At 37.4% G+C, this 60,948-nt stretch overlaps 2 protein-coding genes across 5 annotated transcripts; one reads left to right on the top strand and one right to left on the bottom strand.

Annotated features, from left to right (window-relative positions):
* The first annotated feature begins 1,724 nt into the window (after positions 1-1,724).
* On the top strand, positions 1,725-34,110 carry METAP2 (methionyl aminopeptidase 2). 2 transcript variants are annotated; one of them, XM_030856352.3, is made up of 11 exons: positions 1,725-1,953; positions 3,722-3,826; positions 7,668-7,733; positions 11,503-11,605; positions 21,202-21,363; positions 22,121-22,302; positions 23,370-23,464; positions 23,705-23,801; positions 25,090-25,193; positions 25,698-25,813; positions 29,214-34,110. In XM_030856352.3, the coding sequence occupies exons 1-11, from the start codon at positions 1,803-1,805 to the stop codon at positions 29,464-29,466; spliced, it is 1,434 nt and encodes a 477-aa protein (XP_030712212.1). In that variant the 5' UTR covers positions 1,725-1,802; the 3' UTR covers positions 29,467-34,110. The 2 variants fall into 2 exon arrangements, with proteins under 2 accessions (XP_030712212.1, XP_030712211.1); XM_030856351.3 differs by having other exon boundaries at positions 3,719-3,826; positions 29,214-34,103.
* Positions 31,722-57,306, bottom strand: USP44 (ubiquitin specific peptidase 44). 3 transcript variants are annotated; one of them, XM_030856350.3, is made up of 6 exons: positions 57,202-57,306; positions 44,649-46,140; positions 41,252-41,447; positions 38,701-38,809; positions 34,395-34,600; positions 31,722-33,550 (listed from the first exon to the last, which is right to left on the bottom strand). In XM_030856350.3, exons 2-6 carry the CDS (start codon positions 46,068-46,070, stop codon positions 33,351-33,353), a joined length of 2,133 nt encoding a protein of 710 aa, XP_030712210.1. In that variant the 5' UTR covers positions 46,071-46,140; positions 57,202-57,306; the 3' UTR covers positions 31,722-33,350. The 3 variants fall into 3 exon arrangements, with proteins under 3 accessions (XP_030712210.1, XP_060161587.1, XP_060161588.1); XM_060305605.1 differs by lacking the exon at positions 31,722-33,550 and adding an exon at positions 38,508-38,556 and having other exon boundaries at positions 34,531-34,600; XM_060305604.1 differs by lacking the exon at positions 34,395-34,600 and having other exon boundaries at positions 33,393-33,550.
* Positions 57,307-60,948: the final 3,642 nt, after the last annotated feature.

Genomic DNA, 60,948 nt, shown 5'->3' with positions numbered 1-60,948 from the left:
GTGCACTTTAGCATTACTTTTTTCATTGAACAAATTCTGACATTGATAATTCTGTAGATCAACTTATACCTCAAACACCCTTTGTCAAAATTTATCTACTGACCCTCTAGGATCCTGTGTCTACTGGACTGGGTCTGAGGTAGTAGCCATGGCCCAAGTGTTCCCAGAACTTATAGTGGAACTGGGAAGATTCACAACAAAGCATGAAGGCATTTTTCATACAGCAGATCTTAGTTATAAGGATGCTTTTGGCAGTAGCTTTGCACCACAACCAGGGTGAGCTTTGATTCCTCCTGAGGTTGACAGCCACATCCTTGCCCCCAATCTTAAGACCTTTTAGACCCTTTTAAAAATCTTCATCTTTATGACAGACTAACTTGGAATAGAAAATAATAAATGTTGTAAGGAAAGTATTAGCATTTTATTTTATTCTTATTTATTTATATGTCTCATTGAATGCCAAACTTTCTTGAGGATACTTTTTTTTCACTTTTGTATCTTCCACCAAGAAAAATTACTTCTAGTCTACAATCAATACATATTTATTGAACAGATTAGGAATTTCAACTGGGAAGGCACAATACAGAATTACTAAATTTCTGGCACCTGATTACTTGGGTTTGGATTCTAACTCTGCTATTTACTTCCTGTATGACCTGGTGCAAGTGACCAAAACTCTCTAGCTCTAATTTCCCCAACTCAAAAGTGGATTAAATGAGATAATGAATGTAAAGTACTTGGCACTTCTTAAGTGCTATTTATACAATGAGTATTTACTGGGCTCCTACAATGCTTTAGGTTAGAGGTAGGTGCTGGGAATAAGAGTACAAAACAGGCGAGGTTCCTATCTTCATGGAGCTCAAGGTAGTTGGAGAGACACACATAAAACAAATAATCACACAAATAAATTACAAATTGCCATGAAAAAAAGTTAAGAATTCAATGCGTGGTTGTATGAGCAGGGCCTGATATAGATTGTTGAGGAAGGATTCTCTGAGGGAGTGGCATTTAAGCTGAAACTTGAAAGATGAAGCGATTCTCTATTTCCTCTCGTTCCTCAACTCTCTAATCTGGCTTCCATCTCTCTACCTAAATAGCTTTTTCTAAGGTCACCAGTGGTTTCCATGTCACTATAATATATACATCCGGCATTTTTCATCCTCTTACTTGACCTCTTAGCACTCAACGCAGTTGATCACTCCCTCCTCCTTGAGACGCTGTCTTTCCTTGGCTTCTCTAATAATAGACGCCTCCTGATCTCTTAACCTCTGACTGCCTCTTCAGTCAGGCCCCTTTGTAGGTACATCTCCTTAAGTGTTTGGATAGCCTCACCGTGAGCTGTAATTGTGAATAAAAACGCAGTCCTTTTGAGTCATAAAAAAGAAGTGTGTACACGTGAAGGCATTTTTTCGCCCCTCTCCTCGCTTCCGGTGCGCTGTATAAAACCACGAATATAAAACTTTCCGATTCCAGTCGAGAGGCCCCTCTCCCGCGCGCGGGCAGCGCCTGTCCATAGGGCAGGCACGGGAATTCAACTTGACCCTAGCAGGCAGGTTTACCCGAGGCGCGGGACGAGGGTGTGGTCAGATTTCGCGCGGTTTTCCCGACCTCCTCGGCCACGCCCGCCTGAGACGAGCCCGGCCCAGCTCCACGTGAAATCCTCACAGTCGAGTCCTCCACCGTCCCAGCATTCCCCGCGCCCCTACCATCGAGAGCAGCTTCCGGCGTCGCTGGTGTAGGTGGGTGAAGAAGGAGCGGGCCCTCGCCGCCCTGTCTTAGTTCCTCGCGCTCTCTTGGGCAACATGGCGGGTGTGGAGGAGGCAGCGTCCTGCGGGAGCCACCTGAATGGCGACTTGGATCCAGACGACAGGGAGGAGGGAGCTGCCTTTACGGCTGAGGAGGCGGCCAAGAAAAAAAGACGGAAGAAGAAGAAGAGTAAAGGAGCTGCCACAGGTAAAGGGAGTTTTTATGTCTTCCCAGTCCCCGCCGGGATGGCCGAACGGCTCGACTCAGGCCCGGCGGGGCTGACAGAGACTAGGGACTTAGAATCCTGGACTGATTCCCAGGACTGAACGTGTGTCCGGGCCGAGCTGCAGATTTCCAGCCCCGGGGAGAGGCGGCTCCTCGCGTGGTATTAGGGACCTGGTGGGGGAGGGGTGGAGAAGAGGGTGCCTCAGTTTCTGTGGGGTCGTTGGGCTGGAGCCCCTGCATTGCCGGCGCTTAGCTCCCACGCAGACGGTGCGACGGACCTGAAGCCGTGCCCAGGGCCCAGCCTTCTCACCTTCCTCGCGGATTGGCCTCCTCCTCAAAAATCTGGTTCTGACCCATACTGCCGCCTCCTTGCTGGAGCAACGTGGGACATATTTTCGTCGAGGGTTGGGGGTGGAGTAACCGAGTCTTAGCGCCTCAGCAGCACCTCCCCCCACCATCCCAGTTTACGGAGAGATTTGTGTGGCGCGCAGCCCTTTTGGGGTGTGTGTGTATGTGTGTGAATGCCCACGCGCTCTTGTTACTGAGTAGTAATAACAGGATGTGTGGTGGTGCGACTCTTCACCTGCCTAATCCCACAGTATCGTCAAGCTTTTGGGCTTTTAGGCCTGGATTATGATGCCACTTGTAGGCAGTCTGGGTAGGATATTCTGTGGGTCCGAATGGAGCTTTTCTAAATCTACTGGTAAGGCAAGGAAAACAGCTGAAAGTTTTCAGTTGGATTATATTATGAGTTAGAAACTTAATTGTTTGATTGTGAGAAGTCAGTGTTTTTGTTGCATCAAGGCCTTGGTTTTAGGAAGAGTTATTTGTACTGTTAAAATCAGCCACAGAAAGAGTGAGAGGACAGTGGAGAAGCCAGAAGTGATAAAGTGGAGTTGAGAGAGGTTAGAGAGGGTTAACCTGTATCCTTTTGAAGTTTGATTAGATGAGAGTTGAAGAGGGAGAGCTGTAGGGGCTAGGATGCTTCCAGAGCAAAATTGAATCCCAGGATATAGTCTGGTGGCAGTTCCTGGCTTTCAGATGAAATCCAGACTCTTCAGTTTGTCCTTTTAAGGTGTTTAGCAGACTGACCCTAATATATCTTTAACAGTTCTATCTCTCAGGATGAATTCTCTGCATAGCCAGCATGTCACTTCATTATGTGCTACATGGTAATACTACCTCTTTTTACGCATACATATTACTCATATAGCTACATTCTTATCACTTCTACAGCAGGGCCTGCTCTTGTGCTTAGCTGTTGGAGAAGTTTGTTTTTTTAGTAATGGAATGTCTTTTCCTACTTATTTTTATTTTACCCAGCCCGGCTTGACAGTTTCTTTCTTCCTGAACCCCTGAAGCCCCCAGGACCCCACAGAAATCCTCTTACTAAGGCCTTCAGCATTTATGGCCCATCTTAAGTCCTTGCTTGGTTAATAAATTATTTGTTGTAGTCTAATTGTTAAATACTTTAAAAAAGTTAAAACTACTTAAGGGTAGAGAACAACTTACAGTTTAACTCCTAGCACAGAGAATGTGTAATGAGTATTTTGTTGAATGGGCAGTACCACTTAGATATGGAATATTTTTCTTTCGTTAAATAAATTTTATTCTGCTTCAAGTAATGTTCTGCTTTTGTTTTATGAACATTTATCAGGAAGACTTAACATGTTTTTTAGAATCCTTAGAACATATTTTAGTGGGAAGATCTTTATTACATTTGATTTATGTTATTGTATTTGATCAGCAGAGCAACAGGAACCTGATAAAGAATTAGGAGCCTCGGTTGATGAGGTAGCAAGACAGTTGGAAAGACAAGCATTGGAAGAGAAAGAAAGAGTTGATGACGATGAAGGTAAATGGTTAATTTGATTTTTGTGGTTAGGAAAGCAAGAAAATATGACATTCTTTAACCAAAGTTGCTTATTTGTCCATATAGTCCAATATTCTCTGATGTTTTACTTAACTGATGTTAAAGCCTCAATGTCACAGATGAAAAGGAAAATGTATTTAGTTATTAGCAACTCTTTTAAAAGTTGGATATGTTGAATGCTCAAATAACACAGATCTCAACTTTAAAAATGTACTTAACAAAAGGCCGAGTAGTGGGTATTAATAAGATAAAATTGAATGCCTGTTTATTTAACTAACTTTTATTGAACAGCTAATATGTACTAGGCACTATCTTAGGATACTTTCATCCATTCTCATTTTACCCTCACAAAAACCAAGCAAACAGGAAATGATAGTTATATGATTTGCCCAATGTGACACAGCTAGTTTGTGTAGAATAACAGAGCCAGAGTTTCAAACCTAGCACCTGATTCCAAGTCTATTCCTTTTACTCTATCAAAGGTACTTCCCTTTTTGTCAAAGGAGCATGTTGGAGTGCTTCTCAAATCTATTATGAATTTCCTGACCCCAGATCCTTGTGGTATTTTGGAGCTTTTGCCAAAGATTTCTTTAAAGACAACAACTCTTGGAATTGTAGGAATTGATGCTATCAGTAAGACAGTGGAGGGAGTGATTAGTTAGAACTATTTTTATTCTACAGCCTCTTTTGGCAGAAGAGGAGATAGGGCTTCCCCATTCTTAATTATCTATTGCTATGATCTACTGTTCTGCCTCAAGAACTGCCAGCTTGGGCTTATGCCTTCCAGTCCTTAGCAACAAATACGTGCTGTACTTTATCATGTTAGGATAATGCAGAGCAGTTGTTTTTCCTTTAGAAGGATAAATTCTCTGCCTTCAAGGAGCTTACAGTCAAATTTAGTGGAAAAAACTGCCAAGAATTGTTACCAAACCCGGACACCAGGTTGCGGCAAAGGAAAGTACAGCGTTTATTGCAAAATGCCAATCAAGGAGAATAGGCAGCTCATGCCCAAGAGACCTGAAGGCTTTTAGAGAAGGGTTTTTAAAGGCAACATTAGAGGTGAGGGTTGCCAGGTGCCTGATCAGCTTGTGGACATTCTTCTGATTGGTTGGCTGTGCAGTAACAGGGTGACTTTTTGGGAATCTCAGTTATAGTTTTCTGGTTTCAACTGATCTGGAGTCTGTGTGCTGGTGGTCAGCATACAGCTAACTTTTTCCACCTGGTTTGGGGGGGTTAGTATCTGCAAACCAACTCAAGGATATGGTTCAAGATATTATCTGTAGCCCTTGAGGAAAAACCAAAGGTCCTTTGTTTTTAATGGCCAAACTATTATTATTTAGTTTTGTTTGATTGTTTTCCTTTGTTTTTGCATTTTTCTCATGTCTCTGATTAAATTTGCTCTTTGGAACTCAGGGAAAGCCTAAGAGTCTAAAGCTTTTTTACAGAAGAGGTGGGAGACTTGGGGTCTGTCCCTGAGAAGGCCCTACAGGGTCCTGCTTTGGTTTCAGATTCAAGGGAATAGTTAGCTTTTCCTTTTCCTTAAGCAAATCTCTTGTCCATTCTGCCTTGGTTTATGCTTCAGATTATAAACATATTTTGAACTCTTAACAAGAAAGGTATTTGTAAATTCAAGGTAATATAATAGGTTGCTGTTGACCCACTGTGTGTAGAATATCAATCACAGTGCTAATTTGAAGACAGTGCCTGCCTTGTTTCATTACACCTCTGCAAAGTTATATGAATCTCTTGACATTGAAGGAGGAAATTTTGCTTGTCAGAATGGGAATCTTCAGTGTACTAAAGAAGATTTTAGGAATATCAAATATTTAGGAATTTAGTTTTCTCCAGTTTGGGTTCATTGTTTTCCTAATTCATTTTGATAATCAGGATCAACCAGTACTATTAAACTGTTGTGGGCTTCCCTGGTGGTGCAGTGGTTGAGAGTCCACCTGCCGATGCAGGGGACACGGGTTTGTGCCCCAATCCGGGAAGATCCCACATGCCGCAGAGCGGCTGGGCCAGTGAGCCATGGCCGCTGAGCCTGTGCATCTGGAGCCTGTGCTCCGTAACGGGAGAGGCCACAACAGTGAGAGGCCTGCGTACCGCAAAAAAAATAAAATAAACTGTTGTGAGAAGTCTTTGAGAGGATGGAAAGCTAATATTTCAATATCTTTTTTCTAAAGGAAAACTGATTATTGTGGAGAGACAAAATATAGAGTTGGAAAGATATACTGGTATCTGCAATAAAATTTATTGAAATTTGGAGGTGGAATTGTGGGCTGAATGCTGATGGAAAGCTCATTGGAAGGAATGGGACTTAAAACCAAACAAAAGAGACCATTTTGGGGCAGGACAAAGTGTAGTGAACAGTGCAAACTGGCCTCATTATAAGACAATTCATTGAGGGAGCTTTTGAGCAGTTTTTTTCCCGTCTTTCGTTTGTTTATTCATTCGTTTCCTTCCGGTTTTATTGAGATATAACTGGTATACAGTTCTGTGTGAGTTTAATGTATACAGCATAATGATTTGACTTAGATACATCATAAAATGATTACCAAAATAAGCTTAGTGAATATCCTAGTTATTTGCTCTTAGTTATTTTAGTTATTTGTGGGTAGATTAGCATACTTCAGAAATGATTGTTGAAATTTATTGAGCAACATTTTTAGAAATTCAGACACTTATGTCTATTTTTGATACCTTTATTTAAAATATTTTAACTCACTGTTTAATCTTGGTCATAATCGTATTCTTTATTTTTTCTCAAAGTTTAAGTGTATGGTCATTGAGCTTCAAGCAGAGTTGTTATGAAAACGGACAGGCAGATCATGGCTATTTTGTATATTCTTTTGCCAGCTGTTTTTTTAAAATAGTTCTTATTTTTGGTCATCAGGTTCTTTTGAAAATCTGAAAACTATGAACCTAGGAGAAGTAGAAATTTTTTTGTATACAATTTGATCCAGAAAGAAGGAGAACTCTTTTTCTCTAATAACAACTTTGCAGGAAAAGATATTTTATTTATTTATTTATATTGGCTGCGACTGGTCTTAGTTGCGGCACACGGGATCTTCTTTCTTTGAGGCATGCAGGATCTTTCATTGTGGCGCATGGGCCCTTCGTTGCAGCGTGTGGGCGTGTGGGCTTCTCTCTAGTTGTGGCGCACGGGTTTAGTTGCCCCGCGGCACGTGGGATCTTAGTTCCCCAACCAGGGATCGAACCTGCGTCCCCTGCACTGGAAGGCGGATTCTTTACCACTGGACCACCAGGGAAGTCCCAGGAAAAGATATTTTAAAATATGAGACCCCATTTACCTCTCACTGGGTTAGGAATCAGGTGATATTCTTGGTTCAATTTTGCTATTTATCTGTTAGGATTATCTTGGGCATGTCCTTAAACATTCCTTGGTACCTCATAGGGTTGCTTTAGGATCACATGAGGTCATGAAATACAGGTGTTTAACTGCAAAGCATATATAAACTATTATTATTTCAGATGAAGTCATATAGTCATTATTACAGGTATTTCAGTAACACTAGTTATTTTTCTTTCCTTAAAAAAAAGATGTTATTTAATACATGTTTTATTCTTAAAAATATCTCAATTCTTTTAGTAGAGTAAGTCAAAGTAAAGTTTACTAGTGCTTTTGATTGCACAAGTCAAATTCTGATACTTAAAGCTAACAGTATACAAAATTCGAAGAGTATTGGGTCAGCTTTGTCTTATGCTATTTAAGATGCACTGTGTGTTTGTGTACTTGTCTGCTTGTGCTTGTTTCGTCCCTCTGCTTATAAGGCTTAAGTGAACTTGACATGTCTTTTCTTAGATGGAGATGGTGATGGAGATGCAGCAACTGGAAAGAAGAAGAAAAAGAAGAAGAAGAAGAGAGGACGTTAGTGTCTTTAGTTAATCCTACTTGCCAAATTAGAAGTGGTTTATTAACCAGCAGGTTTGAAGAGTAGATTTGAAGTTGCTTAAGATCCTGGTATATGTTAGGGAAATAAATATAGGCTTAATGGAGGTAGAATTTAGTGAAACTCACAGCTATTTGGCAAGTACTTTGGTTTAACAGTCTTGTTATTTTCTTTAGCTGTATTCAGCCAGGGGATGTTAATAATAAATTTGTTGTATTTTACTGCATGTTAGGGATGAGTTCCTAAAAACTTTATAATTTAAAATTTGAATAATTCAAATAGTTTTGTCAGTGATGACTAAAGTAATGCCACCAAGTGGTAATAGGATAAACATAGTTTGCAGTTCACCTGCCAGTTTTGATATTACGAGATTCTTGGTGAATATTTAATGAGGAGTCCCATTATTTAAAATTTGTGTGTATGGTGAATTTTTATTAATAACATGTATTGTAGTATTTCAGATTCACTTAATATATGATCCTACTTGTATTTTATTTCTATAAACGATATAACCAAACATCTTCATAGACCTGAAGCTCTTAGGGAGACTAAGGGGAGACTGTATAGCATAGACTAAGGAGACTGTATATAGACTAAGGGGAATAAAGTTTGGGTTGAGAATCAGAACAAGTTCTAATCTTGGATGCCCTTTGGTTATTGGGGTCCATTGAGTGTCTGGCTAAACCTTCCTTTAAAATCTTTAGGCTGAAATTTTATGAATGAGAATATTGAGGGTTTGACTTTCATTTTTATCTCTGGGTTGAAATACTTAAATTATTTTTTAAGAAAGCTATTGGCTCTGCCAGCCATTCCCCTGATATGTCTCTAGGTGGAGATGGAATAGCCTTCTTTCTAGTCAGGCATCTATCCTGGTTAGATCCTTCTACTCAGGATGTCAGTTCTGCCCCTAGCATAATCTGTATTTAATGAGCACAGATTACTTGCATTCCAGGAATCTCCAGGTATTATGATGTCATGTTCCTTCCATTCAAAAATTGTTCATAGTATGCTTGTGAGACGTATTACCTGAGATTGGCTTGAGAAAGATCTATTTCTCCAAATACTCTAAAATTGCTTCCTAATGAAGGTAAATAAGCAGGGAGGAGCATTAAGAGGCTGCTTTGTATTTGCCCTTGGTAGAATTCTTCCACTGACAGATGTTTTATTATGATGCCATCAGCCTTTGTTGTGCCTCCTCTGAGGATGTTGTTGAACTTAGTGTTCATTATATTTCTTTATGAGCAGTCTTGAGAGACCTTTTTTTTTCTGGTCTTAGTATCAAGAATAATTGTGCTTTTCCTGAGTAGTTAATGTGTTTTATTGCAGAAGCACCATGAACTATGCAAATAACCTAGCCTTTTTTTTTTTTTTTTTTTTTTGATATTGGCTACTAGAGGATTTAGAGCCAAATCTGGTTTTGTATTGGCCTTATTTCAGGTTCTATTTTAGGTTCTTTCTGTGTTTTGATTTTTGCTCTCTGATTTGCTTTGAATGTCTCTTATTTGTGTAGGCTGTCATAAATCACTTATGAAATAAACCAAATACTGTAATCAGGGGCAGTTTACTGCCCTCATTTTCCTCATCTATAAAGTGAGAGAATTGTAAGTGATAGTTAACAATAACTGCAATACAGATATTTATAATTATTCATAGTTTTAGATAATAACTTGGACATAGTACGTTATAAGTTTCAAACGTTATCCAGGATTTCATCTAGTTCCTCATTTTGTAGATGAGGAAACTGAGGCTTGGCACATTTAGACATTTGTCCAAGTCACAGCTAATAAGTGGTAAAGGCTAGGCTTCAACTTATTTCAATGACAAATTCTTTATTTTTTCTCTAATGAACTTCTTGAGTCCTTTAACTATTTTGTCTTAATAATTTGTAGACAATATAAAAGGCATCTTTATTAGATTTGTAGATGAAATATAAAGCTGAGGATGATAATACTTTGGTTGACAGAAATCAAGGTTTCAAAAGAAAACTGAGACAATAGGCTAATATTAACAAGCTGAAATTTAAATAAGCATATATAAAGTTAGTATAAGGTGATAGAATCCTAAGGATTTTGAGTGCTTATACAGTGAGAACCAAAAAGCTAGGAATCTTAACCTTTCAGTAGCAGTAGGATTTTTAGAATCAACAGTGTATTATACTAATTGTACCTTATTTGAACTATTAATAGAAGTCAATTCTAGTACCAACTTAAAAGGATCACTGACAAGGTTGATGAATATGAGTGAAAGTGTTAAGAACCGCATCCCTTAAAGTGGTTTCTCATCACAGAGAGGAAGGAAGCAGTAGAAATGAAAAGTAAATTTTTTTTAACTGCAAAGAGTTAAGTAGAACTAACAGATGAAAGTAACAGGGAATTAGTGTTGGAAGAGCTTTCTAACAGTTACAGTTCTCCCCAAGTGAATGTATTTTAGCTTGGGAATAGTGATTGCCTCCGCTGTAAGGCACTTAGTGCCATCCGTCAGGGGTGTTAGAGGATTCCTGGATTTGAGTGTGAAACTAAATTAGATGACCTCTAAGGTCATTTTTGATTTCAAATTCTAAACGTTCCCTCTTTGGAGGAACCTAAAACAGCATTCCCCAAGTTTATTTGTCCGTAGAACACTTCTAAGCATTACATAAAAAAGAGGAAAACGGTGGGTGTTTGTGAAATATTGAATATTCAGATTAAAAGAGGGAACCAAAAAATGGTTCTGTAGATAAATGATTTGGCTCAGTAAATTGTCAAATTTTTCTTTATATGCATCCTTTTATTTCCCATTGCAGAACAAAAAAATCTAAAATATGTGTTAAAATTTCAGATAAAAACCCATAAGACTGGTTAAAATCAAAAGAAAACCACACACTTCAACTCAGTAGTTGTTACATGCTGCAGGTATACATTGAAAGTCATATATTATTGCATAAATTAAGTCTTATGTAACCTCCTGACATTCCTTGGATACAGCACTTGTTACTAAAAGAAAGTTCTTTGTAGAATAAGAACTATATAAGAACTAGTTCTTACGCATTTAAATGGATTTTTAGAAGACACATCTCTAAATATTTTTAAAAAGCATTTTGGAACACTGGTGTCTTAGAATGTAGTTTGGGAAATAATGTGTCCTTAAAACATATGCTTAAAAAAAAAAAAAACATATGCTAAGTACTGTAACTTTTTTCAAGTATCTGGAAATTTGTATATGGCTACCTAAAGTCTTTTAGCCCTGGGGTATGTATACATACTAACATACTAAGTATGTATGTATACATAATATACATACTATGTATACTAACTTTTATACATAATATACCCTTGGAATAAGTTTTTTACCTATTTTATTAAACATAATAGCTTTATATTTTTACTTTATCGCTATAGGATTTCTTTTTTATTTTCTTGTTGCTTCTTTGATTTTTATTTGTGAAAGCCAGCCTCTGTATGCTATTCCATTTCCAGTATAGTAAATGAAGACAAAAACATTAGAAGTGTTCTTTGTGCCAAGGCATATACTGTTTAAATACATAATGGAGTTCTGAGGAGTTGAATATTTTTATTCCCAAGTAATTAATTATAAATCAGGAGGTGGCTATTGTGGTGAAGTATCTTCTGTTTTGAACTGTAAATTGATACCAGGGAGGTTCCTTAAAGTCAGGACATATAATAACAATTAGGAACTGAGAAAAACTAATGCTAACTGCTTAATTTTGTTTTTAACTACAGAAGTTAATGCTTTATTTGTATCTCACAGCAAAAGTTCAAACAGACCCTCCCTCAGTTCCAATATGTGACCTGTATCCTAATGGTGTATTTCCCAAAGGACAAGAATGCGAGTACCCACCCACACAAGATGGGTAAGGATCATAAAATAACTTCCAGTTTGACTTTTGAAAGTTGTAGTTTAGCAATAAAGCAGATTTGATTTTTCTTAGGACTTTGCTCCACTACCTTAATAAAAAAGCTTATGAATTTGTTGCAGAGAAGATACAGTAGAAGCCCTCTTATCCAAAATGATTGGGACCAGTAGTTGGTTAATCTTTATTGATAAAAGTTAACTTAAAACAAACACTTGTTTTTCATCATTCTTGATCTTTGAGCATGGATTGCATTGAACTCCACTTTTTTTTTTTTCCATGGGCTGAATCCATAATGCATTGTCTGGTCTGTTCCATTTTGAGTTTCTGTGAACAGTAAGAACTAAGTAATCTGCGGCTGATGCCTATACCTACATTGTTTTTTTTCCTGAAATCATTTACAGTTCCATTTGACAGAAGTATTTTTTGACGACTTGCCTTTATTGAAACTCCTCTGAGTAGTCAATTTAGTTTTCATAGAAACAATTCTTTTTATGTAATGTATAATTAAACTACATAATTACAATAACAAGTACAGATGACTTACACAGGTTTGGGCACAGATAACCTGATTCTTGGAAGTGTTCTGAAAGAATGCATTTTATTTGGTTAGCAGACACTTGAAGTGGCATTATGTAGACTAGTCAAGAGCCTGGAAGCTGGGACCTAACTCTCTGCATTTGAATCCCAGTTCTAACACTTATTAGCTTTGTGACTTGGGCAAGTAATTTATCATGTCTGTGCTTTCATTTCCTCATCCATAAAATGAGCTCTTCATAGGGTTGTTGTGAGGAATAATATATGTAAAGCATTTAGAAGAGTGATAAACACATAGTAAGCATTAGGTAAGTGTTAGCTGCTATTATTATTATTATTCAAAACAGGAACCTAGCCACTAGTATTCAGACTACAGTGGGCATTGGTCTGTATGGTTTACAGAGGGATCAGGAGCATTGGTTAATCCAGTGGTTGCAATAGTTGGTTAAGAAAGCTTCTACTGTAGCACTATTTCTTTGACCTGTAAAGACATCGTTGTTTTTCTTTAAACTTAGAAAGGAACATGATGTTATATTTTATGGCATGGGCATCTTTTGTTTGAATTTGAATACATCAGTCACTATCCCTGTCTTAAAACATTTATTTTTAAAGTGTTACAAACATGCAGTTTTATATTAATTACATAAATTTTCATAGTACATATGATGTGATGACACTTATTTTTTAATATAATCTTTTTTTTTTTTTGCTTGTTTCCTCTTCCTTCCCGACCCATGTAACCACCTAGCAGGTAGCCTTCCATATGTTTTATGCTCATGTATGTGTACATCTATCTCTGTTTGTGTAAGGAGAGTGTTTTGGTCATTATTTGTTTACAAAAACAGAATCGTAGGCGCACTTTCCTCCTCCATGCCTTTCTCATCAGGGCTGCATCTTGGAAGTCCCTCAAAGTTAATCAGAATAGCTCTGTTATTCTTTTGAATGGCTTCATAATCTGTGGCATGAATATACCGTACTTTATTCCACCATTTTGTAATTGATGAGCATTCACTTTGCCTCCAGTTGTTTTTTTTGCTGTTATAAAGCATTTGCAATAAAGATCTCTCTTAAGTATATACATATATATGTATAAATACATATATGTGTCTGGGAATACACATATATATCTCCTTATGTGCTGGCAGTTTTATTATGTGATAGTTCTCCAGGAGTGGGATTGCTGAATCAAAGAATATATTAATACTTTATGATTCCCAGATTGCTAGTGATTTTTGAGCATCTTTTGATTATTGGCTTTATTCTTTTGCTCTTGCAGAAGTTTAAAGATTATACTTTTATTTCATTTTTTATTGGGGTATAGTTGTTTTACAATGTTGTGTTAGTTTCTGCTGTACAGCGAAGTGAAGTAGAGTTCCCTGTGCTATATATAGCAGGTTCTTCTTAGTTATCTATTTATACATATTAGTGTATACATGTCAATCCCAATATCCCAATTCATCCCACCCCCACCTGCCACTTTCCCTCCTTGGTGTCCATACATTTGTTCTCTACATCTGTGTCTCTGTTTCGGCCCTGCAAACCGGTTCATCTGTACCATTTTTCTAGATTCCACATATATGTGTTAATATACAATATTTGTTTTTCTGACTTACTTCACTCTGTATGACAGTCTCTAGGTCCATTCACGTCTCTACAAATGAGCGAATTTCGTTCCTTTCTATGGCTGAGTAATGTTCCGTTGTATATATGTACCACATATTCTTTATCCATTTTTCTGTTGATGGACATTTAAAGGTTTTATGTAACAGTATATATTCATATTTTGTACTTCTGGGTTCTTAGCAGTCTCTTCTGTTTTCTCAAACTCTTATTTTTTGTTTTATTACATCTTTAATTGGTCTAGAATTTTTTGTCTAAGGTTGGGGGTGCTAATTTTACTTTCTTTCAAATGGATAGCTAGTTGTGCTAGAATTGTTTCTTAAGTAGTTCATTCTATTTAATTGAATGACCACTTTTGCCATATACTATTCTTATATAATGGAACTCTGTTACCTTGTATAATGGAACCAATTTCTGTATTATTTATTCTGTTCCACTCATCTATTTGTCTATTTCTATACTAATACTGTTTATTTTGATAGTTTGATAAATCAGTTGTTTCTTCTCTGCCACACAACCCAACCAAACAGTTCTTTTTTTATTTTTCTCAGATACTTTTGGTCATATTTTTAGTTTTAATACACATATCCACAGAAAAATGCCTTTCTTATTGGAGTCACATCATATTTATGTATGTTTCAGAAAACTGACAGTTGTATCACATTGACTTCTCCATTGTCGTCGTATATTTTCCACCTTATTCTGATTTTTTTTTTAAATGTAGGTCCTGTCCCTTTTTTGTTAAGTTTGTTCTTAAGTGTTCTATTGTTTTGTTACTGATGTGAACGAGGTATTTTTATTCCCATTTCCATTTCTGTTTTCTTATTGCTAAAGGGGAAGAAAGCCATAGATTTCCTATACTTGTTAACACATTGTTAATATATATATTTTTTTAACTTTTTTTTTTTTTTTTTTTTTTGCCGTACGTGGGCCTCTCACTGTTGTGGCCTCTCCCGTTGTGGAGCACAGGCTCCGGACGTGCAGGCCCAGCAGCCATGGCCCACGGGCCCAGCCGCTCCGCGGCATGTGGGATCCTCCCGGACCGGGGCACGAACCCGTGTCCCCTGCATCGGCAGGCGGACTCTCAACCACTGTGCCACCAGGGAAGCCCCATTGTTAATATTTTTAACAACATGAATATGGTGGAACACTTGAAGTAATGTTTAATACAAGAAAAAATAATTGAGATTTTGTAAATCTTAGAAAGTACGTTTTCCTTTTTGCTATCATTTTCTAATGCAAACTGAACATTGTATAGGTGGAATAAGTTCCATTTTTGAAACAATACAGGAAGATATTAATTATATATTATAATATCTCTTGGGATAATACTTTTCTTAAATATTGAAAACAATGTTGTGTGCTGTCCTGGAGAAATACAAAAGAAATTAAGATACTGTTGTTATGTTTGTTCTTTAATAAATCTCAATTTTTTTGAGATTCATATAATCAGTTTTGACTACTTGCAAATAGATTACAATCAATATTCTTACGGATTTGGTAAAGTATTAAATATAGTTTTGTATCTTGCCTTCCTTGATTGAAAATTACATGAATTATTACATAGAACTTACCTGTGTAACTGCCACCCAGGTTGAGTACATTATGTTAACTTTTTATTAACTTTTTATTTTGAAGTAATTTCATACTTAACAGAAGTAATTCCATTCTGTGAGACTAGTACACAGAACTCCTGCATACCTTTCTCAGAGTATCTTTAACATTTTGTCACATTTGCTTTATCGTTCTTAATCTCAATGGAATATGACACTTATATTATGTATAATATACAAATAACACTCCATTTTCGCCTTGGGAGATAGAAAGATAGAAGGCAAATGTGGAAAAATGTTATATTGGTGAATCTGTACACATACTGTTTTTCTGAAGTATTTGAGAGTAGGTTGTGCATTTTGGGGTGGGTTACTAGATAAGTAGATATTGTGTCCTTTCAGAGTTGTCAAATATTAAGGCACATGATGTCAATTTCTTTCACTTGGATAAGGTATTAACCAGTTTCTCTATTATATCGTTATTGTTTTTCCTCTTGTAATTAGTAATTTGTGGGAAATTATTTTGAGAATGTAAATATCTCATTCCTTAGGAACATCTTCCTTACGTGTGGAAATCCATGATTTTTTTAATCAGTTTTTACTAGGATGGTTGTTGCTCTTTAAAAAAATTTAACATTCTGTGTGCATTTCCTGTGTCATTAAAATTTTTTGAAACCAATTTTAATAGCTATAATGCTGTTCTGTATCTAGCATAACTTTATTAGCTATTACCCTATTTTTGAACATTAGTACTGTTCTCAATTTTTTGCCACTAGAAAAATTTCTGTGATGAACATCTTGGTATGTTAATTGAATCTGATTTTTCCTTTTTTCTAGATCTCTAGAAATAGAACAAAGAATTATTTTGAAATTCTTGATATATATTTCTAAATTCAGTAGGAAATTTTTTGAGATACTTGTTAATTTTACAAGCAATACATGTTCATTATAGGACAGTTAGGAAACACAGATAAGCAAAAAGAAGAAAGTAAAAATTTCCTTAATTCTGCCTGTGATTTAAAACCACTGTTTACAGTCTACTATTTTACTGTATTTGATCACTTGGTTAATGTGGTGACAGCCAGCTGTTTCTTTTTTAAAGGTACTTTGTTCTTTTTGCAGTTTCCAGGTAATCTGTGGGATACTTTGGTACTGTTGGAAAATCCTTTTTTTAACAACCTTTCATTTAATTATTTTAATATCCATTGATGATCCTTGCTTTATCAGTTATTTTGTGAGGACTTAATAATGGTGAATTTCTAATTCTGTCATGCCTTCTACATTTATTTGCTGACATTATTCTATAAGAAGAATTTTCCTTTACCAGCTGGGGATCAACTATAATTTTTTCTTATAGGCAGTTAAACATGCTTTCTCTCTCTCTCTCTTTTTTTCTTTTTTGGGCCGTGCTTCGTGGCTTGTGGGATCTTAGTTCCCCAATCAGGGATTGGACCCAGGCCTTTGGCAGTGAGAGCCCAGAGTCCTAACCCCTGGACCCCCAGGGAGTTCCCTTTTTTTTCTCTTTAAATACCAGTTTCCAGAGGAAGGAATTGGTGTCATATCTGCCTCATTCTTAATTATTTCTGGGCTAAAGATATGTATTTTTTTTATAGGTATGCATTTTAAATGGTTTTTGTAAATGTGTCATATAGTGCTTTAGGAATGCACTTATAATCACTTTTAAGTTATCTGTGCAATGAGTTCAGAAACATTTATGACTATTAGAAATTAATAGATACCTTTGTATCTTTTGATTTTACTTATATTTTCCTGCTTTTAATACATCCACCAGTAAAGACGAAATATTAAAAAGACTCAGAAATATCAAAGAGGTGCAAAGAATTTACATACTCTATATTATTATTATTTTAAAATATTTAATTATTTACTTTTGGCTGCATTGGGTCTTAGTTGTGGCACATGGGATCTTTCATTGTGGCGTGCAGGCTCTTCATTGCGGCGCGTGGGCACTCTAGTATAGCGTGTGCGCTTAGTTGCCCCACAGCATGTGGGATCTTAGTTCCCTGACCAGGGATCGAACCCATCTCCCTTGCGTTGGAAGGTGGATTCTTCACCACTGGACCACCAAGGAAGTCCCTATATATTCTATAAACACTTCCTATAAAGATTCTTTTTCAAGCAGTTGTTTTGATAGTTTTGTTTTGCAGACATAATTTTTTTTTAAAGCATGCCTCACCTGACTCTCAGTTTAACTGCCTTTTGGAATAATTGGTATGACTTAGAATGATTTTTTTCATCTTATTTATAAATTTTTGTTAAATAGACTGTCAAAAATTCAAATTTAGGTAAAAGGGAAGACTCCTTCAAAATCTTTCATTTGGGCCTGTAATTATAATTAAAGACCCTGACAGTAAGCTCTCGAATATCACTAATGATTTTCAACTTGAACTCAAGACTTAGCAAAATAATTTATTTAATTCAGTTGATTGATAGTTCTTTACTAACAATGCAGAACATTCCATAATCTTTTGAAGAATCCACTGCTTCTAAGAGTTAGCCAGGGACTTTCCTGGCAGTCCAATGGTTAAGACTCCCTGCTTCCACTGCAAGGGGTGTGGATTCGATCCCTGGTCAGGGAACTAAGATCCCACATGCCACCCTGAGGCCAAAAAAAAAAAAGAGCCATTCAACCTTCAGGAGTGTAAGATAGTCATGAGATCTATTGATTTTAGTATTGGGGATCTTTATTATGTTCTGATTCTAAAATGTCAAATAGCATTTGAAATTTAATTACACTTATGGTTTTTTTTTTTTTTTTTTTTTTTGGGTTCGCGGGCCTTTCACTGTTGTGGCCTCTCCCGCTGCGGAGCAGAGGCTCTGGACGCGCAGGCTCAGCAGCCATGGCTCATGGGTCTAGCCGCTCCGCGGCATGTGGGATCTTCCCGGACCGGGGCACGAACCCGTGTACCCTGCATTGGCAGGCGGACTCCCAACCACTGCACCACCAGGGAAGCCCTACATTTATGTTTTAACCTATAAGAAGTCGATTTGAAGAATCTTAAGGTTTAGACTGAGGAGAAGAAATGGGAATTGATAATGACCAATTCCCTTTTCACATCCCTACATGCATAATATCCATCAGTTCCCTGTGGACATAGTCTTTTATCTTACTACCCTAGAGTAAATATTAGCTGGTATTTTTACTTTCCACAGAAATCTTTGGCTTTTGAAGCAGAAGGTGCTTTCAGACTTTACTGTCAGTATGGCTGTAGGTATATGTGCCAGGATTATGGACCATGTAAAAGATGAAGAATTGTGATTTATTTTGCTTAAAGATTGATCTGAGAATAAAGCTAGTACTCTTGTGCCTAAGATGATTTATTCTTAGAATGTTTGGATTCCTGGTTTTCAGGAAAGATTTTTGGACTTTTGGGAGAGACAGGGCTAGAGTTACAACTAGAGGTCAGGAGATTATGGCTTGTCTGTCTGAGCATGGAGCGAGCAACTATAAGTGTACTGCAGCTGAAAAAGGTTGAGTCACATCTTTAGAATATACTTTTTTTTTTTTTTTTCTTTCTTTCTTTTTTTTTTTCTGTATGTGGGCCTCTCACTGTTGTGGCCTCTCCCGTTGCGGAGCACAGGCTCCGGACGCGCAGGCTCAGCGGCCATGGCTCACGGGCCCAGCCGCTCCACGGCATGTGGGATCTTCCTGGACCAGGGCACGAACCCGTGTCCCCTGCATCGGCAGGCGGACTCTCAACCACTGCACCACCAGGGAAGCCCTGGAATATACTTTTTAAAGGATCTTATCCTGTTATTTTCTGCTCTGAGGGTGTTTGTTTGAATACTTTGATTACAAGTTGCCTCTTAGTTTTTACTATTCCTATAAAAGTAATTGATAACACATTTAAGTATGTAAGGGGTTTAAAATTGACCTTAAACTGATAATATTTCAGTTTTCTAATAACAGCAGTAGATAGATCCAAAATATATTTCTAAACAGTAAATAAGCTATAGAAGCCTCTGTGACTCTTAAATACCCTCAATTTCACATAGGACAGCTCCTTTGGGCCTTTGTAACAAATCAGAGGAAGTAGATGTTGGCACAGGTAGCTGCTGCAATAAGAAGTAATAATGATGAACTTGATGCTGACACGCAGAGAAACTCTGAAAGCATTTTGGGGCATTAACTTAGGGGGCTGTAGTTTAAAGCAGTTGGGTAAACTCTTTTTTATAGAGGGTCATATTGTAAATATTTCAGGTCTTGAATATTAATTCACTTCTGCTGTTGTAGCATGAAAGTAGGTATAGATGGTATATAAATGAATGAGCATAGCTATGTTGCAAAAAAAATTGTTTTTGACTTTTTATTTTTTAGTTTTATTTTTGTTTATTTATTTTTGGTTGCATTGGGTTTTCGTTGCTGCGCACAGGCTTTATCTGGTTGCAACGAGTGGGGGCTAGTTTTTGTTGCGGTGCACGGGCTTCTTATTGCGGTGGCTTCTCTTGTTGCGGAGCATGGGCTCTAGGTGTGCGGGCTTCAGTAGTTGTGGCACGTGGGCTCAGTAGATGTGGCTCACGGGCTTAGCTGCTGCACGGCATGTGGGATCTTCCTGGACCAGGGATTGAACCCCTGTCCCCTGCATTGGCAGGCGGATTCTTTTTTTGTTTAATTAATTAATTTATTTTATTTTATTTATTTTTGGCTGTGTTGGGTCTTCGTTGCTGTGTGTGGGCTTTCTCTGGTTGTGGCGAGCAGGGGTTACTCTTCCTTGCAGTGTGCAGGCTTCTCATTGCGGTGGCTTCTCCTGTTGCAGGGCACGGGCTGTAGGTACGCGAGCTTCAGTAGTTGTGGCTCGTGGGCTCTAGAGCGCAGGCTCAGTAGTTGTGGCGCACAGGCTAAAGTTGCTCTGCAGCATGTGGGATCTTCCCGGACCAGGGCTCGAGCCCGAGTCCCCTGCATTGGCAGGTGGATTCTTAACCACTGCGCCATCAGGGAAGCCTGGCAGGTGGATTCTTAACCACTGTGCCACCAGGGAAGTCCTGTTGCAAAAAAATTTTATTTACAAAACAAGTGCCAGGCTGGATTTGCCTGCAGGCTGTAGTTTGCTGACCACTGTCTTTGAGGCAAATGAGAGTTATTTCTTGAAGGCATCACTTTTATACTAAGTGTAATTTATACTTCCGTGATCACTGACTTGTGAATTCTGTATTCAGTATTGCTTAAGAATCTGTGAAAGCTATAACTTCAAAAAAGATTTTCACTTGAAGCAGTTATTATTTTTGAAATGTACTGCTTAAAAAGGGACTTAGTAGATCTTCTCATTTGCAAATACTGAATATAAAAATCTTTGTTACCCTTGGCAGTTTTAAAATATGAGCCATCTCCTTCAAGGAAGATTACCTCTAATATATATACAATTAGAAAAATCCTGTGAATGCACATAATATTTTATGTTTTGAGAAAGGTATATGCAGGTTGCCAGGTCAAGTCTTTGGATTAGTACTTGCCCTGTTGGTGAAGTTAAATGTTAATATTTGGCGCATCCTTAAAATTTATATTACCTCAAGGAGAAGGATGACTTTTTTTCCTCCCCTCTGCTTTGTTTCTAGGACTCTTTTCTGATTTTTCTGGTTCTCTACTTTTGTGTTATTTTATGTGGTGTAGGCTATTAGTCCCTCTGACTGTGAATAAAATCTCACTTGAGGATTGTTTTTTTTCTAAGAGTCTTACAAAAGGTTTAACTTGATTAGGTTTGGTTGTACCCGTGTGGGTACTTGTATTTCAGAAACTTTGCCGACTTTTAATAAAAGAAACTGAGTATGTAATTTTTTTGTCCAAAATAGTGTATTTTTATCTCTCAGCTGTTATGCTTATTTTGCTGTTTATTAAATGACTAATGCTATACTATGCATACTATAAAGGCGAACAGCTGCTTGGAGAACTACAAGTGAAGAAAAGAAAGCATTAGATCAAGCTAGTGAAGAGATTTGGAACGATTTTCGAGAAGCTGCAGAAGCACATCGACAAGTTAGAAAATATGTCATGAGCTGGATCAAGCCTGGGATGACAATGATAGAAATCTGGTAAAAGGGATATGTTTTTGTAAGAACATGATAAAAGAAATTGTTTAGAGCTAACTCTCCAATTGTAATGTATGGCTTTCATTATATGATGCTTTGCCAAAAAACTTTAAGTGAAGGTTCTAGAAATACCTTCTAAATTCTTGTAGTGTCGATGTAATGAGGAAACCATAAGAGGACATTTGCAACTTCATTCACCCTATTTTGTACTCATGTACTCTCATGTGTACAAATGTACACATTACTGATTCTTATTTTCTGTTTGGAAATCTGTTACTTTGCTATCCAGTAAATCGTATTAAATTAAAATTCTGGGACACAAAACATTTATAATGCAATGAAGAAATCAATAAAAGTAATTATTTCTCCAGCTTTCCCCTTGAGAAATAATAAGCTATAGGGCAACTTAATACTCTGATCCCAAGAATATTCAAAACATGCAGCATTGAGAAAATAAAACGTAATCAGCATTTAAATTAGTCTAAGTCAAGAGTCTTATTTCCTGGTAAATCAGGTTGAAAGTGGATCGTGTTTTTCTGTTTCTCCAGATTTCTAGTGGAATTAAATTCTCTTTATTTTTTAGAGATGAACCTACTGTGTTCATAACGTCAAAGGACTGTTATTTAGTCACATGCAGAAAGTACTCAGATCACTCCCAGAAAGTAATTTAAGAGTTTTAGTAAACTTTTTGGAGTTGATGAACTGTAAGGTATATACGGGTAGGAACATAAAAGTAAACAAATTCCTTTTTTTTTTTAAGTGAAAAGTTGGAAGACTGTTCACGGAAGTTAATAAAAGAGAATGGATTAAATGCAGGCCTGGCATTTCCTACTGGGTGTTCTCTGAATAACTGTGCTGCCCATTATACTCCCAATGCTGGTGACACAACAGTATTACAGTATGATGACATCTGTAAGATAGACTTTGGAACACATATAAGTGGTGAGTTGTTAGAAATAATTCCCACTCCACCCTCCTCCTGAAAACTCTAGTCTTGTCCCTGTTGGGTGGGGCTGTAGATACTGAACTCTCACGTTTTCTTCTTGATGCCTCACTTTTCAGTAGAGCTATGTTGAGGTAGATTTTGAGATTTACTTTAAAGCATCCTACTTAGTGGAGTACAGTGAAAACTGTTGGGTAATTGAGGTTTATTACCTATTGTATCAAGGCATGAAAAATAGAATCTTACATCTCATTCAGTTCATTGTTGTAGACATTTTTTATTCATATAACAACAAAAAGCATTTACTTAGAACCTTTGAGTTTACCAACCTTTATATATAATGGTTAACTTTTCTATATTCTCTCCCAAACCCTGTTAGGTAAGTACCTTTTACTTTCACTTAACAGGTGAGAAAGCAAAGCTTAGATTTAAATACTTACCTGAGGTTTTACTAAATTGGAGAAGCTAGTCTGATGGTTAGTGTCCTGTGGACCTATACATTTTCTCTGCCCACCGTGCTGTTCCTTAGTTCCCCAGGCTTTTCTCACTTTGATTTGTTTCTGTTTATATATTTTTTATAACTGCCTGGGTGAATATTGAATTGGTGCTGTCTTGAAGTAGTATATACCAACCCTGGAATTAATTTTTTCATTTCAAAACCTTTGTATAACTTATTTACACTTTTTTCCCCTTTGATTACGATTGCTGTCTGGGTACTTGATGTGCTGCCTTCATTTGAGCCCATCTTTTTTTTTTGCGGTACGCGGGCCTCTCACTGTTGTGGCCTCTCCCGTTGCGGAGCACAGGCTCCAGACGCGCAGGCTCAGCGGCCATGGCTCACGGGCCTAGCTGCTCCGCGGCATGTGGGATCTTCCCGGACTGGGGCACGAACCTGTGTCCCCTGCATCGGCAGGCGGACTCTCAACCACTGCGCCACCAGGAAAGCCCCTGAGCCCATCATTTTATGTTTCTGTTAACTAGCAAGGTTAATTAATAGAGTAGATACTATAAAGTAGATCATTTGACTAGCTGATAAGTAAACTTAAAGACAAATTTTCTCTTTCAGGTAGGATTATTGACTGCGCTTTTACTGTCACTTTTAATCCCAAATATGATACATTATTAAAAGCTGTAAAAGATGCCACTAACACTGGAATAAAGGTATGTGAACTGTAAGCGCCATTTCATTCAACATATTTTGAGCACTTTATAGCCTGTTTGAGTTATGTAAGACTGGTCCACCACCCTTAGGGTTTTAAGTGGGTTATTGTAATACAGTGTATGGAAGGCTTTTATAGAGGAAGTCATTTTTGCTTGTCCCTTATTTTAAGATATTAAGAAGTTAAGTTGCTGTAAAATTCTGCACTTTGAATAACAGAGTATACATGATTCTGTTTTTAGTGTGCTGGAATCGATGTCCGTCTATGTGATGTTGGTGAGGCCATCCAAGAAGTTATGGAATCCTACGAAGTTGAAATAGATGGGAAGACATATCAAGGTATGTTCTCTAAAAATGCATCTTATTTTGAAATGTCTGTGACCTTGGCAGAAATAATTTTGCAAGATAGTGTTGAGTTCTTTCTTTAGATCAGCTGCTTCATCTTTATCTCTTGGGAATTGGGAACATAAAGAGGAAAAACAAGGGAAATGACCTGTTCATGGTAGGAATTCTGTGGTAGCTAGCTGGTGGGAATTGTTGTCATCTACCCTGGTAGCTGATAAGAAGACACCTGGGGACTTATTTCAGGATGGCTGAAATGTAGGCTAGATTTTTTTTTTTTTTTTTTTTGCGGTACGTGGGCGTCTCACTGTTGTGGCCTCTCCAGTTGTGGAGCACAGGCTCCGGACGCGCAGGCTCAGCGTCCATGGCTCACGGGCCCAGCCGCTCCGCGGCATGTGGGATCTTCCCGGGCCGGGGCACGAACCCACATCCCCTGCCTCGGCAGGCGGACTCTCAACCACTGCGCCACCAGGGAAGCCCTAACCTTACCTCTTGACAAATAGAATACTGCCAGCATTACAGAAGCCCCCCCTATTCTATATACCCCTTCTCAGTTACATTACAGAAGCCTTCTTCTAATAAGCCACTATCTTCAGTACTAAGGATTGGCATTTCCTTTTCTTTGTCTTTACCATCTGTTATGCATCCCTAAACATTAGTTTAATTATGCTTAATTTTGAACTGTGTGTGTGTGTGTGTGTGTGTGTATGGAATTGCACCGTATGTATATAATTGTGCCTTCTTTTGCTCATTTGGTTTATTTCAGGTCAGTGTATCTGTAGCTTTTCATTTTTATTGTTGAGTAAGTGTTCCATTGTGTGAATGTATTCAACAATTTGTTTATTCTGTCAGTGATCCCAGGACCTTGGGATTGTTTAGATTTTCTTTTTTAACATTTGAAATGTTGATGTAATAATAAAATTTAAGGTTTTTTATTTCTATTATTTTGACACAGAATCCTCATTTTCAAATTACCTTTTGGTCCATAGCCATGAAAATACATATTTTTCATGTTTGTAATGCTTATATACATGATATTTTATGACTGTATTTTTATTAACAATAACTCCCTAGATGGACCCCCACCCATCATGTCCTCATCACATAGTTTATTCTTTTCCCATCATTTTCTGTACTCCTTCTAGTTTTTAATCAGTAACATTGCAGTATCCCAGTAGTTTTCCAGTTTGTATTTAATTATCTTAATGTGGGGTTATTTAATAGAGCCATACCTGTTTGTGCTTTTAGAGACCCTGAATAACTTTTTTTTTTCCTGTTATGCCAGTGAAACCAATCCGTAATCTAAATGGCCATTCAATTGGACCATATAGAATACATGCTGGGAAAACCGTGCCCATTGTGAAAGGAGGAGAGGCAACAAGAATGGAGGTATGTATGCCATTAACACTGTTCTTTTGTGAAGCATTTTGACTTTTTTTTTCCTACCAAACTATGAAGCTAGTAGTAGTTGAGTATATAGTATGTTGAGCAAAATTAACTTGCCATCCATTCTCACCCCGACAGGAATTGGGCTGTGTGAGTGTGCAGATTGTGTCTGGTCAGACTGGGGCTCAGTCAGCTGTGGAAGTGAGGCATGTCAAAGGTTCATTCAACACTTCGTGAATATTTACTGAGCATCTCGTAGGTGCCCGTCTCTTTAGTAGGCACTGGAATGTATTCAGTAGTAGCAAACAAAATTCCCTGCTCATGTAAAACTTAACATTTTAATAGATGACACAAAGACCAAAAGTGCTAAGGAGATAAAGCAGGAAAAGGTAGATAAGGACTGCCAGGTATGGGACTACTTCAGCCTGAAGTTGAGATGGGAATTTTAATTAGTTCTGAATTTCTGAAGTTTTCTTCTCTACCCTTGACCCTTATATATATTTTTAGGAAGGAGAAGTATATGCCATTGAAACCTTTGGTAGCACAGGAAAAGGCGTGGTTCATGACGATATGGAATGTTCACATTACATGAAAAATTTTGATGTTGGACACGTGCCAATAAGGTGAGAGACTATAGTTTTTATATGACTGATGAGTTTCTCTTCCCAGTTAATAGCATTTTAAAAAGTGTGACGGACATCCACAGTGGCACATTCATAAATGCACAGTTCTGTGGCCTAAAAATAAGTTCTGTGGATTTCTACAATTCAGCAGAAAAATTGTCCTGTTAAAAATTTTAACTGAGATGAGAATGATGTAAGTATTCACTTCATATCCAGTTTCCAACAAGCGTAATAATTTCAGAGATTATCATTTTGCTGGCATTCCTAGGTTTTTGTTCTTAGTATTTTCCCATTGGTAAACTTTATATTTTTTTATTTATTTTTATTTTTTTTTAACATCTTTATTGGGGTATAATTGCTTTGCAACGGTGTATTAGTTTCTGCTTTATAACAAAGTGAATCAGTTATACATATACATATGTTCCCATATCTCTTCCCTCTTGCGTCTCCCTCCGTATCCCACCTCTCCAGGCGGTCACAAAGCACCGAGCCGATATCCCTGTGCCATGTGGCTGCTTCCCACTAGCTATCTACCTTACGTTTGCTGGTGCGTATATGTCCATGCCTCTCTCTCGCCCTGTCACAGCTCACCCTTCCCCCTCCCCTTATCCTCAAGTCCGTTCTCCAGTAGGTCTGTGTCTTTATTCCTGTCTTACCCCTAGGTTCTTCATGACTTTTTTTTTCTTAAATTCCATATATATGTGTTAGCATACGGTATTTGTCTTTTTCTTTCTGACTTACTTCACTCTGTATGACAGACTCTAGGCCCATCCACCTCATTACAAATAGCTCAATTTCGTTTCTTTTTATGGCTGAGTAATATTCCATTGTATATATGTGCCACATCTTCTTTATCCATTCATCCGATGATGGGCACTTAGGTTGTTTCCATCTCCGGGCTATTGTAAATAGAGCTGCAATGAACATTTTGGTACATGACTCTTTTTGAATTTTGGTTTTCTCAGGGTATATGCCCAGTAGTGGGATTGCTGGGTCGTATGGTAGTTCTATTTGTACTTTTTTAAGGAACCTCCATACTGTTCTCCATAGTGGTTGAACCAATTCACATTCCCACCAGCAGTGCGAGAGTGTTCCCTTTTCTCCACACTCTCTCCAGCATTTATTGTTTCTAGATTTTTTGATGATGGCCATTCTGACTGGTGTGAGATGATATCTCATTCTAGTTTTGATTTGCATTTCTCTAATGATTAATGATGTTGAGCATTCTTTCATGTGTTTGTTGGCAGTCTGTATATCTTCTTTGGAGAAATGTCTATTTAGGTCTTCTGCCCATTTTTGGATTGGGTTGTTTGCTTTTTGTTATTGAGCTGCATGTGCTGCTTATATATTTTGGAGATTAATCCTTTGTCAGTTGCTTCATTTGCAAATATTTTCTCCCATTCTGAGGGTTGTCTTTTGGTCTTGTTTATGGTTTCCTTTGCTGTGCAAAAGCTTTGAAGTTTCATTAGGTCCCATTTGTTTATTTTTGTTTTTATTTCCATTTCTCTAGGAGGTGGGTCAGAAAGGATCTTGCTGTGATTTATGTCATAGAGTGTTCTGCCTATGTTTTCCTCTAAGAGTTTGATAGTTTCTGGCCTTACATTTAGGTCTTTAATCAATTTTGAACTTATTTTTGTGTATGGTGTTAGGGAGTGATCTAATCTCATACTTTTACATATACCTGTCCAGTTTTCCCAGCACCACTTATTGAAGAGGCTGTCCTTTCTCCACTGTACATTCCTGCCACCTTTATCAAAGATAAGGTGTCCATATGTGCGTGGGTTTATCTCTGGGCTTTCTATACTGTTCCATTGATGTATATTTCTGTTTTTGTGCCAGTACCATACTGTCTTGATTACTGTAGCTTTGTAGTATAGTCTGAAGTCAGGGAGCCTGATTCCTCCAGTTCCTTCTTTCGTTCTCAAGATTGCTTTGGCTATTTGGGGTCTTTTGTGTTTCCATACAAATTGTGAAATTTTTTGTTCTAGTTCTGTGAAAAATTCCAGTGGTAGTTTGATAGGGATTGCATTGAATCTATAGATTGCTTTGGGTAGTAGAGTCATTTTCACAATGTTCATTCTTCCAATCCACGAACATGGTATATCTCTCCATCTATTTGTATCATCTTTAATTTCTTTCATCAGTGTCTTATAATTTTCTGCATACAGGTCTTTTGTCTCCTTAGGTAGGTTTATTCCTAGATATTTTATTCTTTTTGTTGCAATGGTAAATGGGAGTGTTTTCTTGATTTCACTTTCAAATTTTTCATCATTAGTATATAGGAATGCCAGAGATTTCTGTGCATTAATTTTGTATCCTGCTACTTTACCAAATTCATTGATTAGCTCTAGTAGTTTTCTGGTAGCATCTTTAGGATTCTCTATGTATAGTATCATGTCATCTGCAAAGAGTGACAGCTTTACTTCTTCTTTTCCGATTTGGATTCCTTTTATTTCCTTTTCTTCTCTGATTGCTGTGGCTAAAACTTCCAAAATTATGTTGAATAATAGTGGTGAGAGTGGGCAACCTTGTCTTGTTCCTGATCTTAGTGGAAATGCTTTCAGTTTTTCACCATTGAGGATGATGTTGGCTGTGGGCTTGTCATATATGGCCTTTATTATGTTGAGGAAAGTTCCCTCTATGCCTACTTTCTGCAGGGTTTTTATCATAAATGGGTGTTGAATTTTGTCAAAAGCTTTCTCTGCATCTATTGAGATGATCATATGGTTTTTCTCCTTCAATTTGTTAGTATGGTTTATCACATTGATAGATTTGCGTATATTGAAGTATCCTTGCATTGCTGGAATAAACCCTACTTGAGCATGGTGTATGATCCTTTCAATGTGCTGTTGGATTCTGTTTGCTAGTATTTTGTTGAGGATTTTTGCATCTATGTTCATCAGTGATATTGGCCTGTATTTTTCTTTCTTTGTGCCATCCTTGTCTGGTTTTGGTATCAAGGTGATGGTGGCCTCGTAGAAGGAATTTGGGAGTGTTCCTCCCTCTGCTATATTATATTTTTATTTACTTTTTTTTTTTTTTACTTTTCGGAGATGGTTGAAGTGTCTACTTTTTGTTCAGGTCTTTCAGTTTACTGCCGAAATTTCCCCCAAAAGGGAAATTCCCACCTTCATACTATTGATGAGTCTGTACTTGGAATTTAACACACACACACATAGACATATAAATATAAGGTAGCCTTCATCTGGTCTCCTATTCATCTGCCATCTATAATTGGGTGTTATACATTCTGGTTTTTGAATGTTGAAAGAGGCAGCAAAAAGTTTTTTGAATTTTAATTACTAAGTGAAGTCATAGCTTTGGTTTGAGTTTTCCTTAATGAGGGAAATGAGTTGCTAACTTTTTAGCCAACTATTAATCTTGGATTTTCTTGTCTTAGGCTTCCAAGAACAAAACACTTGTTAAATGTCATCAATGAAAACTTTGGCACCCTTGCCTTCTGCCGCAGATGGCTGGATCGTTTGGGAGAAAGTAAATACTTGATGGCTCTGAAGAATCTGTGTGACTTGGGTATTGTAGATCCATATCCACCATTATGTGACATTAAAGGATCATATACAGCGCAGTTTGAACATACCATACTTTTGCGTCCAACATGTAAAGAAGTTGTCAGCAGAGGAGATGACTATTAAACTTAGTCCAGAGCCACCGCAACACCTTTTATTTTCTAAGCTTTGTTGGAACACATTATACCAGAATTAATTTGCAACCTGTTGTCTTTAACAGTGGACCTATGTAATACTTTTATCCATGTTTAAAAAGGAAGGAATTTGATCAAAGGCAAACCATTTAATGTAATTAACCAAGGAAAAAGCTTTCAGGACTTTGAACTGTTAACTGTTTTCCTTCTGTCTAGGAAATGCTATAAAGCTCCAATTAATTAGGAATGACCTAATACATTTTGTTTCAAACACCTAAGAGATGCTTTTCAGATATTTATATTGCCATATTCTTAATTGAATGCTTTGAATGACTACATCCAGTTCTGCACCTATACCCTCTGGTATTGCTTTTTAACCTTCCTGGAATCCATTTTCTAAAAAATAAAGACATTTTCAGATCTGAGAGCTATATTTCAATGTCTGTGGTTATAATTCTGTACAGGAAATAGTTTAGCTTAATGTAGGAAAATGTAGAGCCTTTTATCTGGATTGTAGACCTCCACACTGAAAGTTTTCTTCTGACGTAGTGGCTAAAACAAGATCTATACATGCATAAAGTGGGAGGAGAATCTTCATAAATTAATATACAGCTTTAGGCATATTTTACCTTTATTTTCTTTTTAGGACCATATTAGTCCTCGTCTCTCATTTTTCTCCTGACATTGGAAAGATCTAATTAAAACATATTAGTAGGAACATTGTACCAACTTAAAACCTTGATTTACTAAAATCTCAACCTTTAGATCCTTTGTCCAGTGGTAGTTATTTATTGAGAAATGTATTCAGCTTAGTAAGTGAAAAGGGCGCTTAAAACCACACAAATAAAAACAGGAGTACTTCCCATGTTTGGATCTTGTTCTAGTTAATTTTTAGGCTTTTTCATTAGTGAACCAAATTCTCTTAACACCCTGCCCCTGTACTGGCTTGAATTCATAATAACATGGGCGGTATTTCAGGAAGTGAGGTTACAATGATGCTCATAGCAGCTAAGTGCAGAAGTTAAATGTGAGATGCCTAATACTTGTTTGAACTGAGCCCCACAGTTCTTGAGCAGATTGCTTGAATTTCGTGTAAATGATTCGTTGGGAATGTTCCCACGTAATTTCAAAATTGTTATGTACCAGGGTAAAGCCTTAATTTGTATATGCTTTAGCACAATAAGATTGCCTCTGGGATGCTGTTTAGTTTGTATTTTGTTTAACATTTTTCTCCTAAGAAACCTGACTTCTGTACTAAATCATTTATTATACATTAAAAAGTTGCTCTTTCAGATTAGAGCTATAAATGTTATCTTGTGGGATAAACAGTATAGTTTTTAGCTATATGAGCCATGTTTATTATGGTGCTAATGTTCAATAGCTACCTTTGAATAATCTCTCCATTTCCTCTGATGATGTGCAAGTAGCAGAGCTCACCAGTTCACGCCTGGACATGTTACAGGGCTTGCGCCCTCCAGCTAGCTCTTTTGGGGCTTTGAGTCCATACCTTTCTGATGTGCTTTGGTGGGAGGTATAAAGTATCTTGATTTCTAAACCCAAGAACTTTCGAATTGAGTCAAGAATTTGTAGCTTTGTAAAACCTCTTCAGCAGTAGTGATCTCAAACCAATTATAAGCTTGAAGCTCCCTTCCCAAGTTGGGAGCAGTGGCATCACTGCATGCCCCGGAATGGCAAGGGATATGATCTTGTAAATAGGAAAGCTGTTACTTAAAAATTGTATTGTTCACCTACTAGCCATGTATCTCTTGAAATCATTTTGTCATGTTTACAATGATGTACCTTATTGGTAACAAATTATTAGCTTGATGTTTAACAATAGTGCCTTTAGTAAATTATTTTACAACCAAAACACGTTGTTTTTTGTTAGATCAACTTAGAATGTGTAAGTCCACAAGGAGATGTACTGTAAGAAATCTAAGTTTCTGTTCATTGACTAGGTTTTAGTTTTGTTATTTTAATAGCCTTCATTTTTTTAGATCAGTTTTAGGTTTGTAGCAAAACTGAGCATAAAGTACAGAGTTCCCATGTACCCCCTTCCTCGACTTCAGAAACACAGAGCCTCCCCATAGGTTTTAGTTTTAAGGATTTAAAAAGTAAAGGGCTAAGTCACTTACTACTTTCTCGTATGTATTTACATTGAAGTAAGTACTGAAACAAGCAACTATACCATTGTAAACAACATAGCTTCCAGAGTTGTTTTTAACTGTTCCACTAAAATTAGGTACTAAAAGGTGTAGCAGTTTAAGTATAAAGTAATCCTTGACATTAAGAAACGCTAGACTCAGGTATCTTGACCACAGTAAATCTTTAATGAGGTATAATAATGTTAACAGTTGAGGTAACAACTTGCATAGGTATTTAATAGATGAATGATTTTAAACCTTAGCCATTTAATACTCGAGCTGTAGTTTTGGCATGAATGATTTGTTCAGTGATAAATTCTCATTGCACTTCACGATCAGCTGCCTGAAATGATTTCAACCTGCAAGCAAAACCCACTTGAGAAAAAAGATAAATCATCTTCCAGTGGTTAACACTTAGCTAAGATATTACATAGCTCTTCTATAGAGGTTAATGGATTCTCATCTTTCTGAATAAAATTAAATTAGCAGCTGTAGGACTTTAAAGAGATCTAATAAGGTTGTTAGGGAAGAGCAAAGAGTATTACATACTATATTTTTAATAAAATGCAAGTGTAATTTTTTTTAATTTTAAAAAAGGGCCCAGTGTTTGAATATCTAAGAGGCTCTTAGTATTCACATAATCCTAGCAAGAGTAACTTAATCCAGGCTTTAGTTATTTAGAAAAATGAGATACTGAATATTTTGCCCAGATGCCAATATCTTGTGTGTCCTATGCAATTTTTTCTCCTCGACTTATTTTTATCCCTTTAAACTAAAAATTTCAAGATACAATATAGTACAAAGCTTTAAGAGATCTAATGTTAAATATATAAAATGAACTCATATCCAAGTTGAATTGTACTTGTATTATATCATAATATACTGTTTGCTACATTCAGTTTTTTTATGACTGCTTTATTAGAATCTGGACAAACCTATTTACTGCCAGACAATCATTATAAATCTTGGCCAGCATTGTTTTCATGTCCATAGTACTGAAGTCATTTAAACATGCTATTTATAAAGCTGTCATCTTCATTTGTATACAGTTTGACTATGCCAAATAAAGAACAATTATTAAAACTTAATAAATTTTTGAAAAAAGGAAGTTCCAATAACCAAAATAATGTCTGTTCTGAGCCCTGTAACACACAAAGCCTCAGGAATATTAATGAGTGTGATCAGTGAGTATTTAAGTGGTACCTTGATATTTCACTTTGTAGTAGTTTAACTCCCTTTAGAGGGCAAAGGTGACTTCAGTATACAAATCTGAAAGAAATGCCTTTTTTTTTTTTTTGGTAAGACTATTAGTGAAAAAAGTGTAATATTCTGTCTGATAAGAATTTGTATAGAAAATAGCTATAAAAGATAAATAAGAAATGTATAAAATGATGCCACCTGAACTTCTTCAGTAGAAGATTGCACAAATTCATGATCTGAGCCAATTAAGACATCGAAATATAAAAGAGGTAACACCAGTCTGAGGTAAACACTAAAAGTTTAAAACTCCCAAGTACTTGAAAAACGTTTAGTTACCTGCTGACATTGATACACATATACTTACGCTAACTTCCTCTGTAAAAAAGAGATTTGTTGTAGTTAGATACAAAATATGTAAACATAGTGTGCACTGATTAGTAAGTAAAAATAAAAACAATGAAGCTCAAAATTAAGTCAGCCCTTTAAAAAGTATATATACAAATCACAAGAAGAAAGCCCCACTGTCTTTGGATCAGCTAAGGATTTCATTAGAAGAGGCATCAGCTTCTTCACTGGGATGTTGGCTACCAGACAGGAGTTCTGGAGGCAAGAGTTTAGAATGTCCATTCTCAGTAACTCGCTGGGTATAAAACAAGATATAAGCTTGGGCCTTGCATACTTCATCCATAGTGCACATGCTTAGCTTGGAATCATTGCAGTGTACCCAGAACCCTAGAGTGAAGCACAGAAATACATCTTAATGTTTACAAAGGAACTTTAGAAGTTTCTAGTATAAATGAAAACATGGATTTAAAGACAGTTTCAGTGAGAGCTAAGCTTTTTTCAAAGGGAAAATAATAGTCTAGCCAATTTATTTCTTTTAATTAGAAATACAGCTTGGGCAGTATGTTACTCTGGAATTATCTACCTTTATCCTAGAAGTAATTTGAAGTTACAGAATCTGACCGATTGGTTCACTTGACACTAGCTTTAATTCCTGGTATAATCTTACCAGTTCATGCTTTGCTGGTAATTATACTGTAAAGCAAATAGTGTACAACTCATGGTAGTGTTAAATTAATTGCCTTCATGGGTTATTTGGGGCCTTTTGTCCATACCTCTTTTTTCTAAGGTTCATGGAGGCATTAAGTAAAAGTTTTATATGTTAGAACTTGAACTCAAAAGTTTGTTCCAAATATCTGTGATCTGCCAGTTCGTTAGATGCTTTGTTCTTTAACGAAAGTAACTGAATTAAACCAGTTAAAACAGAGGATCTACTTTTGGAGTGTGCCTTTAGTTTAATTTCTGACCTTTAACTACTGAGACCATCCTTACTATTTTATCCCTTCAGCTCTTATAAGTCAAAACTACCACAATCCTGCAGAAAATATCCCATTTTCTGCACAAAACCCCCTGTTTTTTATGAACAATACTGCAGAAGCATTCTTCTTGAAAGAAAACAGAGGTCAAGTGGCTTTGCTTAAGATTACTTAGTGGTCAGTTTAGAAACCCTGAAAGCCTGAACTCTGGCTTCCAAAAGTCTAACCCAAGATAAAACACTTTTTCTCGTCTCTACCTCCTTCGGAATTATAACAGTAGGCAGTGTAGTGTCCTGAGCCAAATCCTTTCCCGTGGTGCATTACTACAGCAGATAAATCATAGATAAAACATTCTGGTCTGAGGGATTTCAGGGATTCCCTGCAGCAATAGGGCTCCATGTTTAAGATTTCTTCAAAGCCAACATGAACACCAATCTTCTCTCGGTTATTATGTCCTGACCACCTACGAACAAATCAGGGTAAAATTATCAACAAAATCAAGGGAAAATAACCACGTACTAGGTCCAAACTCATAATAATAGAAGGCCTCAGCGTAGAGTACAACCATATATAATAAATAGTGTAAACAGAAAATCCTTTCAATGCTAAAGTTGGCTATAAATAGAGGAATGTAGGCTTATTTACCAAACAGGTACAGTCAGGTTGTAAAATAAATTATTTGGCTTCTGTAATTAGATGACAGTATAGGAAGAAAATTAACTTTCAGAAAAATATGGCACTATGGCATTTTCCCCCTTTGAAGAGAGAAATTCAACACACCAAAGGGTTTTTAATTCTTACTGTCTTGTCCATACTTTGAGGAGGATGTTCCAGAACCTAGAGTTTGTTCCTGGGAGACATAACCTGGACCTTTCTTGGCCAGGGGTGGAGAAAAAACAAAACAGGCACCTCTAATTCCTCAGAACATTTCAGAGCTCTTCATACTAAAAAAATAGAAACTGTGACCCTTCCCTGTGTGTAAATCAGTATAACACCTGTTAGTGACAAAACTCAAATAATGTCCCTATACTGTCAGTTTCTCAATCTGTTGGTCATGCTTCCCAGTACGGGGTCTATGCATGTAAAGCAATGTTTTCATCTTATGCATAGTATGAATTGGTGCTACAGGAGAAAAATAATGTAATATATGTTAGTTCTTTCAAGAGATTATAATCCAACTTGGGGTGTTATGGTGCAGAGACAAAAGAGAGACAGATGAAAATATAGTATTAAAGTATTTGGGCTTCCCTGGTGGCACAGGGGTTAAGAATCTGCCTGCCAATGCAGGGGACACGGGTTTGAGCCCTGATCAGGGCAGATCCCACATGCTGCAGAGCAACTAAGCCCATGTGCCACAACTACTGAGCCTGCGCTCTAGAGCCCGCAAACCACAACTACTGAGCCCACGTGCCACAACTACTGAAGCCCGCGCACCTAGAGCCCGTGCTCCGCAACAAGAGAAGCCACCACGATGAGAAGCCCGTGCACCGCAACGAAAAGTAGTCCCCTCTCGCCACAACTAGAGAAAGCCTGTGCACAGCAACAAAGACCCAATGCAGCCAAAAATAAATAAATTTTTTAAAAAAGTATTAAAACACGAGGTTAAGACAGCAGGAGGTAGAGAAGGGAGAGGGGCATATAGACAGGTTTTATGAAGGAAAAAAATGTGAAAATGCTTATTAGTATGATGTAAAATGTGGTATGGAACTAAAGTCACGTGAGACTTGCAAATTATGTCATCTGCTGGACTAGAAGTCATATCCCAATCTTTCCCTATTAAATGTATAAAAACCTGTATCCAGTGTACCTTTAATCTTAGTAAAGATGGAAGACCAAGCATGGAAAATAATGGGACTTGCTTAACCTAAGTTCCTGTCATTCTCACTTTATCTCCCTTTTATTTTACCATAAAATTCAAACCTTAAATTATTTAATTATGCTAAAAAGTTATCTAATTAGAAAATATTCATTTCTGCCATTTGCAGCAACATGGATGGACCTAGAGATCATCATACTAAGTGAAGTCAGAGAAAGACAAATATCATATGACATCACTTACATGTGGAATCTAAAATGATACAAATGAACTTATTTACAAAAGAGAAGCAGACTCACAGACTTTGAAAACAAATTTATTGTTACCAAAGGGGAAAGATACGGGGGAGGGAGAAATTAGGAGGTTGGGATTAACCTATACACACCACTATATATAAAATAGATAATCAACAAGGACCTACTATATAGCACAGGGAACTCTGCTCAATACTCTGTAATAACCTATGTGGGAAAAGAATCTGAAAAACAATAGATATATGTATATGTATAACTGAATCACTTTGCTGTACACCTAAAACTAGCACAACATTGTAAATCAACTATACTCCAATATAAAATAAAAATTAAAGAAAAAAATATTCATTTCTATCAATAGGTGGGTACCCATTATTTTCTGCTGATAAAAATACAGTAAAATGATAAAGAAAAAGATAACACTATATCCAAAATTCATAATGGTTTACTTCTGAGAGGGTGCAGGAATAGGACTAGGAGGCACACACATCAGAACTTCTAAGGTATTAGAAATGTTGTTTCTTATGCTTCTTAAAAGCTCTTGGGCGCCCCTCCCCAATCCCATTCTCCCTTTTATCTTACATACCCTATGTATTGTATACACTGGCAAATACAATAGTACTTTTTGAATAGATGAAGAGAAAGGAAAGAGATAAATGTGGTAGTAATGGCTGCATAAAAATGGTCTCTGAATCAGAAATATGGCATGAAGCATCAAAAATGTTTTGGGCAGAAGATGGAAGGGGGTCAAATAGGTTTAAATTAAGGTGAGCTTTAAATGGCAGATTAAAGAGTCAATTATGAAGAACAGGAGGTTCTTCAACAATTTATAGTAGCCAATTAAGTACCAATTTAAGTACCATAAATTTAAGTCCTTTCAATGCTGTCTTTATGGAATCTTATATGTTCTCACCTCTCCATGCTACCTGGCCCTGAACAATATTCACCTCCTAACAATCTTCCTGTTTTCATTCCACTTGATTTTACACACCATGGCAGGTCTCACCAGACTTTTCACTAAACTTTTGTTATATACCCTTTCCTTCCTTCATACCTTTGTTCAGGTTGCTCTCAGGCTAAAGTCCTCCTCCTGTATACACCCCATTCATTCACTTAATATTTTGGGGCATCTACTATGTACTCAGTTCTAGGCTTTGGAATATAGGAATGAAAAAGACAAGATCCATGTCATTACTGAGTTTCTGTTCGTGGGGAGAGAAATAATAAACTATTGCAGATAGCGGTTTTTGCCATGAAGCAAAAATAGGGTAGGTAACGTGACACTGAAGGTTGGGTGGTGCTACTTTTAAATAGGATGGTCAGGGAAGTCCTCTAAAGAGATGAAATATGAACGGAGATTTAAATTATACAAAGTCCTCTATGCCATTAGAGAGGCTTTGGGAATGTTTAGATTTTGCCTAACTCCCTCCTCCAAGGCGCTGATAAATCATTTTGTATATAGTTTGTGATACTTGGTATTTCTACTTCACCATTATTTCTGTGCATGCCTGTATAATCTTGTTGAGAAAAGAATCCAACCTTATATTCCCCAAAGAATATGAAACAACATCTGGCATTAAAAAGCACTCACATGGTATCTGCTGACTGTACTTTTAACAGCTTAAATAAATAACTTTAGTCAATTATTTCCATTAACAGTGATTATCTCTGGGAAGTGGGACTGAGAGAAAGAGGTACTTTTAGTTTGGGCTTTTACATTACCTTCTGTAATGTTTGAATTTTTTTTTAACATGTATTCCTTTAATTTAAAAAAGAAAGAAACTGGCAACAACTAATATGTACAAGAAACATGATCTCAATAGTTTCCAAATCATAGCACATAAAGTAACTTCTCATTTCTTAAGAGAAAAATAAACTCTCAAGTTAACATGGTTATTACAAGGTATGAATCCATATGCTTTGATTAACCAACAGATTTGCCAACTAATTTATCTAAATATATTTCTGAAAACTGAAGCTTTTTGTTTTTGTTTTTAACTGCTTGGAACTGAACTGCTATACCATTGTTCAAATATTTTCCAAGCATGAAGCAATTGGGTCAAATACTCTCAAGTTATAGATTTAAATTTTAAAAATTTTATGCCTAAAATATGCTGAATACTCTCAAATACTCTCAAGTTATAGATTTAAATTTTAAAAATTTTATACCTAAAATATGCTGTATACTCTCAAATCAAATACTCTCAAGTTATAGATTTAAATCTTAAAATTTTTTTTAAATCTTAAAAATTTTATACCTAAAATATGCTGAATATTAAACACTATAAGCAGAGACTTACAAGGAGAATGATACTAGCAGACCGAAATGCGAGGGGTCAGCAATACATTCTGCAAGGGAAGATAATCAAGGAGAGTTACTGAACATGGTGTCTATGATTAGGGCTAGAGACAATGACAGAATTTTTTTCCCTTAAAAAAAAAAAAAGTAGATAAGTCATCTAGCCAAGTATTAAAATTTATTCTACTACTAACCTGAATCGTTTGAGATGTAGTCTGAGAACCTGAGGTAGGTGGCAAATCATAAGCTGTTTCTGGGCTTCTGTGAGTACAACTGGTTTTGAGGAAAACCTTCTACGCTTTGCTGTGATATTAAAGACAGAATGAGATGCAAATTTAAGGATACAAGGAAAAGCTGAGTAAACTCAAAATAATTCAGACATGCATTATCAATTAAACATCTACTGCATTAAAGGCATTTTACTGTGTTAGAGATAAAGGCATGGCCTTGCCCTCAAGACACTTAGAATCATGTAAACACACAAAACTTATGAGCTAGTCAAGGTATACAGACATGTAAACAAATAAGCACATTGACTCTTGAACAATAAAGGCTTGGATTACACGGGTCCACTTACATGCAGATTATTATTTTTTTCAATACATGTACAGTCGGCCCTCTGCAGGTTTCGCATGCACAGATTCAACCATGGATCGAAATTTACATCCGCAGTTGGTTGAATCCGCTGATACGGAATCTGCAGATACAGATGACCTACTATGGAATTTGAGCATCGGTAGATTTTGGTATAAAAGTGGGCGCTCCTGGAACCAATCCCCCATATATACTGTACATGATTTAATATAATCCTGAAAATAAGGCAACAGAATGATACTGTGCTATAATATTTTTAAATGGATTTGGCCATGCCAACTAACAGGAAAAGTTAAAACTCTCCCTAAACATACTTTAATATACTCTGAGTCTAATTAAAAAGTTTCATGGTCAGTTCATTTCTTGAGGCTAATCAGGATCCCCGGGGCATGGGACCTTCCTTCCAAGAACACCCATCCCTGCTTCCTGGGGATCCACCCCAGCACTGCCCAAGAAAGCAAGCCTTTACTAGCTCAGCATCTGAGGTCTCCCTCAGTATCTTGCTATTTTAGTACCAAATCTTAAACAAGTGGAACTGAGGATTCTTTTTGTTTACCCCCCTGCTTCTCTAGAGGTCCACCTATGGACCTTGTCCTGGCTGGGCCATTGGCTACCAAAATTTGCTCTTGATGTCCAGGAGCTATTCTTCAACTTGTACAACAACTGCGACTCCAGCCGTAGCAGCAGCTGCTTCTCATGTAGGAAGTAGAATCAGTCCACCATGAGGCTGTCCTCTAACCCATCTCCTCTTGCTACCAGAAGCCTTTCCTCCAGGTCTATGCCCCTGAGATCCAGGTATCAGGCTGCTGCTGAATGTCAAAGACCTACCTTTGGATTGTCATCCAGAAATATATGGTCCAAGTGTAGCTACACAAACGATGTTAACTCCTTGAATTATAATTTTAAACATTTGACATTATGTATTAAATTAAGGCAGCTCTTTTAGGCCCTTATTTGGTGGACCGAGGAGACACACACAAACATGTTATAAAGCCATATTCTGCATTTATTCATATCTTTCTACTCCCAGATTTGGTGATGGAAGCATCTAGGACCATTCACATTTATGTCCAAGAAAAAAAATACTTCACTAACAAATCTGATAAAGGTTTATTTTCTTTTAACCTTATAAATCTTAGGCTCCTATAAATTAACAGATTTTATATTAGGCAGCACACAGAAAACAATGTTAGTATAAGTTGTTCTAGAATACGATCAACTGATGTGCCATTTTTTCAATGCTGGAACAGCCATGTTTCTTTTATATTTACCTTATAAGTTTAGTATCTAAAGCCCTAGAATCATTTTTTCAGACATGGAGCTTAAGGAGAATATCTGCAAATATAAAGTATAAACACTAAAATGCCATGTACACATCGACAGAGATAAAGAAACTGGATAAAGACACAGAAGATCCGATGTGGTTTTGTATACCGTTGCCTGGAGGATGATGCTTCTTTAATTGAAATGGCTATTTCATCCCCCAGTGCTGGGTTCCTATGCTCGCCTCTATCAGAGAGCTTATCATAGTAGATCTTAATTGTCTGTTTCCTCCATTAGGTATGTGAACATCTTGAAAGTGTCTTACGTCTATCCACAGCAACTAGAACAATTACTAATATAGAAGAGACAGTCAGTAGATGGTTTTTGAATAAATTTTTGTTTTTATGAAGCCAAAGTCCATAGCAGCAGTCCAACTATATGTCTTATTTCCTATTATACAAGTACGCACGCACACACACACACACACACACACACACACATATATTATCTATATATCAATGTTTTGATATGTAGCAAAAAGACTCATAAAGCAAACATTTCACTCAGTACTAAATAACATGGTTACCTTTTACTATTCCCATTTGCTACTTTATTCTGCCCTCACATATTAAATTTAAATCTTATTTTATGAATTCTTTCTATAATTTACTATAGGATCAAAACATTTTTAATGTCATCAATAAGGGAAAACAAACACATAGTTCACAAATGCCAATTAAAAAGTAGAACTATCCAGCCAAGTTTCTTTTGATAAACTAACAGTTTATTTCTATACCTGCTACTAAAGGAATTTATTCCAGCTTCCTTCATTTGTGTTTCTCTTTGCTAACCTTAGAAAAGCAAAGAGAATATACAGCTTCTACTTACAATTGCACTGGTCACATATGTAGATTTTTCCTTCTAAAGCTTCGGTTTCTGTGAATTTGGCCAACATTTCAGTAACCAGACATGGCTGGGAAGCAATATCTTTTCCACTGCATTGGTATCTTTCTGGAAATTCCAGTGACAAGTCCCAGAAAGGTTCTATGGTGTTTGATTTGTTGTCACATGCAAGACATGTAACCTGCAAATAAAAATATTAGTTTCTCAGATTACAATCCTTCTGTCAAAATATTTATTCCTTTCACTAGAAGCCACTGCCAGTAAATTAGCTCTTCTTCTGAAGATGCACTATCAGAATTCTGAATAATCTGTTTTATATTATTTTCAGGGAATAATTTTTTTCTTCCGTAAACCCATCATGCATTGATGGGCTTTAACTACTAGGCATTCGAAAAGTTCCAACGGCATTAGTCAAGTCTGAATTTAGTAGAAAACCAAACCATGGACTCAGTTATATACCCATTGTGTGTATATATGTGTGTGTGTGTGTATGTGCGTCTATACATATATAATATATATGATATATATTTATATAAATTTAATTTAATGTGTTTAGATTATTAGACTTGAGGTTCTTTGCCCCTTTTCCTTCCTCATCTTTCACTGATTGATTTTCTCTCCCCAAATCCCTATAACCTCTTAACCATGATACAAGTAAAATACTACTAGTATATTTTTATATACAGATTTTAAAATATAGTATATTTTTATATATGCTATATTTAGTATATATTTTGAAGCCCTACCAACTGATAATTTCAAAGGATAGTACATATAACATAAATATACATATAATATAAATATTATACATATAATATAAATACTCCCACTTAAAGCAAACATCACTACATTAAAATCCTCATCAAAATATAGGAACCATATAGAATATGAGGCCTTTCTAACAACTTATGTAGGAAACAGAGTAACTGGAAAAGGAAAGAATAATAATTTCAGTAAAGCATTCAGCAGGATTTAATGCCAACAAACACTGCCCATAACTGAAGACAGACTCTGTAGATCTAAAAATCCACACATGATACGAAATATCACTAAACTCTTTCATAAAAGCTATATTCCTGGAACAAACAAAAATAAAGAGGCCAATTTTAATGTAGATTTTAGATTTAACACAATGACACAAAGAAAATAATACTCCTGGTGTTTAGTTTGGGGACTCACTAGGACCATGGTCTGACCTTTTGAGAACAGTTTCTTGAATTTGGTGTGGGGGTGGGGCGGGGTGGGGCATTCCAACCTCTGAATCTCCTGAGATGACCAGTTTCCTAAGTGTTTATTACACATTGAAACGAAGAAAGCAAAATGCTAGCACAACAATTTTTATTAATTTCAAAATTCATCCATAAAGGAAAAAACAAGCACATAACCACTCTCGCACTATTCAAAATATAAAATGGCAACTTTCTGGAAAGAAATTTGCAGCCAAGTATCAAAAGTCCTAATCTTTGACAAAGTAATTCTACTTCTAGGACTCTGTCCTAAGGAAATCATTAGAAAAACCGTATTAATTGATCGTGACATTATAATGATGTCTGGAAACAGTTTACAAGTCAACAATATGGAAATGATTAAATAAATTATGGTATATACATATGATAGACACTGAAATGTTGTGAAAAGAATGATCAAATATTTTAATGACTATGAAAAATCCTTACATTATTAAATGAAAAAGTGAAAAAAAGCAGGTAAATTCAACATGACCATACAATTAGCGGGAAAAATATGTGTAAATATTCAGAAGAAAAAAAAAAACCTAGATGGAAATATACCAAAATATTAATAGTTTTATGTGTGGGTTATGTGGAGTTATAGTACTAAGGGATGATTTTTCTTCTGCATAGATTTACTATACCATATAGATTTTCTATATGGTATATATTATTTTCTTTATAATTGTGTATTTTAACTTTTGCATAAAAAGTTTAAAATGACAGAGAAAGATGGTGGAAAAATAAAATTGCATGCAACACAAGAAGCACAACTCTTATGTGCTAATTGACACAATGTAGAATCTATACATTTCTGAAATATGAAGGGAAATAAGCTTCATAGATATTCCCTAAGAAATACATTTGAAATATTTAAACTACATTCCAGAAAAGTATGCTATAAAAACAAAAGGTGGTATTATTACCATGAAAGTTGAACTGAGGAACAGAAGCATGTGTATAGGGGCCTAATTGCCTCAGTTAAAAAATAAACTTTTTTTTTAAACATCTTTATTGGAATATAATTGCTATACAATGGTGTGGTAGTTTCTGCTTTATAACAAAGTGAATCAGCTATACATATACATATATCCCCATATCTCATCCCTCTTGCAAATAAACTTTTTAATAGATCTTTATTGGAGTATAATTACTTCACAATACTGTGTTAGTTTCTGCTGCACAACAAAGCGTATCAGCCATATGCATATTGACTTACTTCACTCTGTATGACAGACTCCAGGTCCATCCACTTCACTACAAATAACTCAATTTTGAATAAACTTTTTTTAAAGCTCTATGCTCTGGAAAAGTAGAGAGCCGATGTCTAGTAATAGTCTACCAACAAGTCCACTCATTCTAGAGAATCATTAATTAGATGGAAGATTCTGGTTTTCTGACTTTCACAGGGAAATTTTTGCGGGTGTAATTAAAATAAAGGAAAACCATTTAGGATCTTTCTAGATGAAATCACATTTATTTACCTTAAAATTTTGCTACCTACTTGTTAAAAGTTTTCAAACCTTGTCCCCTTTGGTTCTATAGGAAATCCTCCAGGGCTACTCCTTGGTCCCTGAAATTTCTCAAGTGTACACCAAATCCATTCCCAGTACAAAAGTATCTTCAGGGCTTCCCTGGTGGCGCAGTGGTTGAGAGTCCGCCTGCCGATGCAGGGGACACGGGTTCGTGCCCCGGTCTGGGAAGATCCCACATGCCGCGGAGCGGCTGGGCCCGTGAGCCATGGCCGCTGAGCCTGCGCGTCGGGAGCCTGTGCTCCGCAACGGGAGAGGCCACAACAGTGAGAGGCCTGCGTATCGCAAAAAAAGTATCTTCAAATCTGTTCCTTGTGGGATTAAACTCTTCTCAATCCCTCAGAGAACGAATGCAATATCATTAACCTAAGAAGCTTTGTTTCCTGATTCCCTCTCCCCATCAAAAAGCTTTAATATACCATGGATGTAAAACTAATTCCAATGATTCATGAAGGAAGCAACTATAAGAGTGAGCTGACTTCTTCATACATTGTAAAAGTGACCAATTTTGACCTGACAACAGTACTAGTGCTAACATACTCGATATACAGAGAATGTGCATTTTTAGGCTTCACTTTATGAATTCCCCAAGATGAAAATAAGATTTTTAAAAATCCATACCTGACTAAGAAGTTGTCCATGAAAGATGTTATTTACAACATTCAGAACCTGCTTGATAAGTTTCCTTTGAGAAGTGGGGATAAGAGCTGGTAACCTGGTACCAGTTGTCTCTAGTTCATGTTGTATTTTATCCAAAAGCTCACAAAGAAATTCCTGAGCATCTTGTTGGGCATAACCACGAAAAGCAGGAATTAGTCTCCATACTGAGTGTAGCATAGCAAATGGTGAGACCAAGGCCCACTTTCCAGACCACATGACTTGGAACAAAGTATGCAATTCATGACAGAGAGAAATGTATTGTGAACTTGGCTCCCTTGGCTGAATAAGTTCCATCTTTCTACTCTTTGATGCTCCACCGCTTAGTCCTGATGATAAACTTGGATGTCTGGAGCGAACAGAGCATGTTTCTTTTTCTTGGCATTCATTCATTTGATATACTGTATCTGTGATTGGAGGATGCTTATAAGATGATCTTGTTTTATCACTAGCTGTCACAGCTAGCCATTGGTTCAGATCAAGTTTTAAAAAACATTGTCGAAAAATAAGTAAATGACTTAACACTTGAAGAACAGAATTCATATAGCAAGTATTTCCCAAATTTCTCAATCCTGTTACACCAGGAGTTACTATTGGTCTTCGTTTAACAGAGGAGTCACTGGCTTCTTTTAGTCTTACATCTTCTGAGGTAGATACTACTTTATCTTTTGCTGGTGATGCTGAGGCTTGCAGTGGTACTTGAACAGGAACTATTTCTACTGTGGTGGACTCAGCTAGACCTTGCAAACGTAAACTCTTTCTTGGAGGCATACTTTCCAATTCTGCTTTAACTTGATACTCTAATTCTTGCCGTCTTTTCTTCACTTCTCTTTTTGCTATTTTTTCCTGAAATTGTTCTTGCCTTCTTCTTCCAGTGGGTGACTGTTCAAACCAAGTTCGAAAGATTTTACCCATTAGTATCCTTCTCCTGTGCCAAAGAGCAGTATACATTTGATCTTCATTTTGAAGCAGAGATTGGGTGCCATCATGTAAGAAATAAGAATCATCACTTGTACCCACAGACCGTAAAACCCTTCCACTACGAGTGGTGCAGTGATAATTCTGACTTTTGATTGCACTTAATGTACTTCGTAGTAACTTCAGGTCTCCAATTGCATTATCATTAAGAACATAATCATCACAAAGGTAACAAAAAACATACATCTCGTTCACCTCCAATGCAACAGGATGACTGCTTTCTTGAAAGTGCCTGAGTGCATGTTCTTCAATATATCTTCCACAGGCCACATGGGAACAGCTAAGGCAAGCCCAAATAGACTCAGTTGTATTGCAGTCCACACAATGCCATTTCTGAGGGTTGAGGATGGAATGGTCTTGAGCAAGCCGCAACTGCCCAATGTGTTTGCACTTATCCATTGTTAGCATTTATTTAGTCTAGCTGAGAAACACATAATCCAAACAAGTCTCTGTTCATAACATTTGAAGCATCTGAAAACTAAGCAGAACAATGTCAATTTTTAATAAAAGAAAAACAAAAAGCCAATATTTTTCTTTTTCACAAGGTATTTTTTCCAGGAATTATTTTATTTTTCCAGGAATAATTTAATAAAATTGCTCTCTCTGCTCCCAGTACTTGGGCTGCCTGTCATAATACCATAGGCAGTTCTCACTTTTCATTTACTCTAGACTTCACTAATCTTTCATCCACCTTGCTCTGAAAGCACACACACATCACCTAACTTTCTCTGATGGTTCCTTTTAAAAACTTTGTTTTTAATTTTATGCCACCATCTACTGGTAAAGAATGGGTAGCAATCCCTTTTCACATCCCTTTTATCCAATAGTCTGAAGGCAGTTTACAAAAATATTCATTTTCTTAAAAATTGGGACTGGCAAGACCCAAATACATCTCATTAGTGTCTATATTCTGAGAGCCCTAAGTGGAGTTACTAAAATATAATCATAGTTAAAAGCATGGGTTTTGAAGTAGAAGCACTTAGGTTTGAAGCTACCTCTGCCACATACTGTTTATATGTCTGATTTGATCAAATATTCTAACTTCTCTAAACTTCATCTGTAAAACAGGGAAAATCATACCACCTTCACAGAATTGTTAAAGGACTGAGATAACAAAATATCTGGCACATAGTATGCTCAGATATTTTGTGAGATATATAAATGCTCAGTAAACAATAAATATCTACACATAGCTATAGTGAACAAATCAATATTACATTCTATTTATTTAAATGATACTAAATAAAAATACTAAATAGTCTAACTACCATTTAAAATTTGGCTTTCCACTAGTAAATCAATAATGACCTTTAATTCATGGCTCTGTAACGACAGACTCTGATTTGATAGACTTGACAGTTTGCCTTAAGGAAAGAGAAAAGCATTCTCCCATTCTGTCTTTGTATTTGAATAGACTCTCAGGAATGTGCAAGGATGTATAAGCAAATTAAGAAAAAAGAGGAAAAATATGAAGTGAGTGGCAATATAATGAACTTCTACATTCTGGCAGGCTAAGCATTATCTGAAATTAGAAGCTTATTTCAAAAAACAAACCTACAGGGCTTCCCTGGTGGCGCAGTGGTTGAGAGTCCGCCTGCCGATGCAGGGGACACGGGTTCGTGCCCCGGTCCAGGAGGATCCCACATGCCGCGGAGCGGCTGGGCCCATGAGCCATGGCCACTGAGCCTGCGCGTCCGGAGCCTGTGCTCCGCAACGGGAGAGGCCACAACAGTGAGAGGCCCGCATACCGTAAAAAAACAAAAACAAAAACAAAAAACCCCACACACCAAAGAAACTTAACATAATAAAACAAATGTGATTCTGACCCAGAAACTTGTTCCTTTATCAGTTAAAGAAACACATCTGCTACCTGAACCTAAAAAGAGTGAAACGAAATCTAGTTAAAAAGTAGGGAATCACAAAACATTTTCTTCATTGATTTAACATAAATTGAACACAAATTTTATGTTGCAGCTGAGGACCTAGATACAGAGCACTCACAACATTGTGTGTAGCATGATCAATGCTTTCCATTTTTTAGGACAGCAAGACAGTATGAATTTCAATGTTACTTGCAGATGCTGCCCAAGGCCCTAAGAAAACTGCAAAGGTAAGGTTGATTTTTGGGTTTTCCCACCTCTTTTTTGTAAAATCTCCTAGCAATCAGAGATACTCCTGCCCACCACCAATTTCTTAACTCTTAAATACAGGGTTTGCTGAATAAAGATTTAAGACTGCCAGCCCCAGCCCTCACAACTGCACACACTTCACTTCTCTTCCCTCAAAATTTCCTGAGGCCCAAAATCTGGTCAAATATAGTATTTTATTAGAACCAGCATTCAACAATAGCTGCAATGGCAAAAGTAAGACATCAGTGATTAATATGCTCCATTACCCTAAATCCTTCCAGGTACTGAGGTTAATAATCTTGGAATCATACTTGTCTCCTCTCTTTCTCTCTCCCCACATCAATCCTTTAGGAAGAATGTTTGGCTCTACCTTCAAAATATATCTAGAATCTGATTACTTATTATCTCTACTGCTACCACCCTGGACCAAGCCACAATCAAGTGGATTACTGCAATTAGGCTCCTAAATGTTCTACCAGCTTTGATCCTTGCTGCCACCAAAAGTTTACTGTTCACACAGCAGCAGCACACTCTGCCTTTAGACCCAGACAATGAGGGCCCAGACCTGACACGTTAGAGGGCCCCTGCCTGGCCCTCATTATGTGGAGTCAGCAGAGTCAAGGGATGTGGCCATCTGGAACAAGCATACATCCCAAACTCCCCTTTTAAACTGCTACTTGGGACCTGGAGAATTCCCTGCCCCAGTCATCCTCAAATCCTGCTTCCAGGGCATACCAGCAATAAGAAGCCACTGAAGAATTCTATAAAGGAGAATGACACAATCAGATATGTAGGTTACAGAGGGACCTGACCGGCAGATCTAGAGGAGGGATGAGTAATTAAAGGAGACTCTACTGCTCCAGATATTACAAGGAAATTAAAGCTGTAGCAAAGACAGGAGTAGAGGTAGATTAGTGCTGACCAAACACTGGTTGAAAGAACTGACTCAATATGGAGATTAAGTGAAGAATCTAGGGTTCTCTTCTATCTACTTTTACTTAAAAAGGATCATACAAAGAACACAGAGATAATTTAGTTAAACATTTGTTTCTGGCAAGTCATAGACAATAATTATTAATTCAACTTCTCGTAGAGATGAAGTGGGAAATGCTGTTTATTTATACTCAAGGGAAATTATTTCATTCTAAAATTTTAAAGAGGTGGTATGAGTTGACACCTTGCAGAACATTCAGAAAATAAGGCTCAAAAGAAAAAAAACCTAGAAAGAATACACACACACACACACACACACGTATGTGTATATGTATATATATGTATATGTATATGTATATACATATATATACATATATATATGTATATATACATACGTGTGTGTGTGTGTGTGTGTTATCTCGGGGTACTAGGACTACAAATTATTTTATTAATCCATATTTTTAAATTCCCCAAAATAAGTTTTAAATAGGAAAGATAGTGCTAGATTATAGACTAGTCTCTTTACTTCCTTCTTCTCTATATCCTGCAAATACATTCCCTTAGTTATAAGGAATTTTCCTATTTCGTTACAGTTGTTACTAAAAAATCTATTTAGATGATGGCAAGGCCCTGACCTTCAACAGGAAGTGGCCTATAATCAAATAGCATAATTCCATTTGATGCAAAATTGTAAAAAGGGTGAAATGTTGATCAGATGCCATCTCTCTGAGAGGCAATATAGCAGGGAAGAGGTCTCACAGCAAAACAGACCTAAGGAATCCAAATGCCTGAGTCTAACACTCGGCTGCATTTATTACGTGACATAGACAATTATTTATGTTCCACATACCTCAGTTTTCTTATCTGTAAAATAACAGTAGTAATAACATCAATAGGGTTGATGAGGGAATTAGGGAAATTTATATTTGTAAAGCACTTACAACAATTCCTGGCACTTAATAATATGGCCCTTAGTACATCTTACCTTCCAATAATAATAATAATAATAATAATAGTGTTACTACTACTACTATTAATATTAATATTATAAATGCTAGCTTCCCTCTAGTTTTATCACTTTTAGCCAGGAGTTCTTCTCAGGCAAATGTGTACTAAGGCAAACTTAGGTACTAACTGATAATTAAGATGTTAGCTGAGGACTAAGGTCAGACCTCTCCCAGGGGTATTTGCATTTTAAAAGGCGATCTTTCAGATAAAATCTTTTTAAAAATCCAAAGAAGTGAAACCAGAATGGTGGAATGACAGATCATGAGATTAATATTTTAGAGTAGGGGGCCCACTTGCTCAGTCTATTTATGAAAGAAACCAGTAGGGGGTGGACGACCAAGCGAAGGGCAGGGAAGAATGAAGAAGGAGCTAGAGAGCCAGGCTGCTGCCACCAGAGACCTCCAGTTTGCTCTGCTGCCTGGAGCCACAGCTCAGAGACAGTTACTAGAGTACCCCAAAGAGGCCTGGTCACACAAAGATCTAAAAGCCTGGCCACAGCTCAGAGACAGTTACTAGAGTACCCCAAAGGGGTCTGGTCAAACAAAGATCTAAAAGCCTGGCCACAGCTCGGAGACAGTTACTAGCGTACCCCAAAGGGGCCTCCTCACACAAAGATCTACAAGCTTGGAAGAGAAGAAAGGGGGATGGGAGTACTTCTTGACACTTCCTATTTTCCTCTACTGGGTTCAGAGCACTTCTTTTCATTTGCTAATCCACTGCTGAGAAGCTATATATTAGCTCTGTTTGGCTCCAGCAGATAGGATAAGTGATTTGGGGCAGTATATTCATTTTATAGAGAGTTAACAAAATATTTTTGTACCCCCCCATGTAGATTCTGGTAAAATATTACCTGTATCTATATATAATAGCAATATACAAATAGTCAAGATGTTTTGAATGAAATCTATATATAAAGATTAAAATTACCTATATCATTTTCTCATATTTTTAAAAAGTTTCACACTTTAAATTTCACTTAACAGCTACGAAATGGCTTTTTTAAAAACCAGATATGCTATCTTTATTTTAAATACAGATGGATTTATAAATATTCTGAAAGCTTCACTTTGTCATTCTTCACTGCTTAAAGACAATAAAAAATTTAATTTGTTCAAAGAAAACCATTCAAGCTACTCAAACTTTTCATGCCATATAAATGAGCAAGCATCTTTATTTTTACAATTCCCTTCAGCAAATCTCTAAAGTTTACAAAATAATTGTATTTGACTTGTTGAAACCTAATTATTTTACAGAGTTAGCATACCATTAAAGCAATTATAAAATAGAAAGCTAAAATGACTAGAAGAGAAATAAAACATAAGATCTTATTAGATATGGTATTTATAGTCAAAGGTTTATATCCACACAAACATCAAATAAGATTACAGGTAAAATATTTAACTTGTTACGGTTCGACAGCACAAAACTGCTTATACTTACCACACAGTGAGGACTGTAGAATCTATTTTAATGGCTCTTCAAACCTCTTCTTGTAATGAACCCTTTCTACCAGCAGAGGTTCAATGGTCAGATGTAGATAGCCATCTACCAAGTCTTTATCTTCAGACCTAGCCCTTCTGAACCAGTGCCAGGCACACTTCAACTCAGCTTACCTATACATCTTGCCTTCACAGAATTAGCTTTTCCAATATTCTCTTATTAAAGATACTGTATTATCATTCAAGTACCCAGGCTACAAATCTTACACTTTTTTTTTGGTTCCTCCCTCCCATCTTTTCCATGCGAACATTCAATTTGTCATATATAGCAGGGCTATCATTCCCCAAGTCTTGATTCCTTTCCATTTCCAGAACTATCATTCTCATTATGGACAAATCATTCTGAAGCACAGCAGTAACCTCCAACCTGGTCTCTCATCATCCGGACTCTCGCTTTCCTTCATAGTACTATCCCGCCAAATTAATCTTCAAGTTTGCTTTGAGCCTTTAATGCTTGTACTTAAAATCCTCTGTTCCTCATAGTCAAGTAAAGCAGTGGATTTCTAACTTCGACTAAGACTCCTTTAGAAACTTTACATCAGGTTCCAGTAAATGTGTGTATACATGTAACACACATACCTGGAGCAAAAGTTTCACAAACAATCCTTATAAAAATAATGTATTCTGATATTTCCTATTCTATTTCATTTAAAAAGAAAATGCTGGTCACAAATCACTAAACGGCAGTTTTTCAAATACTGCAATAAAAAAATACTTTACATTTGACAGTCGTGCTTTCAAAATTCTCCAGATTCCAGCCTATCTTCTTCATCTCATCTTATTACCCCTCTGTCATGAGCACTCCAGACAAAAGGAATAATCTCCAGTTCATTTCCTAAACTCATCTTCCTCATTCCCTCACTTCCACCTTGAAAAAATTTTATCTATCCTCCAAGGCCCAACTCCTTCATAAAGTATTTCTAGTTAAGAAAATCTTCTCTCCTAACTTCCTAAAAGGCTTGAATTGTGCCAAAAGTGAATTCTTGGGTTTATCTGTGTGCACATCCTTACTCTGCCAACTACCTGCTGGGTAGGTTCCCTGTGGTAAGGGAGGGACTACTCAAGCATCTTTTATCTCCTTAGTAAGAAAAGGTAAGGGCTTTATGAAGATCCTCTAGGTTCTATAGCCATACTGTTTCAGGCTACCAAATTCTTGGCACAGTCAACTAGTATTAACTGCAGGCCCACTTCAGTTTTCTTTGTGTCTTTTAAATCAGTGGTTAAGAATAGAAAGTCATTGATCACCAGTGACCAAAACTGTCCCCTCCTCTTAACCAAGTGGCCGTTTTGCCCAGCTCAGGCAGTTTCCTGATAGTTTGTGATGTCATTATCCTACTTCCTCTGTTCTTAAACGAAGCCTACCATGTGTCTTGTCCCATCCTACGTGCTTCCAGACGCCCAAAATAGATCTTACACAAAAGCACACTGAGAAATACTTCCCCAACCCTAATTGGGGTATTTTAAATTTTAGTATGACATGTAGTGACCCTTTAAATAAATATTTGTGCTCCAAATATAAGTATTACTAAAAGCTATAAGAATCACTGAAAAATTAGAAGGATAACTAATTTTTTACTTCGAAAATGAACATTCCACTATAAACTTTTAGTTATCTTTAACATAATGATCCTTCTCAGGTGACCACTCACTTTCCACCTCAGTTTCTTTAGAAGACACTTAGAAAGAAAGCATAGAAACTACAAGAGGTTAGGTACCAGAGATCAGTTCCATGAAAGTAATTTAGATTTTCTAATCAGTGCAATTAGTAGCATAGTTTTCAGATTTTTCTCATTAAAAATGTTTTTATGGAAGTCTGGAAGTTACTATGAAAAACAAACACAAAAATAGCCAAACTACATTATTATTTTAAAAAGTGACATAAAATGAGGGAAATGGCTAATATACATTTCTAGAAAGAGTATTTTAAAATCTGAATAGTCACTAATATAACATCATCATGCTCTATTAAGAAACTTCCCTCTTTCATAGTTTATACTTAGTCAAATAATCATCATATAAGATTTACATTTTATATAATGCCTAGTGTGTCTTATAGGCACAGTTTTTACAACTATCAAAGGATTGTTTAAAACTCTTATAAGACCACATGATAAATTCAAACTCCTGAACATGGCATGTAAGAGTTTTCAAATTGTGGCACAATATGTACTTTTCTACTTTTATCTATGACCAGCCACTTCCCACACATCTTTTGTTAAAATGTTTTTATATATCAATGACCACATGGTGAATAAGTTCAATTTTTAAACATTTCATAACTGGGATATGAACTCTTGTTTCATAGGAAATGGGTATGCACATTTTATATAAATACTTACATAAATTACATACTTATTGAAGAAAAAAACATGTACCACTGGGCATAAAGTAGAATATTTAAATAAAATTGTCACAGTAACCATCTTTATCTCATTAAAGAAAATTCTCCCAGAGACTTCCCAAGAGGGATGGCATATGTTGAACCTTTATTTAACAAAGATAATTTTTGTAACAAAACTTATTTTTCTTTTAACAATACCAAATAACCTAAACAGATCCTCTAGAAGCTATTAAAAGTAGGAAGATTTGTTATTTTCCATGATAAAAGATAGGAGGAAATGGCAATTTCAGTAGGAAGTAGGCCTTAGGAATTACTAACCACCACAATCCTTACATGCATTTGGATAAGAATGAAAATAACTATCCACAGTAATTACGGCAAACCTTACCCACTCCTTATAAGCAGTTTTCAATTTTCCATTTATTTCACGGAACCACCATAGTACCCTGTTCTCTTTTAAGAGATGTTTATAAAATGCCAAGGGTCAAGCATAGTGCCTGGTACATATAAAGGGATTCAATATTTTTGAACGAACAAATTATTGAATGAATAAACACAATGGGCTCTCAAACTCCCTCTGCTCCGTCTTAGGTATGCTATTATGCCTATTATGTGTTTTGGCACCTCTCCTTGTCAATCATGATGTATTTCCTTTCCTTTATCCTTAGAAAGGCTCTGGTTATTCTTTCTTCCTCTAGAGATCTAGAATCTATAATTACCCGGATCTTGCTTGAAACTCATTAAACAATAAAGGATACTCTTTTCCTGGGCCTTCTTCAAGTCTTAGCATGCCTCTCCTGAGGCACAGAGATTGTATCTAGTACCGACCATCTAAGGAAAAGCAAGTTCTGCTGCCAGATTATTTGATTTCCTCACCCACCACAACTTACAAGTATTTCATTCACAGGCAATTTTGTTCCAAAATATTTATCATTACATCAACCCACTGCAGCTAACTTCATAACAATAGGGGAAACATTCATAAAAAGATTGACCATTCTACCATGGGTCTAGTAAATTGAGCTCAAATACTTTGTGTGAAATGGCCAGACTGTTATTCTAGTACATATATGACTTGGCCTAACAAGTATATTCTTGGACTATAAATTAGTTTTCTATGGCATGTAAAACTCCATTAAAAATGAATTTCTTATAATAAAGTGTTTATGATGTCTGAAAGTGCTATGAAAAATCAATTGTACTTCTTATAGTAATCTTTGTCAGAAGCCAGTATTGGTAGAATCCTTTTATATTTTAGTTACTTGTCACCTGTTTGGGCAGGGCCTAATGGCAAAACTGTCCCCATTACTGAACTCAGGAAATGATTGGGCATACATTTCCTATCTTGATTAGACTCCTAAGCCCATGCTCTCAGCCTCTGTCTAATCTCCCTCAACTAGACAACTCCATTAGAATCTGGCAATGTTCCTTCTGGCTAACATTGCCAGGAGGGAGAAAAACTTCAAAGCATGTTTTTTTTCTGCTACCAAGATGCCAAAATGTTGCCTTTCCCTGTACTTCTGTATGATCCAAAAACCCAATTGAGCGAACATTTACAGAGGTTTTTCCTCCATGTTAAGCAGTAAGTCAGGTGCTAGGGTTACAAATAAAATACAATCAGACTCTGCCTTCAAACAATCCAACAAGCAGAAAATCCTCTTATGTACTACCAATGCTATAACACTCAGTAAGATTCAAGTGTGTAGAGGAAAAGTTTGGTAGAGGTATATATGATACCTTATTTCTTTCTTTTTGGAGTGCAAGAAAAAAAATATGTGAAAAAGGGGGGTAAAGACAATTGGGTAGAAACAATATACTTCAAACATTTAACCCAAATCTTCAACGGATTTCCCATTTTAAATATTCCAAAAAGTTTATCATTGTATATTACACTAAACGTGGATTCACCAATCACTTAAATTTTTTTAAGCTTAAAAAAAATGTGGGACATTAATGTTTTCAACGAAAAATAAGACTTATGCACAATCAAACCAGTCAAAACACTTCAACTTTCTACCATGTATATGTATTGAACTCTCTGTTCAATATCAGAATGTGTCTAAATTTCAATATGAATAGTCTACAATGATAAATACTGGAATGAAAAATCTGCTACCCATTGCAAAATTAATGGCTAGGACACAAAAAGCTAGAGAAACGGCAGTTCGGGGGAGAGAGGCTAAATGAGACAAAATGTATTAAATCTCTTTCAAATGGCCTGAGACACTAAATTAAGGTTAAAAAGATTAGGGTTCCAAGAATACAAAGTGTTCATGTCTTTCAAGACAACTAAGTACTGAATCTCACTGTGATTATGAAATATTCTATAAACATGTGCTTAACTTATGCTTGGCTTTCCTAATTTGATCACAGTGAACAGCCAATTCTTTTTCCTTGTTTATACCTAAAGCTGGTTTTAAAGACAACTCAAAATGGAATTCCAGGCCCAACATTACCACCCCCCTACTTTTACCCCACAGGCAGCTACTTAACAGATAATAAGGAATTCAAGTGCAGGGTCTGAAAGTCGTATTTCTATGCTAATTTCACAACCCCGTTACTCGCAGGATCTGACAAGGCTTAAAAATGGGGAGCGGGGGTTTGAGGATAAAGCGGCTCTCTCAAGGCTTGCTTATTTTTTAACTTCCAAAATTAAAACTGCAAGAAATTATCCAGTTACCAGTAGAATTTACAACAGCTCAAACTTGAAGTCGAAACAATTACCACGTTTCACTTTCTTTTTTATTGCGGGGGTGGCGGAGAGGACGAGTCCTACTATTTCGTAAACTTGAGCAGTCATTTTCTTCTCCCTATGCTGACACATTTCTTTATGCCCCCCAAATAAGTTTAGCCTATTAGCATTCCTTCCCCGAAGGCCAGCGGGAATGGTTTAGAAAGCTGGTATTCAAAAATCCCAAGTGTCTCTAAGTGGCAGCAGGTGCTGGCAGTGCCGGGACCCGATCAATGGAGGGAAGGCAAGACATTCCTTCTAAATGGAGGACTAGAACCGCCCTTCCAAAGCATCCCAGGGGCGCTTCGAGCATCACTTGGCGGCACTCAGAGCCAGGAGGAGGATGCGGTTTTATCTCGACAGTGTCAGCTCTACAGAGCGCCCCAGCCCGCATCAGATACGCGATCAGATTCGCGATTACACCTCCTCCACGCTCCGGCACGCGGGTCGGGGCACAACTCCCCCTCTGCATCCCCTCAAGTCCCCCAATTTTGCCCCTTCTCCCAACTCGTCCCCCGCCCCCAGCCGAGCGCAGGGTGGTTACGCGGTGCCCCTGGCCACAGGGGACGCCGCTCCTGGCAGCATCTCTGGGGACTCATGAGGTGCCGGCACCGGCCTGGGCATCGCTCGACCCATCTTAACTTCCCAGAGGCGCCAATTCTAAATTCGCCGGACCCGCCGCCGCTGCCGCCACCTCCTCCTCCACGCGCCCCTAGGCTCGCTCCCCTCAGTCCGTCGGCAGCCCCCTCTCCCTCCCTCAGGACCCCTGCGCCCTGCGCGGCGGGAAAACGCCGCTAAGTGCCTCCCGGCCCTGGGGGCTCCCGTCGCATCTCTGCTCCAGCAGGGAGCCTCGCTCCGCCAACCGCCGCAGCCGCGCGCGCCTCTCACGCACACTCACCAGCCCAAGCCGGAGCGGCCATCTTAGCGCTCGTCTCCCGCGCCCCCCTTCCCCGCTCCCCGGTGCCGCGGCTACAGCAGCAGCGGCGGCGGCGGCGGCGGCCCGGTCGGGCGGCTACGTCAGCGGTGACGCCGCGGCTGACCCCGCCTCCCTCCCCTCACAAGCCTTCGGAGGGCCCAAGGGGGCGGGCCGCGCTGCGTGGCGACTGCGGACCCGTGGGTTGCCGGCCTGAGGGGGAAACCCGCGCCCGGGCTCCGACTGGGCGTCCGGGGATGGACGTCCCCCGGCGCCGCTTGTGGCTCTGCGCGGGCAGTAGAAGCTCCTCCGGGGCGGGCTTCGCACCTGTCGTAGCCGTCGGGGCCTGGGAGGGGGCATCCAGTGTTTCCTCCCAGCCAGTGAGATGCACAATATCCCCTGGGCGTCCTTACTCCTTCATAGAATTTCTGCCACTCAGCGCCGAATTGGTTGACAGAAACGCGCGCCAATCTCGTTGTCGTCAGAATCTGCCCAAATTGGCGTAGAAAGTTTTCAAGAAAACGTTTCCTTCTCGAGGATGCACTCAGGTGTGAGCTCAAGTGGCGGCGACTGCTTTGAATTTGGCTTCTTCAGACGGCAGTCGGGCAAGGAAGGTTCCAGAATGGGAAACTCCCTGAGAAATCAGAGGTAAGGTACACGAAAGTCACCTCTGTCCAGCGTTACTTTACCTGAAATTGCCAATTTAAGGTAATGAAGTAGATTCCGAAAAGAAACGAAGGGAAGAGACTGAGGGATAAAAATCTGGAGAAGAGTAAAGTCAAGCCCATAGGTACGGGAAGATTAATCCGTTACTGTTTATTGAGCTTTTACTTTGCGCTCGGCTCTGAGCCAGTTCTGCGCCGCTACCCCGTGGGGAGTGTGGAAAATGAAAAGACACTGTCTTCCTAAGGGGGGAACTTGAAGAATCAGCGAGACAAACGTGCGAAGTTAACATGTCAATGGAGTACAATATCTTGCAATATATAAGGCAAGCTATAAAATTGTTCATTTCTTTTAATCATCAGTTCCACTTTGGGGAATATCTTTCAATGATATGACCTTAAAAAAAAAATGAGTGCACAAAGCTATTCATAGCATATTATTCAAACAACAAAAATTTGAAGGGAAAAAAACCCAAATCTAACCAAAAGGAAATGGCTAATTAGCTTCTGGCATATTGGCCTCAGGAATTCTTACGCAGATCACAAAATGGCAATAGCCTTACCAATTAATACTTGAAAAAATACCAAATATGTACATGAAGGTTCAACTGCATAAAATGTAGTTATGCACATAAAGGTTAAAGATAAAGAATGAATTTGTATAGTTTAATATGCCTTTCATTCTTTTTTTCTATGTACTTAAGTGCATAATAATTCTTTCCAATTCAAGTCTGTCCCCAGTGCATTCCTCCCACTCAAAACACAAACTGCTGTCTTGTAATCTTCCTTACCACCTTCATTTCTAAAATGCACTAACTTCATTACATGAGAGCAAATACTTCTTCCAATTAAGTATTTCTAGCATACAGTATAGATTTCCCTGTGGTTCCTAGAAAGCAAAATATAACAAAAGTCAAAATCCTTGCTCGTACTATAATGTCATAAAACCCTTCTGGAAGTTTGTTTGGCAAACTCTATCAAGAGTGCCACCTCTGATGTAGTAATTCAACTTTTAGAAATCCAAAGGGTTTTTACCTGAGACTCAGGCAGCTTAGAAGGCTGTTCATTTCACTGTTATTTAGAATAGTGAAAATGAGAAATGCGCTGTTCATTACTATTGGAATGGATAGGTACATCTGGAATAGTCACAGCACAGAATATTATATAGTCATCAAAAATCTTATTTTCAAAAAGTAAGAAATGAAGGAATATAGGTCAAGACAACTGTATCTGCCATTCCCATTCCTCTAAAAGGTTCCTTCTTCAAAAATTATCTTATGGCACTACATGACCCCTTCTCCCTCTTTGCAGCAGTTTGTGGACTGGCATGGACAACAGACCCAAGGGCAATAGATCTGTAGAAAGCTTGTTAAAGCTCTACTCAAACACTGTTCAAGGAGAAAGAGGGGTTGAAGTGGATTGAATAATGGTTTAAAGGTGCATTGGGTAGGCAAGTGGTGTACACCAGGCAGCAAGAACCACAAGGAGGCAGAAATCACGAATAATCAGAGGATACAGGGAGTAGCAGCTGAGTTACAGAGAAGCAGCAGTAACATGGGTCTTTACAAGATTCTGAGTAGAACTGCTTGGATTCTAGGAGCCTCTAAAATAACTGAAAGTAAACACTAAAAGCAAGATGCAAAGATGTATATACTGTATTTTAAAATATGTATAAATTATTCACATTCAACAACATTTGGAAGGAATACATCAACATTTTAATAATGGTGGTGAGACTACAAGTGATTTTTATTTTCTACAATGATCATAATTTTTTTAAAAACCTTAGAATTAATTAGAATGAAGACCATCAGTAGTCAAAAATTCTAATCAGAAAATAAGATGCAAGTGGTCAAAGTGACTAGCAGACAGAATTTTCTGAGATCATAAATGGCTTCAAGGGAAGGGTGGCTGGGTCTTTTAAGGACTGAAATGATTTGACTAAATGAAGAGGGGGAGGTGAAATGAGAAGAAGATGAAGCAAGGGCAAGCTGAACAGGCAGAGGTGGAGGGTACTGAAGAGGATGTCCTGAATAAAATGTCTTTGATACAAAGGTGTAAGCTAGGGAGAGGTGCTGGGTAGGAAGGGGGAACTGGAGATAAATTATCTGGAGATCATTGTTAATTGGGTTGATAATTAAAGAGTAGTAACTGGATAGTTTGTAGCATAGCCTTTTCTTTATTATTACTACCATTTATTCAACTTTGAAAATTTCCTCAGCTACCATTTTATTCCAGGTCTTAACAACCTAGGCCTAAATTATGACATATCTAGCTTGTTTCCTGAGCTCCCGAACCTCTCTATTGTAATCTCATTTTTGCATAGCTGTCATAAAATCATTCTTCTCATGTAATTTTCCTATTTTTTTTTTTACCACCATGTCACATCTAAGTTTTTTATTTAACAACGACGAAAAAATCTCAGTCCCTTCCCACCTTCATCAACTGACTGCCCCAAACTTGCCTATTACATCCTCAAAATCAGTCTTTCCCCAAATCAGCCTTTTGACTGCTAGGAAGTCAGTCTCCTTACCTTCTCCCTCACTTCAGGCACTTCCCGCCTTTAAATCAGGGCAGATGTTTATCTCCTAAGTAGAAGGCCCTCCAACTTTCACTCCTGCAAATCATTACAATCAGCCTCTTTTGGAGCTGGCCTAAAAGCTCTCACCTTCTGGAAACCACTTTCCTAGTAACAACTGGGCTTCCAGATTCCCCATCCCCTACCCCCACTAGTACATTATTATGCAGTCACAGCTTTTGTTCTGAGTTCCCCGCCGGGTTCTCTCTCTTTGCATTGTAACTTCAGGGGCAAGGACTATGCACTTGCGCCATTCGTATACCTTACTCAGCGCAGTGCTGGCCGAAAATGCTCTTAAAATGTTTAATGAATTAACAAAATTAGAAGTTCCCTAGAATAATACGGGATTGTGGAAAAGACGTGTAGGGGTTTCCCTTGTTTCCACAGTCTCCATATGGGAAGAAATGGCAATTTGCCCCTTTCCCAAGGTAAGCAGACAGTTTCCTAAACAAGATTAAGATTTAATGACTCGAATACTCAATTCTGAGGCCA

This window comes from Globicephala melas, chromosome 10 (assembly GCF_963455315.2).
Source record: "Globicephala melas chromosome 10, mGloMel1.2, whole genome shotgun sequence".
Classification (NCBI taxonomy): domain Eukaryota; kingdom Metazoa; phylum Chordata; class Mammalia; order Artiodactyla; family Delphinidae; genus Globicephala; species Globicephala melas.
This window is presented reverse-complemented; position numbering and strand designations above follow the sequence as displayed.

What these genes read in the sequence shown, in the direction of transcription:
- METAP2 (XM_030856351.3), top strand. Translation starts at nt 1,803, where the DNA reads ATGGCGGGTGTGGAGGAGGCAGCGTCCTGCGGGAGCCACCTGAATGGC. An exon ending in GAGTAAAGGAGCTGCCACAG is followed by an intron (nt 1,954 to 3,718) that starts GTAAAGGGAGTT and finishes GTATTTGATCAG; the next exon opens with CAGAGCAACAGGAACCTGAT. An exon ending in GAAGAAGAAGAAGAGAGGAC is followed by an intron (nt 7,734 to 11,502) that starts GTTAGTGTCTTT and finishes TGTATCTCACAG; the next exon opens with CAAAAGTTCAAACAGACCCT.
- USP44 (XM_030856350.3), bottom strand. Translation starts at nt 46,070, where the DNA reads ATGCTAACAATGGATAAGTGCAAACACATTGGGCAGTTGCGGCTTGCT. An exon ending in CATATGTGACCAGTGCAATT is followed by an intron (nt 38,810 to 41,251) that starts GTAAGTAGAAGC and finishes TTAATATCACAG; the next exon opens with CAAAGCGTAGAAGGTTTTCC. An exon ending in CTACATCTCAAACGATTCAG is followed by an intron (nt 34,601 to 38,700) that starts GTTAGTAGTAGA and finishes ATTTGTTCGTAG; the next exon opens with GTGGTCAGGACATAATAACC.